Source organism: Leptidea sinapis, chromosome 2 (assembly GCF_905404315.1).
Source record: "Leptidea sinapis chromosome 2, ilLepSina1.1, whole genome shotgun sequence".
NCBI classification, from domain to species: domain Eukaryota; kingdom Metazoa; phylum Arthropoda; class Insecta; order Lepidoptera; family Pieridae; genus Leptidea; species Leptidea sinapis.
In genome coordinates, this window is record NC_066266.1 from 27308696 (window position 1) to 27380784 (window position 72089).

Here is a 72089-nt window from a genome sequence, read left to right on the forward strand (position 1 = left end):
GCCCTTTCTCTATTTTGTTGAGATATCCACGAAGATTCACTGTCATACATATCTTTGATGTCATTCTATAACTCAGAAAAATCCGAGAGTAAAGTTTTCCGAGCGGTTGCGCTTTATACGAGTACTTATAGAACCGTAGCACTAGTTTTAAGCACCAAGTACCAGGATCGCAGAGTTCAAAGACAGTAGCATGTAGTGTTAATGGGAGGGTCCAAGAGTTAAGCTACCACCCATTATTGTGATTTTTCAACTAGTGGCTAATTAACAGACATTACTTCTTGGGCGGAGCATAGGAGGACGAACCTGGTAGCTTCGTTCTCTTATGTTCTTAAAGTCTGTAGGTTGGTAATAATAATACAGCTCTATTTGTCCAAAGCATTGGAAAGTCTACACCATGAAACTTAACTCCTAAAATTAAAGCATTATGGACTTGTGGTAGCCGCTGAAGTGGCAATCTCATCGAACAATAAAAAGATAACGAGTTGCACTCCGGGAGTGCCGGCAGAAGTGAAAACTTGAACATTAACGTTGTGCATTTTAGAATATTTTGGAATAGATATATATATTTATCAGTATCAAAGTATTTTATATGGTTAAATACAATATTCGTTTATCGTACATAAAAATGACATTTTATACTACAATTTGTTTACCTTATTTTAAATCAAATTATTTATGCGAAAAAGTTTTAAACAAAAAACAATTAAAATGTGCTGTGGTTTGTTAATTTTTATTATATGTTACAGATAGAGAAGCAGAAATAGACGGAAGAACTAAAGAAATAACTGCAATAGAAGATAATTGTAAAGTGAACAGTAAAAAAGTTACTGACGTGACTATGACTGATTGTGAGAAAGAAATTGATTCAGAAATCATCAAACTCAAGTTCTCATCGATTAAAAACCAAAATGTAAACTTTCAAAAAAAGGATAAAATTATTCATTCAGATGTAAAAGCGCACTTGTGCAATATATGTGGTAAAAGTTTCAATTTGTTACGTTATTTGAATGCGCATATGATAATACATACTGGTGAAAAGCCGTATTCGTGTTCGGTATGTGGCAAGAGATTTTATCATTCTAATTCTTTAAACAAACATTATATAAAATCTTGCAATTTGAACAGACATAATAGACTACATACTGGCGAGAAGCCGTACTCGTGTAAAATATGTGGTGTGGGTTTCACTGAACCTGGTTTATTGAACAGTCATATTAAAATACACATCGGTGACAAGCCGTATACAAGTAATATATGTAGTAAGGGTGAATCGGCTTATTTAAAAATGCATTCGAAAATGCATACCGATGAAAAGCCGTACTCATGTATTACTTGCGGTAAAAGGTTTAGTCAATCTAGTCATTTGAAAACACATAATAGACAACATACTGGTGAAAAGCCATTTTCTTGTAAAATATGTAGGAAGAGATTCAATGATTCTAGTAATTTAAAGAGACATGAAAAAATACATTCAGGTATAAAGATGTAAAATATTGAAAATAAATGCTTGGTTATATTATAGTTTTTTTTGATTTTATGGATTCCCAATATTTATTTAAGTACTTAAGACATGGACGTGGTACTAATATAGGCAAGAAATTGTTTGAAGGGCCTATTACACTGAACGGTGACTGTAACAGGAGTTCTGGGCAGTTGGTTTTACTAACATTATAATATCATGGGTACACTATAGTGATATTGTGACTCTGATTGGTCTATAAACTTATATAATCATTATTTTGAAGTTATACACTAGTGTTAATTGTTATCTAAACGAATCGGCCTTTGTTCACCAGTAGGTCCCAAATACACATTTAGACTGTTGACCACAACGCACGAGACGAGCGTAGCGTGCCGCGGCAGCGGAATTGAATCGGCCCTTGTTCACTGCTATTTAAACAATAAATTCAGATGGAAATACAGATACATGGTATACAGATACATTTGAATAATATACGTCAGTTGTCATGCATGACTAAGCTCTGACTGTGGCCTTGCGTGCTCCATATTAATTATGATTATCCACTCCACCTTTTTTTTTATGAAAATTAGGGACGAGACGAGCTCCTGCTCCTGCGTTCAGCTGATGGTTATTGATACGGCCTGACCATTACAATGCAGTGCCGCTCAGGATTCTTGAGCGGCACCACAACTGCGCTTGTCACCTTGAGACATAAGATGTTAAGTCTTACTTGCCCACTAAGTAAGTACCTCAACTTATATTTCAACTTTTCACCAAATTACTAGCTACAGCCTATTTACATTAAAAGTATGGTGGTTTAAGCTAGGTATGTAAATCCAAATATACAATAATTGATTGGAATGTTACGCTATACATGAGACTACGGGGGTAACCCTTTATATTCGCTTGAAGGTAAAGCGGGTGCTTTAAGGGTAGGCTATCGGGTACATAAGCGTCGAGTAAATAAGAAAATAATATACCCATATTGGGTAGGATATGAATTGTGTCTCCGGATAGGTAGGTACGTGTAACACGACATAGGGCGTGCGCGCGCCAGTCACCTATTTTTTTAAAATTCATGATTTTGTATTTGTGTAAAATATAATACTTCTATCGCATTGCTTGATTGATTGATTGCAAGATGCTTAAATCATAGTGTTTAGGTACTTTTTTAAATATGGAAAATATTTTAGTCACGAGGTAGGTTTCCAATTACAGAGCATAATGCGACTCAGTGCCGCACAATGCCGAATTGTGCTGATGCTTATTTGGAACATGAATTAGTTTTAAAATGCACCAGCAGAGTGCGTGTGTAGGTTCTACTTAGTTCAGTGTTGAAAAAAATATTCATAGAGATAGCATTATCTAATAAGAAAATAAGATGTTGTCTTCTTCAATTTGATAAATATGTTCATTTCCAGGAAAACATTTATGATGTCTGCTTCATTAAATGATTCGATCAAGCCATTGCAATGTTGATAAAAGCATATTTCTGTTCAATAAATTTGTGTATACTTTAGAATTCTAAAATAAAATTGTATTCACATTTTAAATGTGGTACCTATATAAAATTAAATAGTCAATGTTTGTACCTTCATTAGTTTTATTTATTTAGAGCATTGGTAACAAGACCATCAAACCTCAAACCAAAATACAATAAACGAAGAATATTTAAATATTTTTTCGGTAAATTTGTACCTTTATCCATACTTACATTTTTTTAACGCAGTCTGAATAAATTTTTATTATTTCTAAAAAACAACGACGAAACGAAAGTTTTCAAAATTTTTTCAACATTAAACAATATTACTATCGATAGTAAATAAAATTGGATCAATACGTTAATTTTCTGCCACTAATCTTTTCTACGCATCACGCGAAAGCAGTAGGTACCTACTTTTGAGAGTGCTCGATTGTGCGAAACGTTGCTGTAGTTGGAAAACAAAAGATATTGGTACCTAAAAGTAAAATATAACCTAAAATTATTAAATTATATGTATTGTTTAATCAATAATTTGTATCTTATGTCTATGCCTAATTACTGTCTGCTAAAAGATAATATTATATTTATGTGGAAGGTTGGCCAGCAGCTAATAATTGAGGATTCACATTTCATTCTTTTTTCAAGAAGGTATCGAATCTTTTAAGATACATACCTACTGATTTTAGTTTCAAAAATCGATAATAATCTTATTATAAATTACTACTGATAGTTTGATGGTGTCAGAACATCCTTATAAAAATGACTGTCATGTCAAAAAAATATAGATGTCAGTACTTAATCAATTGTGCAAAACGTTCTGTTGGATTTGAGATCGTGGGTGAGTGCTTGAAACAAGTGTTTGATTTGTTTATAGCAATTACGTATTATTAATTAATTGTCGTGTGTGTTTGCTGCATTTTTTTTCTGTTGATTATCTAATTAGTAATTTGAGTGTCTATTTATAAGTGTGTTGTCTGAATAATTATTGTAGATAAGTATTGCATTTGTATAAATATGATTGGTGGCGTCCCTCCCCCCGATCCCGGGGAAGGTTACGTTTCTGATCAAAATTCCAATAATATCCCATCCTCCATGGATATGGACTCGACCCGTCCTTCCAGGAAACGACAAAGTGAGGTAGATCCTGCTTCTTCTCAACAGACAAAGAAAATTTCTATTTCACAAACAATACGATCCATACAGTCGATATATACCTTGCCAGAATATGAAGGAAATAGAAAACGTTATTCGAATCAAGTTGTTGCTCCTTTTTTGGTACACGTGAGTAAAAACTGTGAATCTTCATCAAACGCTATACTTCGACCAATTAAGTTTGGACACTTTTTACGCCACAATGAGATTAAGGTTGTAGTCAAGGATGGTGTTAAACGCAAAGGCCGAAACCGAGTTTCTGTTTAATTTAAAACTGCTGATGCCGCAAATGCATTTCTGGAACACAACAGTATCATAGCAGCTAAATATGACGCCATTATTCCATCATATAATGTGACCCGCATGGGTATTGTACGAGACATCCCAGTGGAGTGGACTTTAGAGGTTCTAGTCTCTTCGATTGAGGTTCCTGAGGGGTTTGGGCGTGTTATTAGGGCACGCCGGCTCAACAGAAAGTCAACTGACAACAATAATACTATTTGGATTCCAACCCCAACGGTGGTACTAACATTCATAGGGCAAAAGCTCCCGGATAGGGTGTATTGTTTTTTTACCTTACCTTACCCTTTTTACATTACCAGTACAGACATATATTCTACCTACCATCCAAAGCAACAAATGCTGCAGATTTGGTCACATTTCTTCGCAATGCCATTCAAAAGAAAGTTGCTTCATCTGTGCTCAACCACACGCCGTAATAAATTGTACAATTGGTCCAATTTCATATCGACGAACATATTATACCCAAAGAACTTCTCCAGCTCCTCCTACTTCCTCAGGCTATGACAGCCTAGCTCATCAAGCTATAATTTATACTCCTCACTCTAGCCTTCCTAATGGATGTGCTAACCCGTCAGAAAAATTGAACAGCAATGATATTGAATGATAAAAAAAAAACAAACCGGAAACCTCCTTACAGCAACATTACGACGATTAATTATAAAAATGACAAGTAGGTAGAACCAAAAAAAATTGCGGGTATTTTTAATAATTATTTTATAGACATAACGGCTGATCAGCGGAATGGAAATAAATGTAATATTAAACATATTCAAACGAACCCAAAACCATATTCCTTACACCAACGAGCCCACTTGAGGTATATAAAATAATAATGAAAAATAGCAAATCTGTGGGTTATGATGACATCGACACACAATCTATTCAATTTAGTGCAAAATTTATATGTACGCCATTATCTTATATAATTAATTTAGCGTTTGAAGAAGGATGGATTCAAGAAAACCTTAAAAAATCGGTGGTTAAACCTTTGTTTACGAAAGGTGATAAATGTGATGTAAATAATTACAGGCCCATTACACTCATCCCAATATTTTCGAAAGTAATAGAGAAAGCTATAAACAGTCGGATCTTATCTTTCTTCAATGAACACAATATATTACGACAAGAACAATTTGGCTTGCGAAAAATTAGTTCCACAACGTTAGCTTCTTTTAACTTTATTAAAAGTATATCCGAAAGCTTAAATACCTAATAGAATTCCCGTAACAACGATCTTTCTAGATATTGCGAAGGCCTATGATTTGGTATTAAACCTAGACGCCTAACCTTCGTCGTTTCGACGAATACGAGATACAAATAAGTAAGTAAGTAAGTCTCTTTCTATTGCGCAGGCATACAGTCTTGTTGCCTCACAACAACTCAGTTCTTGCCCTACCCTACCATCGGGAATACATGTTAACCAGGTAAGAATACTATTTTACAAAATATGGCCATTTTACTCGTCGTTTCGACGAATGGTTAGGGTTTGTGTTATATTGGGATTAAAATATGTGCATTTTATTTTGCAGTTCATTTGCTATGGTTGCAATACATGTACTATCTGATGAGGAAATGACGCGTTTATTGCTAGAAAAAGATATTTCTGAAGATATTAGTATTACTGACAGTGAAGTAGAAGATAATTTGGAACATGATGATATACAAAGTGACCTCCAAGACGACCCATCTGATCATGAAGGAGAAGAGTCTTCAACAGCTGGTCAGTTGGATCAGGTCGGGTCAGAGCCACAGTCACTGCCCGTTTCAGAAGTAACCCCCACAGGTTAACCTGTGGAGGTTTCATGCTAACATTATCGCAAAGTAATATCCGCAGCCGGAACCATCATGTTTGGGCCACAAGCAAAGGCCGTACGTCAGGAAGAGCAGCGGCAATAAATATTGTTCGAGTTGGATGACCATGAACCACTATGACTCGCCATGATATTATGAAGAAGTTACATTCACAACTTGTAGAACCCTGGCTGAAAATTTGATTGGAAATACGAACAATGCCAACGCACATAAAGCAAAATATTGAAGATTTGCTAGGTGCCAACAAGGAAGGAACCTCAACTGCAGCCCTATCTACTTCTAGTACTCATCTTCTACAATCAGAACCACTAGAAATGAGGAAAAGAAAAATTTGAGGGCTTTGTTCTTATAAAAAAGGCGTATGATCAAGAGTTACTGTTCTAATTGTAATACCGCAATCTGCTGAAAAAATAAAGTTGACATTTGTGTAACTATGCAATGAAAAATTGTAGATTTTTTTAATTTTTTTACTTACGTAGGATTTCACAATATTAGATTGCCAAAAAAGAGAAGGCGATATACCACTTAATTTTATTTTTATATTTTTAAAATAGACTGATTATGATTATGATCTCATGTAACTAAGTGCCTAACAAGTCGGTTAAGAAATATAAATATTAAATATAAAAATTAATAAAAATATGTTTTATTTTACAATTAACGGTATACCTCACATATAAATATTACTTACATGTCTATACATATATAATTCACGGTTAATAACCATTTTCTTAAAATATTCGTCGAATCGACGAATGGTTAGGCATAGAGGGGTACATGCAAAGGTTAGGTGACTAAGGTTAAATGAAAATTTATTGTATAAGCTCGAAAAATACGGAATAAGAGGCAATGCGAATAACTTGATAAAAAGTTACCTAAAAATCCGACAACAACGTACCGAAATATCAAGAATAGTTAAATGCAATAAAAAGTCCACAAAAATTGTTTACACTTCGGAATTTAGAGAAAATCAGTTGCGCAAATTGCGCCATTCCACAAGGAAGTATTATCGGTCCTTTGCTATTTCTATCATATATGAATGACCTCCCAGACTCTACATTTAATCAATGTTTGCTATTTGCCGATGATACCACATTAATTATTAAAGCAAAAGATATAATTACACTAAAAAATACAATTATTATTTCACTTAATTCTAAGTTCTTTAAAGGGTAGGTAGAAGTAATGGAAATCGATTAATATCCACCAACATAGAATTTTTAAACCAATTTCGATCGTCGCGAACAAATAGGTGTGAGCCGTGACGACTGGGTACATATAAAATAAACCAGGCTACAGATGTTTGTTTACGAATAAAAATTAATTTTTTACTAACAATCATATACGGCGAAGATTGTAAGAAAACTAAAATCTGCACCACCTGGAAATTATTTCTGCCAGCGCCCATGCTATCTTGTCATACTTTATTGATCTTATTAATGCTATTATGTTATCTAGCAACATTTCTTCATCCTGGAAAAACCAACTTATAATTCCAATTTTAAGACCTAACAAGTTGTCTACTAATATTTCTTCTTACCGGCCAATAGCGTTGTCCTCTGTTTTCGCAAAGGTATCAGAACACTTAGTTAAAAATCGTCTTGAGTGGTTTATGGAAAGCAACAAATTATTATCAAGTACTCAATTTGGTTTTAGAAAGGGGAAAAGTACTTATGATAGTCTTGTTATTTTCATTACTGACATTCAGATATCCTTCTCTTTCAATGTACAGATTATTGCTGCATTTAATAATAATATAAACTCTGCAAATTATAATACCTATCTTGAAACAGAAATTAGATAGATTACGTGTACCTATTTTACTTTCCAATTTTATAATAAACGTGCTATCTGAAAGAGCTATCACTTAAGCTTTGGATGACAGTTACAAAATTACTCGGCTTGTGTGGAAAGGTCTTCCACAAGGATTGGTGATGAGTCCAATATTGTATAGCATATACACTCATAATTTGGAATCTGCAATAGGTCAAAAGGTTAATATATTACAATATGCTGATGACTTACTAATATACCCAAAATCCTTCCTTTGAAATACCTAGTAGTTTGATAAATTCTTCTCTAAAAATCCCTTAAAAAATGGTTAGACTACAATGGCCTCCAACTCTCTGTTTCCAAGTGTTCCACAGTTCTATTTAGTCGAAAACGTCACCCTCCTTTCATTTTCGTTTCATATGACAATATGCCACGATCTCTTAAAATGAGTTTGCATGGATCCCTGGTCATAGTGGCATTTATGGAAATGAGAAAGTAGATGCGTTGGCAAATGATGCAGCAAAGTGTGGAGATATGTTTCCATACAAAAACTTTAGTACAGATAGTAAAGATTTAGTTGCCTTATATTCTAAATATTTACACAATGCTTGGGTCGATTTGTGGTCTACCATTAATACTAGCATTGGAAAGGTTTACCGTCCTATACAGCCAACTATACCTTGCTCAAAGCCTTGGTTTATGATGACGAAACTTGGCAAGTGAGCCACAACTATCTTGATTAGAATGCGTCTAGGCTACACGTGTAGTCCAGCACACCTTGCCAGGTTCCTAACCATAGATTCGGCGGCGTGTGGTTGTGGTATCGATCCAGGCGATCTAAATCACATCTATTTCGCCTGTCCCTTAAACGATCGATCTGCTTTGTATGAAACCCTTTTTAATCTACAGATCCCATTTCCAGTATCTATACAATATTTACTTCATGAAAAGATATAAATGTTTACAAAGCATTGACAAATTTCATATCTATAAATGATCTTAAATTATTTTATCTCATGTAAATTAGTTTTTTGTGTTTCCTTTAGTAATTAGTTTACAATTAGAAACCAAGATATTAGACTTTAGAGTTTAGTTAGACTTTAATTCTTAAATCTGTTATATACCTACATATTTACCTATTTATTTTATTTTGAAATGTGTACTAATAATAATAATTAAATAAATAATTTTCTAAATTCCGTGTATCTTTTTCTTTCCTTTCCTAACTCGTTTCCCCGTTTTTAATAGCTGAATGCGCATACGTACTGTGCAGTGCCAAAGAAAAAAAGTTTCAAATGGTGTCAACTGCTAAGTGCCACTGCCATATTGCAGTGCCAATTGCCATAGTTGGCCATAGGCCATACATATCAATAATAAATAATGTACACTGTGATACATATCATGTGAACGTAGTGCTTAAATTCTCTTTGATAGCATGATCGAAATGAAATGTATTGCTGGTATATCCTGGGGAGCAGATCCCAAAATACTTTCAATTTTGTACAAATCTATTGTCAGAAGTCACTTTAGCTCACTTGCATACATGAACAGCAGGCATGCAAATAAATTAGATATCTTACAGAACAGAGCTCTGAGAATAGTATCTGGTGCAATGTGTTCAACTCCCATAAGGGCCATGGAAACAAAAATAATGCCTTTAATTTTGAGGCGGCTTTTGCTTGCAGAAAGATACTGTCTCAAAGTAATATACTCTAATAACAAATTAATAATGAGTAAAATTTGATCTTATATAAATAGTTCTCAAGGATCATTAACGACAGGGATTGATCTCTTAAGTGGTATCTCTCCAGAACTGCCCAACATACTTCTAGAATTAGATATGAAATTTTGTAAAATAAGAAAACAATCACAATGGCCATGTTACTCCTTTTCTTACCAGTGTATTTTTCAACCCTTAACAGAATTGAAAAAACACAATAAACAACAATTTAGATATGCTACAATTTTTAAGTAATAATATAACGTACTATGTTATGTATACTGATGAAAGTAAAGGGAGTGACTACGTACATTTTGCTCTATATGACCCACAAACCAAATTTTGTAAAAATTTTGTTCTACACCAATCATGCTCAATTTTTACAGCAGAATCATATGCAGTCTCTCAGGCATTAATAAGAATACGCGAAATTCACAACTTAAAGAAATTTTTAATAGTAACAGATTCTTTAAGCTTAATAAAAGGTTTAGCTAATATTACAGTTAATTTTAAATCTAACTATATCCTCTTTTTTATAAAAGAAATAATATTTAAATACCACCTTGAGCATATTCAAGTGGCCTTCCTATGGGTGCCATCACATAGAGGTATAACAGGTAACGAAATGGCTGATAAGATTGCATATGAAGGCATTAATTCAGTTGATGTTAAAAATGTTATAGAGATTCCTATGACTGATTGTCTCAATATATTGACCAAGAAATTCCAAAGTTATGGTTAGACATGTGGAAGAAAGACCAAGATAATAAAGGAAAATGGTATGGCCGCATACAAGAAAACATACCTATCAGACCACAATCAATTGAAGGATTGTAACAGATATTTTATTACCACGATAAATAGATTGCGTTTTGGACATAATACTGCACCGTCACACCTTGCAAGATTGGGTATTGTTGAGAATAAAATTTGCCCACATTACAATTCAAATGAAGGAACTATGGACCTTATTTTCGACTGCCAAACATTTCAGATTGACAGACTTGTGCTGGCTAGTGAAATCAGTGACTCCAAAATTTTATGTGATTCTTCATCCCGCCCGCTTCCATTTGATCAATTATTAAGAGACAAAAGAAGTTATAAACCATTATATAAATATATTAAGAATACAATTCTAACAATATAAAATAAAGTGAAGTGAACTGTGAAATGAAAAGTATACTTAGATAATAAAAAAAAAGACTTGACTTAAAGGTCTTAGTTACCAGGTCATAAAAACCCAAAAAAAAATTCAAGCTTGATAGGCTGATGGCGTACTGTTATTGTATTGTATTTTAAATATTTCTATTTTCTCTTACGTATGTATATTGTAAGTGTAAGTTAAGTCTTGATAACATTTGATTTACATATACAGATTTGTACATTTTCAATATAGTGTGCAATTTTAGTGTCAAAAAGCTTAAGTACGTTGGAACATTTGGAATAATATAAGTTTAAATTAATTACATTCACAGCCAATTAGTTACCACTTAAAAGTAATACATTACTTCTTTTTGTTTTAGTAACCTCAATCACGCCAAGGAATATGACTACTACAAATTTCTGATTAATTTTTACAAGAATTTTCAGTCCATAACAATATTTCCATTATATGTAATAGAAGATATATTTTATCTGTCTGGTGAAAATCAAAATGGACAATGAACACTTAATTAGAGAAGACAAGATTAAGGAGGAAATTGAAATCACAGAACATGATATACCTGGTAATTTTAATATAATATTTGTCATGCCTAGTGTCATGAACATCTTTGACTATCTTATTTCTTTTAATTTGTCACTACAATTTCATACATTTCTGAGCTACTTAGCCAGATACAATATTAGAAACCAGTGTTTATAGTAATCACTGCTAAATTATACTATCTCCATTAGAAATGATGAATATAACTCTCAACCAATAAATTTAACTAATGTTTAAAATCTATCATCATATTTAATAAATAAAATTAACATTATTGAATAAAAATATTATCATATCAATTTCAACCTATCTATATATATAAAAGAGAATGTATGTTTGTATGTTCCCTAATAACTCCTAAACTATTCGACCGATCTCAATGAAATCTTTTGTAATAGATTAGTTGAAGTTCAAGGAAGGTTTATATATATAGTTTGTCGTGTTCACTATCCCACCCATGCATTTACCATATCTCTGGAACTGTTTATTGACAGAACAATGTCTGTTGGGTCAGCTAGTCAACCAATAAATGAAAAATCATATTCAATAAATAAAATTAACAATTAACATTATTGAATAAAACTATCATATCTACTTCAATCAATTCATTCTGGGTCTCCGAATTAACTTAATTGAATTTTTTGAAATTTTACCCTTAATATCTTAGTGTTAAGCAACATTTTCGTATGTTCATTTAATATTATGCTACTGGACTGAACTATACCTATTAATTATGTTAGCTTGATCCTAGTCTTCCTTACTGTATTCACACATACACAGTAGTATTTGAATTGCTGATTTGCTTACACAGCTCTTGCTGCATTCCACTATACTGCGATTATTGATTTGCTGTATGCGATATTTTTATTCAAAGAAAGTGAAGTGGTATTGTAAATAATTAACTGCAGTGTGAGTAGTAAGTGACTTGTTAGTGTTAATTTTATTTTTCAATTCGTTGTTTTATAATGAAGGTAATCATAAAGCAAATGTATCTTATAAAGTGTTCAAGTATGAAAAGTTCATTTAATTTTATCTACTAACATATTATATTATATGCTATAATATGATTAAATATTCTACTCCATTAATATTAACATCAACCAATAACCAAATGTTGTACTTGACAAATAATAATGGGCAATGATGATAACATTATAGATACTTCACATGATACAAAAACAAAGTCGAAATGTGGCACACGCCACAAATGACACCGTAATTAGCTTCGACTGCTATATCTATACAATTCTGTGTTTACTTCTTGTGCTTAAAATATAATTGGTGAATTGGCAGCAATGTAAAACATTTATTCAGTTCAGATTTGATTCGGACAGTGACAGTTAATAATAATAATAATAACTTTATTTCCCAAACATTACAATAATTAGTTCTAAATTATATTATTAATTATTTACATACAAAAATGGGAACAAAGACAGCTAAACTAGTATGAACTGTGTTTCAGCTGTCAGAGACTTCTCGGTACAAGACATCATTACATAGTCAATCAAATTATCAAAATCAGATAAAATAAAAGTATAACTTCTAAGAATGTGTGTGTGTGTGTGTGAGTGTGTGTGTGTTGTTGACATGCAACTAATTAGAATAGTGTGCTTACATTGTCTTTAAGCACACTTTTGCAGTTATCGCTATCAGAATGCAAATGATATGTCCATAATATGTATAGAACATCATTGATAATGAGTAATTTTTTCAACCAATAAAATAGTGATATTTTCTATCAGTTAAATATTAGCTAATATAAAATTTCAACCATTATCCATTATAATCTCAAGATATATATTTCAAGTCATCTAAAAACCATCTTAAATTATTGTCTTCGTTACATTTGTTACATACATCACAGATCAAGCATTTGTTGCTCAAAAAAAAGGATTATGTTAATTGTAATTATGTTAAAAACTCCCATATGTGGAGTTGGTTTGATCTTTTAATTTAAATACTAGTTTAAGGCCACTGTCCCAGAACAACATTATTCTTAAACAAACTTTAACTAGGAGGCTCCTTTGCACAGGAAGCCAGCTAGATTATGGGTACCACAATGGCGCCTATTTCTGCTGGGGAGCAGTAATGTGTAAGCATTATTGTGTTTTGGTCAGAAAGGCGCCATAGCTAGTTAAATTACTGGGCAAATGAGGCTTAACATCTTAAGTCTCAGGGAGAGCAGCATAATTGTAGTGCCACTCAGAATTTTTGGGATTTTCAATCATCCTGAGCTGCATCACTGCATTGTAATCGGCAGGAGGTACCATTTACCACAGCTGAATATCCTGCTCATCTTGTCGCTTATTGTCATAAAAAAAATTTTTGATTGCTTCAATGTTTCAGTACAAATTATTAATGACAATATGCAAACAAATAACTATCAAATGGAACTGATCATCAAGCAGGAGTGTGAAGTCAAAACGGAATGTGGAGAACAGAAATTATCAGGTGAATGAAGGTTAAATAAAGATATAGACCAGTGGGAGGCTCCTTTGCACAGGATGAGGGCTAGATTATGGGTACCACAACAGCAGCATTACTGTGTTTCGGGCTAAATTGCGCCGTAGCTAGTGAAATTACTGGGAAAATGAGACTTAACATCTTGTCTCAAGGTGTCGAGAGCAGTTGTAGCGCCGCTCAGAAATTTTGGAGTTTTTCAAGAATCCTGAGCGGCACTGCATTGTTATGGGCAGGGCGTATCAATTACCATCAGCTGTCAACGTCCTGCTAGTCTCGTGCCTTATTTTCATAAAAAATGAATGTCTTTATTTCTAGATATTAGTGATGTAGTAACATGTTTAATTTTTATTTCCTGTATTTTTTAACAATATATCTAGCTTGTCCACTGACTAGCAACAAAACGCAAATTGGTCTAGCAACTTTTTTTATACCACCTTCCACCTTAGTATCTGTCTGCCTCTCTTTCTTTAAGTATCTCTCGGATACCAATGGGTTAGTCTCTGTGACCATTTGTTTGGGCCTCAGATCATATGACGATAGGTCATTTCCACTTAAGTTTTTTGACAATTTTTGTTATGGGGATCACCTTTTTTTTCTCTAATGCATTTGCATGTCGCTATCTAACCTTTTTGTACCCTCGGATTTATAATAAAATGGTCCAGCTATGTAAATTTTAATAACACTCCATCTTCAAGGCTAAAAAGCTTCTATCCAAATATTTAATACAACTATCCTATATGGAAATCGAAAATATTCAAAAGGTACAAAATAAAAGGCATTCATTTTCTCAAAATTGATTTACTTTAGAATTCTAGTTTGATTAGTTAAATTTTAGTTATCAGATTGTTATCACCAACCGCTTGTATATTTTTATTTTCTGTTAATTCTAATATTCCCCCCACAAGACAGGCAACACCCATGGTGCCCATCAGTATAAAATGTTACTTTGTACTTGTAAAGTGCGAAATAAATAATTATGTATTTTTTTATAAATTAACACTAGAATATAATAATTAAATGTATATTATTTGAGATTGGTGTTAAATTTTCAGAAGCCTCATTCCTGCCAGAGGACAATAATTATATGGACACACATCTGCACGAAGACAACATGCAAGATGAACCGTTCATCAAACAAGAGTGTAAATATGAGATAGATGTGGAAGAGCATGAACTACCAGGTAATGATAATACATTTAATGTAATAAATAAATGTATACACTTTTATAATAAAATCACAGCCACTGTTCAGGCATTATATATAAATAAATTTAAATGTTTTATTAACACTAGTGTAGGCGCGCCCTAATTGACTCCTTAAATGGTCGCGTGGGTTACATGCGTAGCCCAATGAAAAAATGTTTTTTTTTTTGTGATATTGATGAATAAAACGACACAAGATTTGTGTTATATGAATAATCATTTTATTCTTAATATATAAAGAGAAAAAAAGTAACTAACTTAGTTTTACACTATAGTTTTATGGCACAAACAATAAACTTTAAAAAAATCAACATTTTTGGGCTTCTTGAGATCAATCAGTATTTTATTGATATTAATAAATGTTTAGATAGTATTTATCAAAATGTAGAACTATGTCTTAATCCATCTCTTTGCATTCAGGGCACAACAGCACCTGATGTTCGGTACAAACTGGCTTCATGCAATTCTCCCATCGTTTGCGAGTGGAATAGGCATATTGAGTTGTGTCGAGTTCTCGGTTAGTCCAAGAAGCAATCTTGCTTTCAATTTTATACCCCTTGGTATATTTTTCTGCGATATGCGGTACTCAATCAATGGTCTTGCAAGTTCGAATGCGACTTCCAATCCTATTGGGCCTGGTGGGCAAGCGACAATTTATCATGTTCTTGTAGTGCAAAGCGGAAACTTACTCCATTCTGTACCATTTCGGGACTGGTAATTTGCCAATCTGAACAAAGGAACATAATCATCTTGAGAATCTTGGTTTGCACCTTCATCTGCAACTTCAGCCTCTCGTTCACTTTCTGAATCGTGTGAAGAATCCTAAGATAGATGTCTCAGCCTAGTAGGATCTTCTTCTTCTCCTTCACTTTCAGTTAAATGGTCACTGTCTTGGTAATTTTCCATCACCCAGCGTAGTATTTGGTCGTTAGAGGCCATAATTATCTAAAAACGTAATAAAACTAAGTATTTTAACTCTATAAATGTAAAAAATACACTAACAGAAAATGTCCACAAAATTTTTGTACATAAATATGCATAACAATAGAGATATATTCCGATAATTCCATTATACATGGTATTTCAAAACTTACCTAGAATAGTCGCGCGGGGTACAGGCGTAGCCCAGCACTTTCACAGCCGTCCTGCGCAGGCGTCCGTGTGCCGCGGTGATCGGCACGATACTGATCGACGAAGACGTTCGTAATTGAGGAATACACGGGAGGGGGTTGCGGTGAAACGACGCGTTCGGGATTTATTCAACAAAATAACACCTGGGTCTACACTTATTTTTTTTGGCCCGCGCGCCCACTCTAGTGTTAAAAATGGCTCTGTCATAAATCCTATTACTCCACAGCTGAATATCTAAATGAACCGACAGTCTGGGACTAGATTATAATTATTTTATAGCAATGACAGTACAATATTTTATATTTTTACTAAAATGCGCTTGCGCGATTGTCCTATGGCATAATGCTGTAGGTATGCTCCAGATACACTAGTATAGAGATCCTGTTATTTTTATTTTATTATTATTTTACTAGCTGACCCAGCAAAGTTGTATTGCTATACAGGATGTCCCAGAAAGAATGGATAATCCTTGAACCCCTTTTTTTTGCAAGTAGGTTCATAATGGTTTTGCACAAAAATAAAACCGAAATTATTTGCCAAGAGGGAAAACTTACAGCAAGGAACAGTGTTTACCTTGCAATTAATTTACGGTCTTTCATCCGATGTCAATTTACAGTTGAAGCGACTGGATCATTCGTGGAACGAATCTTAAGCGACTATCAGTGTGGGTTCCGAATAAACCGGTGTACATTCGACCATTATTCCTCCTTAAACAATTAATGGGGAAGAAATTGGCATACGCGCAGAGCATCCGAGTCCTTTTTGTCGATTTTCAAGTAGGGGGCCCTGTATACGATTCTTAAAGGCTCTTTCAGATCCAGATAAACTTAGTTTTTTTTGGGGAAGAGAAAAATACATTTACGTATTGAAGACCCCGAAATGGAGTCTATATGCGGCCTTGGGTGTAAACACCCCCTACTGACTAAAAACCTCCTCTGTGCTGATAGCTCTAAAGCCTTTTACAGCGAGGCCGTACGTTGAATTTGTTGATATGATAAAGGTGGGCTCTGGAGGCAGTAAGATACTTGTTCGACTTAACGACGAACTAACGATGACTTTGATGCGATTACCGGACTGAAGCAGTTCTGTGTAAAACCGTTATATTGACGTGTCTCCGGAATATTGTATTGTGTCCGGGGATCGAACGTTACCTGAATATCTCGTTTTGATTTCTTGAGCGGAGGTTCCTCTTATTGAGATGCTTGAAGAACTGCTGGAGCAGGAAGAGTCCTCTTTCCCTTGTCTTTCCCTCTCGATCGTCGGCGAATAAGAAACGATGGGTCGGTTTGCCTTGATGGCTTCGTTGACCTCGCTAGGCGATTCATTTCGGTACTATCCCAGTATAATAAATCACACAAATCCAACAATACAGATATGTATTAATGCAATATTAGTTATGCTAACACTTTGTAAAACAATATCTCAGAATATTAACGGATTATTATAATATTATTTGATTTCGACCATACGTGGCTTAAGTACTCAACGTTATGATTTTAAAATTTGATGACATATTCCATAGACCGTAAATAAATTACAAGGTATACACTGCTTCTTGATATACTATGCTGTATGTCTTCTGGAGGCACATCAATTATATGTTTATTATGGCAAAACTTCCAAATTAATTGTTTTATATCAAATTATATATGCGAAAATATATTAAACAAAAAACAATTAAAATGTGCTGTGGCTCGTTAATTTTTTTATTATATGTTACAGTTAGAGAAGCAAAAACAGAAGGAAGAACTCAAGAAATCAATGAAATGGAAGACAATAATTGTAAAATTAACAGAAAAAAAGTTACTGATATGACTGTGACTAATTGTGAAGAAGAAAATGATTTAGAAATCATCAAACTCAATTTCTCGACGATTAAAAAGCAGAATGTAAACGTTCAAAAAAAGGATAAAATTATTCATTCAGATGTAAAAGCGCACTCGTGCAGTATATGTGGTAAAAGTTTCAATTTGTTACATCATTTGAAAGCGCATATGATCATACATACTGGTGAAAAGCCGTATTCGTGTTTGGTATGTGGCAAGAGATTCAATCATTCTAGCTCTTTTAATAAACATAATAGAATACATTCTGGTGAAAAGCTGTATTCGTGCCAAATATGTGGTAAGGGTTTCAATCAATCTGGTAATTTGCAGACACATTCCATAATACATTCTGGTGAAAAGCCGTATTCGTGTAATACTTGCGGTAAAAGATTTATGCAATCTAGCAATTTGAACCGACATATCAGAATACATACTGGCGAAAAGCCGTATTCGTGTAATTTATGTGGTATTCGTTTCTGTCGTTCTGGTCAGTTGAAAGCACATTCAGTAATACATACTGGTGAGAAGCCGTATTCTTGTAATATTTGTGGTACTGGTTTCAGTGAACCTGGTCATTTAAAGACACATACAATAATGCATACTGGCAGAAAGCCGTACTCGTGTAATGTATGTGGTAAAGGTTTCACTGAATCTGGGTTTTTGAACAGACATATGAAAATACACACGGGTGAAAAGCCGTATACGTGTAATGTATGTGGTAAGAGTTATAGTGAATCTGCTTATTTAAAAGTACATGCGACAATACATACCGGTGAGAAGCCGTATTCATGTATTACTTGCGGTAAAAGATTTAGTCAATCTAGTCATTTAAAACAACATAATAGACTACATACTGGTGAAAAGCCGTATTCCTGTGATATATGTAGTAAGAGTTTCAACGATTCTAGTAATTTAAGGAAACATAAAAAAATACATACAGCTGTAATGCAGCTTAAGATGTAAAATTTTTATTGAAAATAAATGCTTGGTTATATTATAGTATTTTGATTTAATTATTCCTCATTATGCGTTCACCACAAAGCGCCATTTTGTGTCAATTTTAACTTTTTTTTTAGTAGTTAAAACATGGACGAAGTACTAAAATCGTCAAGAAATTGTTCGAAGGCCTATTACACTGAACGGTGACTATATCATGAATTCTGTGCAGTTTATAATAAAAAGATAGAGGTCTCTTTACACATTTTTATGAGTTCGGCACAATACACAAATAGGAAGAATTCGTCATCAAAACTGCAATTGTTTTGTAATGAACAACTTCCAACGGTTTTGTGGCGCTTAACCTTTGATCATAATCCTTATGTTGGCCGTAGCTTAGGACTTTTTGGTATTTATCGTACAATTGACAATTAATACGTACAACTTCAAATTAGGATGAAAGTCAAATGGTCCTGAAAAAACGGGCGCATGAGCGACTGTCCCTCCATTCCCAATCTGTGGTATCATAAAGAAAAGTCACTTATGTTATAGTAACCTTTACAATATAAACGTCTTTTAAGAATTCTTGTGAATTTCGTAATAGGTACATATGTTTTGAAACTTTTCTGGGATCTTGTTGTAAACGCATAAACATCACCCCACAATAATTATCGAAAATCGCGCCTTATGTGGACTTTGGTAGTGATGTTTAGGCATAATTTTGCAATTACGTTTGTGTTGGCGTTGAGTTACGGAACGCACGCTCGAACGTCGCTCTTACAGATACCCCTTTTGTGTCATCGTCGAGGTCTGCCATTTATTAAGCAATCAATTCAGTACGAAAGCGATCTTTTCGAGGGCGTTACGTTGTACGGGCAGGGAGAGTGGCTGCTGTCCCCCCCCCTATAAAATTCAGGAATGCTTACAAACCGTACAGAATACTACGTGGGTAGCCTATTAATTAACAAAAAAATGTTTTTTCTATTGGCTATATATATATATATTAGATTTTACTATAATTTTTTGGCCTCAACAGGGTTACCATTTCTGAAAAAAATCCATGCCTGGCTTACAAAGTAGAAATGCCCGATTCTCATTCTCAGGATTTTAATGTAGGAGGAAAAACCATATGACTGAATGAAATTTTTATCTAAAAATATCAATTTTCACATACATTTCAGTAGGTTATGAAAGAATCAGGCAAATGTATTGTCGCGTAGTAACGCTTAGACGTACATTACGAGAATTGTCTAACTTCATGTCGTGTAGCAACGTACATGACGAGAATTGTCAAACTTCAACACATTGATAATTTCAACAGCTCCGGCAGCAATACTCGTGGCTCAGCGGAAAAGTGTTTACTTTAGACGCTGTAGACCCGGGTTCGATACACCTATGGATACCGTATGGAATATTTTGGCCTTTGTAAAGTTAATGGAAATTTCTAGTAAGTTCAGGATCAAATAGAACAGAGTAAAAAGGATGGAAAATGTGTAAACAAAATAAAAATAGTTAAAATAAATTTCTAGTACAATTTAAAAGAAAAAAAAATTATCATTTAAATTTTTTTATAATTAAAATCATTTTGAAAATAGAACAGAGCCGTACTAAGCGTGGCCTTCGGCAGTTCGAGTTCAGACTCAAAAGGGAAAGGAAGGAAGAGAAGAAGTAGTAGTGGAAAGTGATTAGGCATAAAAGGCATTTATTTTCTCAAAATTGATTCCTTTAGAATTCTTTTTGATGTCATTTCTTATACTACTAGATACTACTACCGCTTCGGAAACAAATGGCGCTCTGAGAGAGAAGAAGCGGCGCAAGAAACTCTCCCAGTATTCTTTTTTTGCGCTCTTTTCAATAAAAATATACAATATTGTACAGTCATTTCTATCGCTATAAAATAATCACAATCTAGTCCCAGGCTGTCCGATCATTTAGATATTAAGCAGTGGAGTAATAGGATTTACGACAGAGCCATTTTTTTATAAAACATTTAAATTTATTTATAGATAATGCCTGAACAGTGGCTGGGACTTTATTGTAGAAGTGTATACCCTTAAAGCTATTATGTATCTTATGAAGCCTACTAGAATTAGTTACAAGCAATCCCTTATTTCTAGTGTTATAATAATGAAAATCACTATTAAGAGCAAAAAGGACGATTTTTGTGAACATATATTAAATTTTCATAAATGTACTGACAATAAACAGTCATAATATTTATTTCTTTAAATTTTTCTTTGAGAGACTGTCTATATATATATTTAGAAGAAGATAGAAGAGAACTAGTGTTCGGTGCGATGTGACTCGTTCCTTTAAACGGAGTTATTATTTCCAATCCCTGACCCACTCTCGTGTCAGTATTATGATTAGTTTTACATATAAAATTAAAAAAAATCACATTCCGACTGATGGACTAGTATTATGGTCATGAAATAAGTAAAAAAAAATCACAGAAGGGACTAGGGAGTCACGGGATCATCCGTTAGTCGGACAACTAATTAATTTTATTCGTCCGATTGACCGAAGACTAGACACTCGAAAATGAGTGAAAACTAAGAAAAATTGAGGACGATAGTGCAGTCACCACTGAAAAAGCCTAGGTGGAAAAAATATCAAACATGACAGGTTTTACTTCCTGGTAACCTTGCTGATAACATAATATGATTAATAACAATTAACTTACAAAAATGTTTCGCAAAATGATACTAATTATTATAATTTAACCTATGCTAAACAATATTATATTTGTATGTTAATACTCATTACGATTAAAACTTTATTTAGATTAAAAAAAGAAGTTTCTTTAAACCAAGGCAAATGGGGCACACCAAGGAAAAAGCGTCCTCGTAAACTTTCTCTGTCTAATTTAGACAGTTTTGATATATCTCTTAATTTTATTGTATTAAGAAACAACTTCCAACACTAAGAAGCTCCTTATCCATGTAACCCCAATGCTATTGAATTGATATAGAGTATAGACCTTGGTAGAAAGTAAAATTGCTAGCAGAAATTTAGCAGCGGACAACGCAAAAATAGAGCAGTTAATAATAGACTATTTTTCAGGGGTTACAGCAGAAAACTGGACAAAGTGAACAGATTACAGTTATAAAGAGAGGGATATAGAATATCAGATACTTACTGCATTGAAACTGTTTATTATCCAGGTTTGTGATGGTGACAGCAGCTCGGATGATACTTATGATTCATTTTCTGGAATTGAATATATTTTGGAATCTGACTTTGATTATGAAGCCGAAGAAATATATATTCATTAAATTTAAAATTAAACTATCAAAACGATTTTCCACATAATTTTAATGTTGCATGACTATTAAATTTCCCGCTAATTTCGACTGTCACGACTCGCTGGCCAGACTCCGACTATTCAAAATTCTTAATATTGGTTTCATTAAGATCCGCCTCGGTATTTAATTCTTATATTAAATTCAAGGCCTTCCCACTCCCCATTTTCAAATAACACTTATGTCCACCCTTTAAAGTAGAATATCTGTCTCATTTTATAACCTAGAAAATACTTTGACTTTAGGAATTACTAAACACTGCCCTGAAGCCAATTAAATTCCATTCTATCTTCTGATTTGTCAGATTAGGTGAATCTGTACACTGACGCATCTTAATTATCCAACAATAGCTGGGTTAGTTCAGCAGTTTGGTTTCCAAAGTCCCATATAATTTTTAATTACGTAAATCCTCCGCAGAACTTCATCATTACTGACGAATCAATTGCCCTGTCAGAGGCGGTGTCGTATGTTGAATCACATAAGATCAACAAGGCTATAACCTTGTCAGACTCATTCAGGTGCAATAATAAATCTAACGAAAAATCCTTTTAAATCTTCAAACGACTTCATAATTAATTTAAGAACAAAGGCATCCCTGTATAGATTTCACATAGTAGGATTTTAAGTTGCATTAGCTTGGATACCTGGCTACCTAGGGATTACTGGCAATGAAATAGCAGACTCGTACGGCACAGACGCGATTTAGTCTATTATTAAAATTTAATTTCTGTTTCCCTCGAGATCTACGCGCTATGTCTACACCCTTTCTAGCTGAGTGTTATAAGGCAAACTACAAAACTAAAGGTAAATTCTATTCTATTCAACCATTTATCCCCCAAAGCCCTTGTTTCATAAAAAAAAATTAGGTAAATAGTCCACTTCCCATAACATACGACTTCGCTAGGGGATTGTCTGTTTTGCAATCTTCTTGGCCAAGAACCGGGTAAGGGACCATTCTATATGTGAAGGTGTCCTCGAGGAAGGTACTCTGAAACATATTTTTTATATTTGCTATTACTCTAAATTGTCAGTTCCTTTAAATATGACCTTCTGCCGCAGGATATCCCTCGCCCGATCAACATTCCCTTCCTTCGCACTTAAAGGGGAAAGGTCCCCTTTCCTAATGCTTCCTTACAAATTTATTTCTCGCAATAATATTAAATTTTAGTTTTTATCCTCCACACTTTGTACGCTTCTATTAGACACATATTCCTACTTACATTCACACATTTCTGCCATGCTAACAAGGCAGCTAGAATTAATAAATTATGGGTGCTTAATACTAACCGTACTACGTCTTTTGTTGCCTATCCTTCACTTCACAAAAGGAAGCCACAGCTATATCAACCGATCATTTCAATTTACTTTGTTCTTTCTGCACTTTAATCAATTTTTATAGTTAAAAAATGAAAATCCTATCTACTCTGACGTATTGAATTGTCGGAAAGGAGCCATTAAAAAAAAAGAACAAAAAATTTAAGTCTTGGTAAAAAATATTTATAGACAGTAGTCTGTGGTAAAAATGTTTCAATCATCGTGTGATCGTAAAAGTTGGACCGTGGACGTAGTGTTTAAATTCTCTTTGGTAAAAGTCTTTTGCGGATTTGTTTTTGTGTAAATACTAAATATCTATTTATTTAGTTACTGTGCAATGTGTGAATATTAATAGTTAAACAAGGATGAAAAAATCAACAATATTTATATAAAATTACAATAGCTATTTTATAGTGTTTATAAAATAAAGCAATTTTTTATTCGGAATATAATAAGTTTGCATTAATCAGCCACTTTGTACCAATTAAATATAAAGACTTTATAGAAAATGCATTGACATGCCACTTGACCTATTTTTACGGAACCTCCAGTATTAGTATAGAATATATACACTCCAAATGTCTACTACTAGGTACTAGGATTTTCAATATTTCTGAAAAATGAAATAGGAAATATTATATTTTCCGTAGACTGTTGGCATCTGATAAAACGATGAATAGACACTTTATTGAAATAGAGATTAAGAAGGAAACTGAAGAAACAGGGCAGGATTTACATGGTAATAGCATATTTGTTTTTCTGTCATTATTATAATATTATACAATTTTAGGTGGCCTGTGCAGAACTAGTCAAAAATAAAGTTAGACTGGCAAACTAATTAAGACTTAAGACAGATAGAATATTAGAAGCCATTTTATCTGAGATTCTCTTAAGATAACTTTATTTAAATTATAATATCTAGGCCTCGTCTGAAATTCTCCCTTTGAGCCATTCTTATTCAGAAAATAAGCTCACTTAAAAGTTAGTGCTATTATAATATGCATTGTTATAATAGATACAAAATAAAATCAATAGTACTATATATATATCAATATTATGGAGTTATAATATTTTGATAGCATTTAAAAAATATATAGGGGTATATCCCCTTATAATTATTGAATGGGTAAGAGCATGAGTTTTTAGACGGCTACCAAAATAGAGGAGCTTCAATTGGAATGTCTAGGACATCCACCACAGATGCCTTGCTCCAGCAGATTATGAAAAATCAAACTTCTTGCAAGGGAAAAAATTCAATTCCGATGGGGTGGTTAAACATTTTATTGGTTCCCGTCCAAATGTTTTTTTTAGTAAAGGTATCAATAAACTATGTTTAAAATGGCAGAAGTGCATAGATAGCAATGGTACATACTTTAATTAATTAAATATATTTATATATATATAAAAATTGACTATGTTCCAACCATACAAAACACAAATTTCATATGTAAGGACCTAATATATAAATATGAGCTAAAAAAATTTATAACTGAACTGATCAACAAGCAAGTAATTATCTAAGTTTAACCGTTTCTTGGACATTGCAACATTACTTTATTTTTCTAAAACAAAAGAATTTTTCTAAAATAAACATAGCCTAAGTTACTCCTTATTAAATAAGCTACCTGCCAATAAAAGTCCTGTCAAAATTGATTATGTATAGATGTAGACTTCATATATATACCTGTATAGTTAATATTAAATTATTGCACATAAAAGATATTGTTGAATGGGAATTTTTGTATTCTTTGCTCAAATCAACATTGTTTTCACGGTTTTTAATTTTGAGAACATTTACACCCATTTTTTAACAGTGAATCTGCGTCTAGAAGCCACACATTCAAAACTACTTAACACACTTGCCAGTCAGAATATCACTTTGTAACTGAATAATAAATTGAACTCCAAAGAGTTAAATGACTTACATACAAGTGATTCATTAAAAACAGTCGCTATACCTTAACTCATTGTTACATCCAAAGACGCTATAGCCATGTGAATTTTGTACTAAATAATACTTTTAATTAAAGGAACTTAGATTACTACTTACTTTAATGTCACTATATAGCTAAACTATCAATCCTTCACGGTTTCGCTCGCTTAGATACCAAAAAATTACAAACATACATACAAAAAAAGTGTACACACTTATGTATGCACACAAGAAGTTATATTTCTTTGGCCTAAGCAAAAATCATTAAAATGCTTTATTCCTCATGCTATTCTACATTTTTAGAAAGAACAATTTTGTAAAAATCTTGAAAAGATGGCAATTAATTATTAAGAATGAATACGGCTGTATATGGGCTTGAACCCTTTGCCTGTCCTAGTCATGCGTGAAGAAACAAAAAAAACATGAATGACGCAAACATCAGAAAATTTTAGGAACCAACTTTAAAAACACAAATGTTTACTATAAAAATAATATTATAGTTTAGATAGTATGAGACAGCTAAGGCGTAATAAATGATCCACTATGTTTAATTTCAGATGTCAGAAATTCGCCAGAACATCCTAATGAAGTGGAGACACATCAAACAAAAGATGACATGATACATGAAATTTTTATTAAACAGGAGTATGAAGTGGAGGTAGATGCAGTGGAGAATGAGATACCAGGTAATGACTATACAATACTAGCTTCATCCGCACGGAATAGTAACTTTTTATTTTTTTTAAATACTTTGCCAATAATACACATATAAATTGCTGTGGTTAAAATAATAAATTTCCTTTTTTATGGAAAAGAGGGACACCAGGGCCTCTTGAAACACGAGAGGAATCACAGGAGCGTTGCTAGCCTTTAAGGAACGTGTACGCGATTTTTTTGAAGGTACCCATGTTGCACTGTGGAGGACCCCCTCACATCCAGATGGTGGGGATGATATCCTAACTTGTGACGTGTCGTGCGAAGGTGAAATTCGGCGACAGGAATCAGGTGAAACATCTCTTCGGAACACTCCCCGTGATAAATGTGGTAGACGACACACAATGCAGCCGTTCACAGAGCACTGGGCCCCTGACAATTCGGTCTGCTCTGCTTTGCATGCGGTCAAATGGCTTTCCTGAATCTTTTAAGCGTTCGATTTTTGTACCAAAAATAATAATAATAATAATTAAAATCTAATTCCCGCGTGACTTTGTTTGGACTTCCATACGAACTTTCAACCCCACACTGGTTGAAATTTCAAAAATGTTAGAACAAACATTTATTTATTACTTATCAACTGTCTAAATGCAAAGTTTCATGGTGTCTCACCTTTGATAATGACGACCTACCCCCATACAAACTGCCACCCCCTTATTTTTAATGCTGAAAAATCCTCATGGAAAGCCGACAGTCGCGGGGGGGCGCTGTTGGGTTATCCCGGACTCTTACCGGCTAAAAACCACGTGTCATCCTAACAACATGTACCAAGACTTTATATGCAATTTAGAGGTCCATGCACAATGCATGTTTCACTTCTGACATGTGTACTTTGTACGCGTCTTTTTTAGTTATATATTGCTAAAATTATTATTTTAGCCTGTTCTCCGGACTGGCAAATCAAATCAGCAGTACAAGACCAATCACATGACGATGTGTTGCCAGTCGACCAGGACTGTAGTGAAGAGGCCAGAGTGAACCTAATGAGATTGAAGGACATTAGTCATAGTGGTGGTAAGATTATGTCTTTATATCCTTTTTAGTACCTACTTATATTATAATGTATGTTTGTTTCTTAAGCTTTTTCGCCTATGCCAATTTTGATGAAATTTGGTACAGCGATAGACTAGAGTCTGTTAAATGTGTCTAAATTGTGTCTTTAAATTTAATTTGTGTAATTAATGCCACAAATGAGGATTATCACTATAAATTATAACAAATTGTTTCACAAATGATTTAAGTATTCTTTAGTGTTAATTCCGCCAATATTTGTTTTTAAAACAATTCGACTCATGCCAGATTTTGGCGAAACAACACGTCCTGAGGAGAGACGAAACACGTGTCGAATTGTTTTAAAAACAAATATTGGCGGAATTAATTAAATTAAAGAATACTTAAATCATTTGTATAATTATGGATTTCCGCAAAGTAACGCCTAATTCAATAAATTTTCACAAATTGATTCATTATGGACAAAAACATTGAACTTAGAGTTTCACTAAAATTTCGCATCACAAAAGTAATTTCGTGTTCGGAGACACTGAAATGTTACAGAGAGGTTATGATGAATTGACTTTATCGAACATGCACAGACAAAACATAAAATCAAAATCAGCTTAGCAGAAACAATGTCATTAATCTATGTTTTAATTTGTTATAGTTAAATCAAAAACAAGAAGGCGAACTATTAAAAACTGTAAAATCAAAAAAGTTACGTACAGTAATTGTGAAGAAGAAAGTGATATTGATGTTGAAGGACACGATAAACAAAATTTGTCTATGATGAAAAGGCAAGATAAGCAAGTTCAAAAAACACATAAAATATTACATTCAGGTGAAAAGCCGCACTCGTGTAACATATGTGGCAAAAGTTTCAATTATTTATGTCATTTGAAGAAGCATAATAGAACACACACTGGTGAAACACCGTATTCGTGTAATATATGTGGTAAAAGATTCGCTCAACGTTATAATTTGGACAGACACAATAAAACCCATACTGGTGACACGCCGTATTCGTGTAATATATGTGGTAGCAGATTCAAGCAATTGTATAATTTGCACAGACACAATAGAATACATACTGGTGAAAAGCCGTATTCATGTAGTACATGTGGTAAAAGATTCAGTCAATTTATAAATTGCCACAAACATAATAGAATACATACCAGGGAAAAAACATTTCGTGCAATTAAATTAATTGCCTCATAAAAGTACGACAAATTACATTTATTAATAATTTTGCCACTTAGTGTTTCTTTTGTCCCGAGCCAGCAAGGTTTTGCCCCCCAGAGTGCATGGGGTAACCTTTTGTAAGTAACAATGTAAGGGCCATATCATAGGCAGTTGGAGAGCAAAGGCTAAAGAAGAAGAAGGAGAATACTGCATCAAACTGGAGGAGTCAAATACCTCAATACATCCCATATTTGATAAAGGGCCTATCCAAGTGTCATGTGAATAAATCATTGCAAATTAAAAACATTTAACCAGTGTATAATATAGCATAATTTGAATGTTCATTAATGGTTTGCAGTACCGGATTAAACATGTGCGGGGCCCTTAGCAAACTATTTCAAAAAGCCCTTGATCTGTAGTGGAACTTGTCGGTTACCAAGTATGTATCTAACGTGGATTATCTGTAGGAAAAGTTGTAGATTCATTTTTGTGACATCAAGTAAAGTTGATATAACACATCTTAAGAGAATTCGCTCAAAAAATTACGGTCAGATATTGAGAAGGCTTAAATATACGGGGCCCCTTTTTATGCTACTGTTGCTTCGTGGCTAATCCGCTACTGATGGTTTGGTGCTATTTAATAAAAACTACTTATTTTGCGAGCCGAAATACCTATGTCGTGTCATATAATATTTTCTCTCAGCGTTGTTAGAATGCAGACTTCTTAGGCCTGGAATACACCAAAATGAAGAGGAGCGGAGACGAGAGGAGATAAGCCATGTAGCTGTCAAGTTATTTCCACCAGAGCTGAGAGGAGATGTGAGCTGTGTTTATAGCAACACTTTCGGGTATGCGGGGAAAAGGGCACCTACACACATGTCCGGCACAAAATTCTATAGACGAATGAGGCATAAAAGGCATTTATTTTCTCAAAATTGATTCCTTTAGAATTCTTTTTGATGTCATTTCTAATAACTACTAGATACTACTACCGCTTCGGAAACAAATGGCGCTCTGAGAGAGAAGAAGGGGCGCAAGAAACTCTCCCAGTATTCTTTTTTTGCGCTCCTTTCAATAAAAATATACAATATTGTACAGTCATTTCTATCGCTATAAAATAATCACAATCTAGTCCCAGGCTGTCCGATCATTTAGATATTCAGCAGTGGAATAATAGGATTTACGACAGAGCCATTTTTTTATAAAACATTTAAATTTATTTATAGATAATGCCTGAACAGTGGCTGGGACTTTATTATAGAAGTGTATACATTTACCCTTAAAGCTATTATGTATCTTATGAAGCCTACTAGAATTAGTTACAAGCAATCCCTTATTTTTTTTTCTAGTGTTATAATAATGAAAATCACTATTAAGAGCAAAAAGGTGACGATTTTGGTGAACGTATATTAAATTTTCATAAATGTACTGACAATGAACAGTCATAATATTTATTTCTTTAAATTTTTCTTTGAGAGACTGTCTATAATCAAGCTGATATATAGCACGAATTGAGATATCTCCTCTCCTCTCCGCTTGATCCATTTCCACCGAAGCTAAGCCGAGAGGAGATCTGATTGGCTATCAAAATACATCTCCTCTCCTTTTTGGTGGATAACGCGCCTTACGGGGTTCAGATAAACGATCAAAACACATGATCATATTAAAAAATCTATTATTACAGATATTTTACAAAAATATACCACGACAATAATAGGTCGGAGATAAAGTCTTTCTAGTTTACTACTACTATATTATACATACCTACTTGAATAAACTTTGTAACAAAATCTCTTTGGCTGTATTATTCAGCCCTGGCCGGTTTTGATGACATTAAAAAGGTTAATTTAATAAAAAATTGCGATATGTTGTTTCCAGCTATTTTCACTTGTTTTTTCTGACAAAATAAATGAATGTAATAAAGAAATACCTACTGTATATTTTAAAATTTTACTTTAAAAGAGAAAAAAATGCAAGGCAAGACGCGATAAAAATTTGTGAAGCTTATCGACCTAATGCAGTCCCAGTAGAAGTATTAGTATAAATCTTTCATCGATAATTTACACTAATGTCTTACGAAAATTCGATCAGGCCACGTGTCCTGACGCGAGTGTAACATTTTATACCCATCCCAAGAAAAGTACTCAACTTTTCATATAAAATATGTAGATACTTTTTTAGCCAACCTATTAGATTCTAATAAACACTTAAAACTAATGAATATATATATAAATATAAATAATAATATAAATTACGTGAGACGTTGTTTGTCCGCGATTGACTCCTAAACTAATGAACGGATTTGAATGGGGATTACTTCATGGAGTGTAGTTTGGTCCAACTTGAGAGATAGGATAGTTTTTATTCGATTTGGGACCCATAATTAGTTTTATTTTCAATATTTGTTTTGTATGGACATTTTCTCTATGAAAGAATTTAGTGACGCACGGTTTGAGAGTTCCGCTGTGAAACAATTTCATTATAACAACAGGGAGCATTTTTTACGAAATAATTCTTGATGTTTTGAAATATTATTGGCAAATTCCTATAAAACAGTATTTTTTTATTATCTACAGAATAACGTCTGTCTGGGCAGCTAGTAAAATATAACTCTCAATATTCTAACTGTGACAGCGACAGAACTAGATTTTTGTCACTATCTGCTTACTACACTTAGTAATAATACATGGAATGGTATAGTTTTTTTTCATGCTGTTTGATACTTCAGAGTTCAAAATTTTGTAGTAGTATTTATTGCAGTATTTTGACATTATATTCTTGGTCTAGTAAATAAGATCAAAAGGGTTTTTTTATAACAAATTGTAATACCACCTACCAAATATTGACAAACATCCTAACCTAACCTAAAAATATGACCGCAGATATACTCACGTGACCAGTCATATGTTCCGCGTTACACAACCTCACAGCAAAGCCGAGCGTACTCTACTAAAACGTGTTGATTACTATTCATTCAATTTTAATCAATGAGCAACAGGAGTGAATGCTCATTCACATCCGCCGTTCGAGCATCGACGCGAGCTTACACAACGGCTCGCTGGCGTGCTTACTGCGATAGCATTAGTTTTAGAGCGAGATAGAACACATTATATTAATCTCAATTCTTATTGAATTAAACGTTTAACTATTGGTCAAAATGTAAGCTTTAGTATTGGAGTGTAATTTCTAAACTTGTAAATATTTTTTAAGTAACAATTGTAATTGGTTAAATAGTTTTAAGGATTTTGTATATATATCATGTAACTGAAATAAATTATATATTCCACATATTCCTCACATTCTTCATACTACTCAAGCAGTGGTTTTATTCAATCTCCAAACGCTCAGTTTCTAAAGAGGCTAATGGTGAGATAGTGGACAAAGTGAATGAGTTTGTATGTCTTGGAAGTTTTTTTATTTTAATTGAATAAACACAGCTTAAGTGAACGTAAGGCTTCCACGAGTTTGTGCGCAATCAGAATTGCTTGAACAAAGCCAGTTGTCTGTTCATAGAATCAAATTTGTTCCTACTAATTTTGACGAAAGCAAAAGAGTAGCTGTAGTAATGATATAACAAGGATGAAAGAAGTGTGTGGTAAGGTTGACCTAGAACTTCATAAAACGATCAGGTTTGGGATGTAATATAAACCGGCCAGAACAAGAATACCAAGAACTGTATAGAGTCTACCTGACTGAGACTTCTTACTAATTATAATACTTACAGAATATAAATAATGTATAAGTTTACTCAGTCGATATTATATGAGCGTATCATTTTTTTATGGAAAAGGAGGACAAACGAGCGTTGGAGTCTCATTTCGCCCATATTCTCTTGCAACACCAAAGGAATCACAGGAGCGTTATCGGCCCTTAAGGAAGGTATACGCGATTTTTTTTGAAGTTCCAATCGGAAACACTGCACTAGGAAGCTCAATCCACAGCTTGGTTGTACGTGGAAGAAAGGGCGAGCAAAATTTTGCAAATCCCTTTTCCTGTGTATCATTTCGGAAACTCGCATTTCGTTGGACAATCTGTTTAGTTATCAAACATGTTATCTACTTGTATAATATTTTTATCAGCCTCTCTTAAATCGCCGTTTGTTTACTATATATAAATAATTTGATACTAATTATGCGATTTCGTTTATCAATGATATTTTAACAGAGAGTTTCACTTGATTCCGGCAATGCATATCATGCTTAAACACCACGTATATACACAGAGCAATAATTCTCCAGGAAAATTATTCCAAGTACAAAACATAAGTAGAGGTGCACCTGACAGAACTTGGAAACCGGTCATTTGCATTTCCTCTTAATTCTTTCTGTTCTCAGCTCTGTGTATCAGCTAAAAAAATAAAAAATCTTTCACCTTGACGTTGCTGAATCGTCGACATCCAGTCGACGGAGCCATTTAATTAAAAAAAATCAAATAGTTCTTACGGTATTCGGATTTATTTACTATTTCTAATTTTCTACTATGTAGAATGTAGATACGTACACTACTAAGTGATACTTATAATCATCATCATTATGTGTATAGAGCGTGGTAAAACCACAATAATATATTCTCTCATTACAATTTTTATTATAAAGTACCTATGTACATTATATATAATTTAATTTTTTCGCAGTTAAATAGTAATAATTTACTATAAGTTAAATAAGTGATAGTACTTTAACTGGAATATAAGTTTCTATACATTAAATTCAGTGATCAGGCACTTTGTAACTAAGTAATACTTGAAAATGTATGTCCGTTTATTTTGTTTAAGTTTGTTCACCGTTATAGTAGTTCAGTGGTATTTATGCGTTCCCTATAGTTCGTGTTTTGTTCATATTTTTTTCATATTTAGTTCATATTTTCAACTCACTGTCAATTACTCATCAGTGTTAAACAACTTTTCCAATTTTTACAATAAAAATACTTAAAATTAAATTTAATACTTTTAATTAAACCAACTATAAATTAAATATTAATTAGTACTAAATTAACTATAATAAATAAACGAAGTAGTAGTTGCCTCTACGGCTAAGGCTTCCCATAAACCTTTCCAATATGCTCTTTCTCTGGCTCTTCTCATTCAGTCCTATCCAACTCTTTGAGTAAAAATATCACTCCATCTTCTCTTTTGTCTCCCTCTTTGTCTAGAGCCTTCCCATTCCATTCTGTAACTCTTTTTGTCCATCTTAAATCATCTAATCTGCATATATGACCTGCCCAGCCAAATTTCAACCTTCTGTTCCTTGCTATGGCATCTGTCATAACCATATATTAACAGATTAATCCAAAATTCTGAGCATCACCCTTTCCTTCAAATGTAGAGAGATAAAAGTTGTCAGTTCAACCTCACCATTTCTGAACTACCACAAACAACAACTATAAAAAAGTGAATCACCAAGAATCAACACACAGTCAAGAGATGGTAAACTCCCCCTGAAAATAATTTAGTTACAGAAGATATCCTCCTGACAGTTGCGGTTGATAAATACCATAAAAAGAAAATGCCTTATTTATTTCTTTATCATAAATGAGCGAAACATTTTTACATAAATACAACAATAAAAGTAATACAATATTTAATACTATTTAACTAACTAATCAACACATCTTACTTTCTAATTATAAACGAACATGGTTTTAGTCATTTAGTGTGTCTGGCCAAGTAGCTTCATTAAGCCTTAAATTAGGTGTGTCATGATAAAAACCTGTTTTCAACACTTGAGTAGAAAAGTAAATGTCGTTCTTTCTCAAGATACTACTAGGAACACTACAATCAATATTACTTGAACTTTAAAAAAAAATTTAAACTCTTTACATTCATAACATGTGCATAAAACCATAATTGTGATTAGAGTATGACATGGAGATCCAATATCCACCTATCTCAAGTAAACATGATTCAGTCTTCAAACAGATTATGATCTGTGTTAATGTTAAAGTTACCAGTGGCTATCACAAAAGATCACATTGGTTGCAGTGAAAAAGAGCACTGAACTGTACTAAGCCACTTTACAAATTATGGTTTGATTAATAAACTACAGTTTTGAAGACCATTTTGCCATATTACATAAGTCCAATCTTCTTTTGTTACAGGAACTTCAACCACACCAATAAATACACTCCAAATTTCTGATTACTTAAAAAATTATAGTTTTCACTTATGGTAAACTAGTATTAACATTCGCATTGTAATGTTTCCAATTTAATATTTGCAAAAACTGAAATTGGAGATACCTTGACTGTTTGCATCTGATGAAAATTAAAATGGACAATGAACACTTTATTAAAGTAGAGATTAAGGAAGAAATTGATGACAATGGAAAGGATATACCTGGTAATTATAGAAAATACCATTATGATAATACTGTAGAACATTTGTAACTACAGTTTCATACCTTTGCAAGAGCAAGGTCCGATGTTGGAGGTTCAGATATTGAATGACTGTGATGATAGCCCCTTTATTATAGTAGTTGGAGAGATGAGTGTGTGCATATATGTAAAGGTAATACACAAAAGTACAATACTAGAGTTCACACTGTTTGTCAGATAAGTAACGAATGATGCCAGTTAGATTAAGGGTGCCACAACAGCCCCTACTACTACCATGAAGCAGTTATGTGTAAGCATAACTTTGTTTCCGTCTGAAGGGCACCATAGCTATTGAAATTACTGGGCAAATGAGACTTGACAAATTATGTCTGAAGGTGACGAGCTCAGTTGTAGTGCTACTCCGATTTTTTGGGCCTTTCAATAATCCTGAGTGGCACTGCATTGTAATGGGAAGAGCATATTAATTACCATCAGCAGAACATCCTGATCCTCACATCCCTTATTTTCATAAAAAAAACTAACTCATTGTGCTAATAGTTCAGTTTACCTTTGGAATGATGAAAATATCTATGGCTCTTCTAGAACGCTTTTAACGTTTTAAGTTTCTGGAATAAAAAAAAATTGCTTCAATATTTCAGCGCAATATACTAATGACGATAAGTGCACAAACAAATACAAAACTGAAGTTATCATTAAGCAGGAGTGTGAGATTAAAACAAAAAGTGAGGAACTGAAAATACCCGATACTGGTAATTGGTCGTAATTCCAGAAATACATTCCACAATCATGTCGAAATTGAGTTAAAAACACAAAACTGGTCAAATGATACATGTTATCGGACTGGAAAAAAATGGCAGCCATACTGTCACTTTAAAATCATGACTTAGTAGCCCAACCCACATGTATGGAATACACTAATATTATTAAACTTTAAACACGAATTCCTTAAAATGTAATGTTTGTAGCTTGGAACTCTTTGCAGGAACTACATCCAATTGTAACTAAACGGAATTTCAAATTTAATAGTATATATTTATTGTTATTCAATTTTCAGAAGTCTTAAATCTGCCAGAGCATTGTTATGATATGGAGATACATTTGAACAAAGACGATATGAGATGTGATCTGTCAATTAAACAGGAGTGTAAAGGGGAGATAGATGTGGAAGAGCATGAGTTACCAGGTAATTAATGAAACAGTACTATACTGTATGATACAGCTAGCCTAGTTAACTTCAACTGCTGTCGTATGGATGTGAGATGTGGAAGGTCACTAAGTCCATCTCTCATCAACTTCAGGCTTACATTAACCAATGCTGTTGCAATATCCTCAGTATTCACTGACCCGTCAAAATTTCCAACATCTTTCATCTGTCATGAAAAGGAACTGGATAGGCCAAACACACTCCGGAGGGATCCAAACCAAATACCGAGGCAAGCCATAGATGAGTACCTTCAAGGAAATTTCAAATGTGGCCATCCAATGCAAACCTGGTGGCAGACTGTCATTGACAAAGCGATGACATTGGAAAGACCTGGAGTGAAATCAAGAGAGATGTTCAGGATCTATAGTGATAAAGATGCACTGTGAATGCCCTCTGCCCCAGCTAGGGGATACAGGAACTCAAATGAATGAAATGATTATACTGTATTATAGAGCTAGCCTTGTAAATTTGAAAAAAAAAACCGTAAAATATATTTTAAGTTTAATGGCGAAGATGTTTTCGTATTTAATTTAAAATAGAACACTTATAATCAGGTAGGCAATAACATTGATGTGTTTTATGTTACAGTTAAATCAAAACCGGGGAAAAGAACTACGGAAAGAAATCAAATAGAACGTAAATGTGAAATCAATGGCATAAATGTTAGGGACTACTGTGAGGAAGAACGTGAATCAACACATGTTACACAAAATTATAATTTAATGAAAGAAGAAATTATGCACATTCCAAATACAAAACTGAATAGTAAAAGAAAAAATAGCTTGCTTAAAACAATAGTACCGATACAAATCCAGGCAAATAATATTAAAACTGTATGTGGTAAGAATTTCGATCAATCTGATGAGTTGAAGACACATAATAAAATAGATGTTGATGAAAAGTTGTATTCATGTAACATTTGTGGTAAAAGTTTTACTACATCTGGTAATTTAAAGAAACATCAAATGATTCATTCAGGTGAAAAGCCGGACTCGTGCAACATATGTGGTAAAAGTTTCAGTTCGTTGAGTCATTTAAAGACGCATATTAAAATACATACCGGTGATAAGCAATATACATGTAAAATATGTGGTAAAAGTTTCATTCAATATAGTAACTTGAAGATACATAATAGAATTCATACTGGCGAAAAACCGTATTCATGTAGTATCTGTGGTAAGGGTTTTCGACAATATGGTAGTTTTAAGACTCATTGTAGAATTCATTCCGGTGAAAAGCCGTATTCGTGTTATATATGTGGTAAAAGATTCAGTCGATCTAGTTACTTAACGATACATAATACAATTCATACCGGTGAAAAGCGGTATTCTTGTAATATATGTGGCAAGAGTTTCAATGGGTCTGGTCATTTGAAGACGCATAGAAGAATTCATACTGGTGAAAGACCGTATTCCTGTAAAGTTTGTGGTAAGAGATTCAATCAATCTATTGATTTGAAAACACATAATAGAATACATACTGGAGAAAAGCCTTATTCCTGTAATATTTGCGGTAAGTGTTTCAATCAATCAAATGATTTGAAAACACATAATAGGATACATACTGGTGAAAAGCCGTATTCATGTAGTATATGTGGTAAAAGTTTCAACAGATCTTACCATTTGCAAACACATAATAGAATGCATACTGGTGAAAAGCCGTATTCATGTAGCATTTGTGGTAAGAGTTTCACGCGGTCAAGCAGTTTGAAAGTACACACTAGAAAACACCCTGATGAAAAGACTTGATTATTTAAGTTTTTTTAATAACGCCATTATAACACATTTAAATAAAATACAATATTAAGAAGGACTAATAACTAACTAGCTTGTGAATACAGTCATTTCAATTGTCTCCCTAAAAACGTTGAATTGCAAACCGAATTCGCAAAACGTCGATAAATAAATAGTAAAACTGTTTATTTACGCTACTAATTTTGTTTTTTTTTTGTAATTTTATTTTATATTTATTTTGTAATTTTAACTTTACTAATTATTTAAAATTTAACTCTGCTAATTTTTGCATACCTTTCGTAGAAACGCCCATTGTTTTATTGAAACATAAAATATTTTCGCAGGAATACCGAAAGGCACCTGCATGTCGTAGAAGTATTATTAATTTTCAACATTGTATTGAAAGAAGTAGGTAGAATGTACCTTATGGTATTTTTTTTTAATCTAATTTATATATTTGGGCAAGTAACAAATTACACTCTTTACATGCTTAAACTTAAAATATAATTATAAAATGCATAAGAGTTAATTCACTTATAATCTACCACAGCATTCATAATTTTTACTACGCTTATACAACAATAGTTTGAACAATTTATAAACTCATATCTAAAATATTGTAATATATAATTTAAAGTAAAAATGAAAATATGAAAACAAGGTTTCTAAGTCACATGTGTAAATTAATTTAGTAGGTAATTGGAATTATGGTTATGAAATTCCGCCAACAACACTAGTACAAATAGTTTTATATATTGTAAATGTACATGTATTGATAAACAAAAGAAAAAAACATATTTAATTATTTTACAATTTGGACATTTCAATAAAAAAAATGTATAAACAGTCCTAAAGCTTACAAATCAAAGAAAAAATTTAATTTTAAAGAAAATAGATGAACTCGCAAAGACCACCCTCTATAATATAATAGATAACAAAAATTATGCGTTACGTGTGTTGAACGCATGACTGTCGAGGACATATACGAAATCGTAAGCAGTCGTGCGGGTAACACACAGCGCGAACAATAATGTCGCCCTGCAATGAGTTCCCTTTCTGAGGTTAGCAGTGAATGTGTTAAAACCTAGTGTAGAAATTCAATTATATATTTTATAAACTGTAGAATATTTTATTATGTTGCATAATAATTATATTTCTATGTGGTTTCAATATGGTCAAAGAAATTGCATTAATAATTGACCTCCAATTACACTGAGCAAGGAATAAAACATGAGTTATCAGGATGCTGTTTCTTACATATACTCACTCAGGGGCTTTAGCATATACTCAGAACCTTATTCTGTAAATATACAAATGATTTAAGTTTTCTTTAGTGTTAATTCCGCCAATATTTGAAGAAAACTTAAATCATTTGTATAATTATGGATTTTCGCAAAGTAACGACTAATTCAATAAATTTTCTTATTCTATAAAACTTTCTATAACATGCATATTATTCCATTTGAATATCAAAAGTCCATTTTGGCATATACCTGAACGCATTAAAGTATTTTATTGTTTATATCATCCCCACCATCTGGATGTGGGGTATTCATCTACAGCGCGGTTTTCACGGAAATTTCTTCCACGTACAACCATGCTGTTGAAGAAACTACCTTGTGCAGTGTTCAATACGATATTATATGAAAATCAATCTTAATATTTTAAATATGGAATTTATATCATCAGTGTGATTTACTTAGTTTGTATCTTCCAAGCCTTAATGTGAAACAATTTATTGTTACTTACCTAAATATGTTAGAAACCGTAACACAGCAATTGTAATTATTATGACGGGTACTCACGATACATATTTTATATATTTGATGCCGATATTTCGATCCAATTGCATGAATCGTGGTCACGGCGGAACTGCGCTGGCGGTGAGAAACACTCGACACATTGACACTTGACACAGCAAGCCTAGAATACTATTGGAATATAAGCATATATCTGCATCCAATGTACTTCTAAAAGGACGTAGACAATCTGATATAAAATATAGGTATTAATTATTGTGTTACCTAACTGTATGTATTGTTATATTATGTAAACTTAAGCAAAATGGTCAAATTGTAAGTAGAGGTATTTAGTGAGTAATCCATAATATGAAGATGAACATTCTTTTCTGTTATTTGGTTGAGTTCTCGTGACAGGCTTCGTAATTATTGTTTAAATGTCACTTCTTGTGGCGGCGACGTGGGACGGATCGTTCGGTTCCCTAAAATATAGACGAGAGAGGCGATGTCTGGCGCGTGTGGTAGTAGAGTGATCCTGTTACTGGAAACTGCTTTGATGTTCTTGCTCGCAAAATACCTTTATTTATTTACCGTGTGTATGGATTGATGCATCTACTCTACTCAATAACTCTTGTTTTCACGGCGTTCTTTTTTTTTCAGACGTTGAGTATTTTTGTTGCATTACTTTACATATATTGTAATTGAAATGATTTGTAAAAAGAGCTGTAGATATTGATTTAAAAGAGTGTCAATGAGGTTTTGCCAATTCTTCTCATTAAAGCTAAGCCTTTTCCAAAGTGCCGAAAAATATAAAAGAAAAGAAAACTTGTAACATTCACAAGTGTCATTTCCTTGACATACATGAATAAGGTGATTTTGATTTGATATTATTAGATTCGGTGTATATACAGTATTAATAGTTGTCAATTTTATGATGCAAGTTGAAACTTCACCGGTCGCGGTACATTGTGAAAGCGCTAACAATAAATAAAATTTTACTTTTGTTTTGTTGTTTGTTTCTATTTCTTCATATTAAAATATTTTACTATTTAATTTCTATTTCATTGTTAAGGCCACAAATTAGGATATCATCCCCAGCATCTGGATGTGTGGCGGACCTCCACAGTGCGGTTTTCAAGAAACTTTCTTCCACGTACTACAAAGCTTCTTAGTGCGGTGTTTCCGGACAATACAACGGGTACCTTCAAAAAAAGCGCGTATATCGTTAAAGTCCGGCAACGCTCCTGTGATTCCTCTGGTGTTGCAAGAATATGGGCGGCTGTGATCACTTATTACCGGGTGACCCGCACGCTCGATTGTCCTACTTTTCCATAGAAAAAAATAAGTTGTTTATTTTATAGATTCATTCGTGAAACTAATAATAATAGTTAATAATTGTTTTATTTTTTCATAGTTAACCTATTTCAAACTACTTTGTCATTGATAAGGTTAGTATAATATATATTTTTAATTCAAAATTGTAAAGAGTGAAGTTCAGATATTGTTGCGTTATAACAAACGAACTCACAAGTGTAAAGTAGTTACAACTTCGACTGCGATAGATAATACAGAACGTATGATACAGAAAGAGATAGCTATCTGTAGTGTTTTGGGCTTGAAGAAAACTAGTGAATAGAGTATACAAGAGAATACGGATATGTCAAAAGAAAAGATAAATTAAACAATTTATTTTCTCTAATTATTTATTCAGAATTTTTGCGCCTGCACACTGACAGCAGTATTTTACACCCACATGTTGGTTGGTCATTTGTCATTTGACCATTCGTATCATACTGCATGCTATAAGCCTTTTGTAACTCATGGACGAGAATTAAATAAATTTCAATATATATACCAACCTAACTTCTAAAAAAATTATTTCTTTCTGGTAAAATATTTTTTTTATTTATATAAGAGGGGGCAAACGGGCAAGAGGCTCACGGGATGGGGAGTGATGAGGCAACCGCCCATAGACATTCGCAACATCAGTTGTCAAGGGATGCGTTGCCGGCCTTTAAGGTTGTATCTGTTCGGGAAAAGCGCAGCCGGTATTTGACTCCACAAAGTGGCTGTACGAGGCAAAAAATTTCTTGCTGAACGCGCGGTTGTGGAATGCCAGACGTCAACGTGATGCGGGTGGTATTTTGCACGTAATGTCCGGTGGTGGAATTCGACCGCTGGAATCAACCCGAACATTTAATGATATTTAAATAGGCATAGGGTGCCAAGTTCATAAATTTTGTTTTCGAAGGATTTAAAATTAGAGTTTCGATCTGAATAAAGTTCATTTAGGTTGGAATTCAGAAGATTTGTTGCGTGAAAAGCGTCCTTGGTATTGAAAGAGATATACAATTGAATATCGTCAGTTACATATTAAAGAGCAGAGGTCCTAGAATTGACCCCATGGGTAATTCCTCTGTTGATGGGAGCACATCGAGATAATTTATAACTGCCACTGATTAAAATTGATGCTACTGTTTGTGTTCTGATATGTACATAGCCGTAGTAGCCTTCGGGCTTAACCCGCAGTACACTAATTTGGAAAATGATACGTATCAATGGCATCGTATGCCCGGTAATAATCAAAGAGTATTAGCATTGTGGCCTTCCTCCTGAGCATCCCAGATGTTGTCAACAACGTTGAGTTCAGCAGTGGTCGCGCCTACCTGATTGATGGTCTGGTAATATATAAATCGTTTCTAGAAAACGCATTAATTGTTAGTGTTCAATTTTTTCAATAATTTTGGAAGTATAAAAGGAAGTAAATTTGTGAAGTTTTGTAAAAATACAAGTTTTAAAAGTAGAAAATGACCTTTGTTTTAAAATTTTTATTTTTCTCCGATTGAACAGGACTAACACCTTGATTAAACCGAACCTTAACATTGATATGATTATCTTAATATGATTTTAGTTGAGATCTCATAAAAAACATTGGATATAGTAACTAGATACCAATTAAGTTATAATTTCTGCATTTAAAGATTATTTTTAGTTTAATAAATTATTGTGAGAAAATATCAATAGAAAAACTTAAAAATTAACTTTATTATCACATAATCACCTTGCAGTTTTCACTCATTATGTCCCAAGGGTACGAGTGCAATCGTAGTGCCGCTCAGAAGATTTGAGTTTTTCAAGAATCCTGAGCTGAGCGGTACTGCATTGTAATGGGCAGGGCAGTCAATTATCATCAGATTACGTCCTACTCGCCTCGTCCGTGTTAAAAAAACATGGAAAGCTCTATAATTAACCGCCAGCTCTTGGTGTAACTAGAGTATTACCTACATATTCCTCAGGGTAGGTGACGGTGCTAACATTTTAACTGGTTTTGGTGGTAAAAAGTGTTTTATTTAAATGTGTGACACTCGCGTTAATCAAAGAAAATACGATATAAGGTATTTTTATTATTATCTATTTTTAAGACATGTGAGGGTAGTTTCATAATTATTCTTCAACTTTATGGTACAATAAAAATAAACATCGTCCATGGTTCATTATATATTTATTAAAAATGTAACGTAACAATATGCTTACAAATACAATTATGTCAAATCAAACGGAATTTATTAACAATAAATCCTTACAACTATTATAATACTTTATGTAATGACAATTCGTCATTCGTTGCCTAAATATAATGGCGGCACGTAAGTCTAGCACTGAACGAAACGTGGAGGGGATAGCTGCGTACTGTCGCGCACGCTTTACAAATATAACTTTAATTAATTAATAATAAAATAATATTAATGACATTATTTTAATGTAATGACAAATAGTGTAGCGCAGTATGGGTAGGTACTGTTGCGAACGAAAATATTATACTTTGAAAAATATTTAATGCTAAAGTATGAAGTACTTCTGTACAAAGTTAATTACGTGCCAGAGTTGTCAAAAAAATCTTTACAATAGAATATGTGCGTGTGCGCGAGTGTGTATTTAACAGACCAACTCAAACTTATCAATAAAAATAATAACAATACAATTCAGAACGTGACTGTACACTGGAAGTGCCCGGGGTGTCGTATCGGTACGGGGGACGGAATACGACTGGCGAGCCAATCGCTACAACGCTATGCCCCCCTAGATACTTTACTTTTGACTTCTGCACAATAACGGCCAGCGTAAGACTTACGTACCGCCCTTATAACAAACATAATTCAGTCTTTCGCAAAATTGAAAATAAGTAATGAGCAATAATGGTATTGACCATACGCCTATTGACTTACAATATAGTAGTGGTATATACGAAAGAATAAATCACATAACTTCTGTTAAAATACGGAATGGTTTAATATACTGTGTACGTACCAGTCAAAACTAGTAATCCTCTGAAATAGGGTAAAAATATCGTGTGTATAATTTCAAAATACATCGTTAATAATTTAATCACTACATATTATAAAACAATTTCCTTCGCTACGTCTGTGTGTCTGTTCGCGATAAACTCTAAAACTACGGCACTAATTTTCATGCTGTTTTCAGCGATGGTGGTTCTCGGAGAAGGTCTTAGTATAAAATTTGTCGTAAAAGTTTTTGTACACATTAATGATATTTGTTGGAGGTGTCGGACAAAAATAAGCTTTCAACGAAAACGCTGTGTAAGCGTGAGTTATATCAAATTAATGTATGGTGGAATTATGTATCTTATATAGGTCTATAGAAAAGTCCGCGATGACATATGTCTACCTATTAACACATTGGGCGCTGAAACACAACAGCTGTGGTTTATCGATGTGGTGCGTCATTTACAAAATAATCGATGCACTGTAGCGGCTTAACGCAGAGTGCGTTCTTTGTGATAGCCAGGTCGTTATATAGCATGTCGCAAATTGCTCAACGCGGTATTTGCAGTTTCGATAACATTAATGAAGTAAATTCACGCAACTAAATAAAGAAAAAAAAAATTCTATATATTTTTCCCTTTCTCTTTCCCCTAAAAAATCATGCATATACCCTATTCTGTATCTTATTTAAGTTTACAGAAAAGTCCATATTATATAAGTTTACAGAAAGAGTATATATCTATCTCTTAAGGATAACATATATATATTTTATATTATAAACTATATCCATTTTAAAAAATTGGCAATTGTAAAGCGGTAATGTAAAATCTGTTTAAACAATTACTTTAGTATATCTAACTAAATATTTATTACTTCATATTATAAAATCATTCAGAAATACGCTCTTGTTTCATTTTAACTCTTTTAGAACACATTTTCGATGGCTTTAGACTACTTTATTCCCGAATATTTACATTTTTTTTATTAGCAGAACAGCGTCTATCGGGTCACCTAAGTCCTATATAATTTAAATTTAATTGGTAATTAAAATACAATATAATAGTATAAATTGTTAACATGCAATATTACAATTATTAATGATGATTAATGAAATAAATATATTTTAACCGTCTTATTCACAATTTTAAACTATCAATAAGTAAATCAATTATTAACTACATAAGGTTTATTTTTCTGTAAGGAACTAGACTGGGTTTGAATCTGGGGTGGAATCTAATACATGCCTCATGTACTATATACATAAGTATCAATTTATCGTAATATGTGTTTAAACATTTATTGAAGAGAAAACTTCTTCGACGGCGTTGAGCACTTTTCTTGGGATGGGTATAAAACGTTAAACTCGCGTCAGGACACGTGGCCTGATCGACAATTCGTAAGACAGTCATTGAAATTATGGATGAAAGTTGATTTTTATGGGAGATAAATTTTTAGTGTAAGATAATTGTTATAGTTTTGAAGTGTCAAATTTTTATGTAATTTTAGTTAATGTAAATTTATGTACGATAGCGCAATAAACGAATATTGTAATTAATCACAGAAATGCTGGTACTTTTATTAACTTCAAAAGGATGTGGAACTTCAATTCCATCAGTATTTTTTTATGTATGTATTATTATATGAGGCAGTGAGTTTCTTGCTACTTCTTCTCATTAGCTCAACCCAACGAAGTAGCGGTAAATTCAATAAGAAACAATATTTTTTTGACATTCATAAGTGTCATTTCCGTGACCTACATGAATAAAGTGTTTTTGAATTTGAATTTAAAATTTGAATATACCAATTAGGCCGACATTTATGATCCGATTTACATGATTTGAAATTTGATATAATTTGGCCCAGTACTTTTCATTTTATGTTTATTTTTGTTTACGTGGATTATTATGGTTTGTGTACGGCTTTTTAGGAGTTTATATTTGTTGATTATATATTATTATAAAGTATTAACCCATGTCCCGATCAGTAGGTATTAGGCTATCTATTTTTATCTACTTATATATCTATCATTTAAAGCTAACAAAGTTCTTTCACGACATTTCAATCTCTCACATGAAATCGATTTTTTCGGAATCGATTCCGTTTCTTGTGATCTATATTTTATAAAGGTCGCGGCACCTTTCGTAGGCCTACCCATAGTTTCTTTAAAAAATTCTGTTTTATATATATGACCATAAAAAGCAACGAAATCTCATAGTTTACGTGATATTATCTAGAAAAATCCTACTGTTTATAAAACAACCTATTGCAGACACTAAAAAGTACAAAAAAACATCACGCTTAAAAAGAACAATTTTAAAAACTCAAAGGTATAAAATATCTTGATAAAGAATTAATTTAATACTCTTATGGAAAACCTGATACCTTTAATATTAATAAAATACGACCTATTGATAATTTTATTTTAAACGAGCCATTCTTGTGTATATATAATCTGAATCTCGAAAACGGCTCTAAAATTTAGTATAAAGGGGATTTCGGGGGCGGTAAATCGATCTAGCTAGGTTTCAATTTAAAAAAAATGTTTTATCCGTGTTTTAATGAGAAACAGCTACAATAACATTAGAATACAAATATAAATTCTGCCACTATATACAAGACTATAATAGCTCAGATGGGACATTGGATGATCCGGAAAGCAGAAGACCCCGGCTCGAATCCAGATGTCCTATTAGTATTTTTTTTTGTTTCAAGTTTTGTACATTCTTAGAAATCCGAGCAAGACAAAATCGGTCGTCCGGATATTGTATATTATAAGAGATAATGTTTAAATGTGTGAACTCTTGTTGCCTATTCTTCAATTCACAAAAGAAAGTAGAAACCCACAGCTATATCAACCGATCATTTCCTTTCAGTTCATTTATGCACTTCTATCAGCTAAATAAAAATAAAAAAAATCTCCACCTTGACATTGGCTGAATCCATTCAATTTAAAAATAGGATTGGAGAATTCGAGCCATTTAATATAAAAAAAAATGTGTGAATATGGGTACGCTGGTTTTTATGTATTCATAATGCTATACTACTTCTACTATCTTTGTGTTCTGTGGTTATTACAGAGCGGGAGTTATTAAAAAAACTCCGGGTAATTTATTCATAATATTCAAACTCATTCAACCAATTTGAAACGGCACTAGATGTTGCTTCATCATGAGAAATCATCAAAATACATTAATGTAACAAATATTTACTGTATCATAATTTATGTTGTTACACCATTATGTACTTTTTCATGTAACTTCAAATCAATAGATCTAATGAAACTCTTATTACATATACTACATGAATACGGCTTTTCACCAGTATGTATTCTATTATGTGTTCTCAAAGCTTGAGATCGATTGAATTGCTTTCCACACACACTACATGCATATCGCTTTTCACCAGTGTGTATACTGTAATGAATTTTCAAATCACTAGATCTATTGAAACTCTTACCACACAAATAACATGAATACGGCTTTTCACCAGTATGTGTTCTATTGTGTATTTTCAAAGCTTGAGGTCGATTGAATCGCTTTCCACACACACTACATGGATACCGCTTTTCACCAGTATGTATTGTATTATGTGTGTTGAGATGACCTAAAACGTTGAAACTCTTTCCACATATATTACATGAATACGGTTTTTCACCGGTATGAATTCTTTTATGTATCGTCAAATGAGTAGATCGATTGAAACTTTTACCACATTCATTACACGTATACGGCTTTTCACCTGTATGAATTCTACTATGCGTCTTCAAATTACCAAGTTGACTAAAATTTTTACCACATATATTACAAGAATACTGCTTTTCACCTGTATGCACTTTATTATGCGACTTCAATTGACCTAATAAATTAAATCTTTTACCACATACATTGCATGAGTGCGGCTTTTCACCTGCATGTATACTTTTATGTGCTTTTAAATTACTGGATCGATTAAAACTTTTACCACACAAATCACATGAATACACCTTTTCATCAGCATCTGTTTTATTACATTTCTTCAAATCATTAGTTTTGCTCTTTAACGGAACTGTTGATTTCGACGTCAAATTTCGTTCGACGCTATCCGAGTCACTGACTTCTTCACAATTTTGTTGTAATTCATTTCTCTCTTTAGTTCTACTTACTGTTCCTTCTGTAACATAAAATACAACATGAATTAAACAAACTATTACTGGGCAGCAGATTTTAATTTGTGATTTTTTAACTTTTTATAAAAAAGTGCCAACTTTTAATAGATAAGTAAATAATATTTCATTTTACAAAAACATAATCGTACTTAACAATATGCTATATTTTAAATTGATAACCCTCACTTCTGGGATAAAGTACACAAATTTTGGTTAGGTCAAAGACACAACCTGAGAGTTGAACAAAGACATTCAAGATTTATGAAAATTACGTCACTCGAACGGTTGGCTCAGTGGAAAGATCGCTCGCACGGAACGCGAGAAGATGCGGGTTCGAGTCCCGCATCGTTTAAAATTTTGTTTTTATACTTAATTTGTATAATCTTACTTACCATCAGAATGAGAATTAACATCCGCGAATCTCTGGTTGACTGCTAATACATTCTCATATGATTGTTCATTTGTTGATGATTTTATCTGGGAGTCCAAGGAGCAGGCTGAAAGTTTGAATTAGCTCGAAGTGAACAAATAATTTTGTAAGGTGCTGCATCCAATATATGAATTGTGGTAGTTAAAAGTGTTTTAAACAAATCTAATATATAAAATTCTCATGTCGCGGTGTTTGTAGTTAAACTCCTTCGAAACGGCTTGACCGATTCTCATGAAATTATGAGTGCATATTGGGTAGGTCTGAGAATCGGACAACATCTATTTTTCATCCTCCTAAATGTTAAGGTGGTCCACTTAAATTTTGTTTTTAAATTTTTTTGACATTTTTATTTTAAATTTGTTTGATTATGAGTCAGCATTAAAAAATACATACAACTTCAAATTTTCACTCATCTACGATCAACAGTTACATTTGTATCGCGATATTACATTACACAATACATTTTACACGTTTGCTGGGTCAGCTTAATATATATATTTCTTTTGTGCGTCTGTTGTAACTGAACTCCTTCTAAACGGCTGGACTGATTTTAATGAAACTTTCTGTATGTCTTCAGGTGGATTCGAGAATGGTTAAGATTCACAATTGAACTACCTCCTAAACGGCTGGACCGATTTTGATGATTTTTTTTGGGTGTTCCAGTGAATTTTAAATTGGTTTAGATTCTCGATTCCGCCCATATCAAATTTAAGACGTGTGTACAGGACAACGTCTGTCGGGTCCACTAGTATTTAATAAAAAGTAATAGAGAATCAACTGTATAAATATAAATTATCGTATATTGGATGCATCAACCTTTAGAGTTTGAACTCTTTGTTTGTGTAAGGATACTTCGTGAAAACGATGGTTAAGATTACTGTCACAATAAATAATAGCATCCAACAAATACACTGGTTTGTTAATGATACCACATGACCTGGCACCATGACTACAGGGCACCAAAAGCAGTATCCGTTCACGAGTTGACATATGGACCAGCCATTATCACCTTTGTACATATTTGAGCGAAGGAGACTACCCCACACACGACGCTAACTCAACTCAACCATTAATTTGTAATAATAATAATTTATTTCTCTTAAAAAGATAGGTTTACAGCAACTAGTGGCCGGAGTCACCTTTTAGGCAAATAATGCCTGTACCAGGTGTCTCCGCTCTTCCAATTCAGCAATGTTTTAATTTAAACAAAAGTTTTATTGACATGGTAGTGAAATAATAATAAAGTTATGAAATGAATATAATAAGATTATGAAATGAATAAAAATTTACGATTCAAATATTTGGAAAGTAATTTTTGAACACCTTAACAATACAGCGACATAATGAAGTTGCAATGTGCAAAGAAGGTAAGCATCAGTTTCTTTGCTATTCTATTAAATTATTGTAAAATAATATATTATATATAGGTATAGCATTTGATAAATAAAAAGCTAAACACATATTCACACACACATACATACACACACAAACACACGCACTAAATTATATATAATAGTTTTTATGTTCATAATTTGTTACATAACTCCCATTGTTAGACCTTAAAATATGTTGATGATTGTTCTTTTGACATTTTACATTGCACAACTGGGAAGAGACTGACCCCCATGTCACGGGCTGTCCTAGTTTGGGGGACGAGGGTAATTTTAAGCAATTTTTTTTTGCAACAATAAAAGATTTATTATTATTATATTATGTTCAGTGACTTGTTATTAATAATTTTTTGTACGCCACAGCATGCGGGCAAGGAATGGAGAACTTTTATTGTGATTTGAAACATCTTATGCATACCCATGCCTACAAATAAATGATAAAATGAAACAAAAAATTCGACTTGAATGGCCAAAAATATTTTACTGCTATATTTATTCTACATCAGTTTCTCACTGGCTTTTGGCTGCTGTGAATAATAGAATTTTAATAAGTCAAACTATTCCATATATTATTGTATAATCTTACCTGTTTTCTCACGCTCTTTAACATCTATATCCTCGTTAAACTCCTGTTTAATGAAGACTGTGTGTTTCGTGTTGTCCTTGTTCAGGTTTACATTCACATCACTGTTACACTCTGGCAGATTTAAGGATTCTGAAAATGTAACACCAATAACCTATTGTTGAACACTCAACTTAATTAGGCATAAAAGGCATGTATTTTGTCAAAAATTGATTCTTTTACAATTCTTTATGATGTCATTTCTAATATACTAGATACTACTTCCGCTTCGGAAACAAATGGCGCTCTGAGAGTGAAAAAGCGGCGCAAGAAACTCTCCAAGCTTTCTGGTTTTGCGCTCTTTTTAATCAAAATATACAATATTGTACTGTCATTGCTATTGCTATAAAATAATCATAATCAAGTCGCAGGCTGTCCGATCACTTATTAAGGTTGGAGTAGCAGGATTAACGACAGAGCCATTTTTTTTTAAAAACATTTAAATTTATTTATTGAATTTACCCTTAAAACTATTATGTATCTAATGAAGCCTACTAGAATTAGTTACAAGCAATCCCTTATTTGTAGTGTTATAATAATGAAAATCACTATTAAGAGCAAACAGGTGACATATTTTCAGATTACTTTAAGTAATAATAATTTTTTATAGTAATTCTTATTAAACACCGATCTCCATAAGGATCTTAACATCAAGTTTGTTGACAAAGCTCATCAACATGGACTTCATCATCACATGAACGTCGAGGCAATCCAGCTCCTCGACAACACTGATATATTAAGAAGACTAAAACAAACAAAACCATTTGAGTTAGTGTAATGCTAGTGAATTACTGTAAAACAATATAAAAAAAAAAAGATATTATAGACACATAGACAAAGTCACTTCCCCTTAATAGAGACATTAAGTAATGTGTTAATACACACACTCTTACGGCCGTTCCCAATATTCAGTCTATCTCTTACTTGAGATAAAAATCGTGGCTGCCGTTGACTTTTCTGAATGACTTCTCGGGTATATTGAGACAGCTTCAGATTATTGACAGCTAATTACTGACAGTAGATAGTAGTAATTTATCTGTATCTGTAGATAGTATATTAGGAAGGGCCGTTAATTTAATCTATCCAGACGAACAACTAGAGAGATAAGCATTCCACTTTAACTTAAACAAGTTAAAGTGGAACTACTTATTAGCCTAATGTGAGTTATGATTGTAATACAAGTGTATCAACATTATAACTATTTTTTTTTTAAATAATTTAAATTAGGGACGAGACGAGTAGGGCGCTCAGCTGAAGGTAATTGATACGCCCCAGCCAGTACTGAAAAACACAAAAATTCTGAGCGGCAAAACAATTGCGTTCGTCACTTTGAGACATAAGATGTTAAGTCTCATTTACCCTATAATTTCACTAGCTACGGCACCCCTCAGACGCAGTAATGTTTACAAATTACTGCTTCACGGCAGAAATAGGCGCCGGTATGGTATCCATAATCTAGCCGGTATCCTGTGCAAATTACTGGTACTAGCTGAATCGACAGATTTTGTTCAGTACATAATAAATAAAATACTATTTTTTTATGAATTTGCCAATAATATTTCGAAACATCAAGAATTATTTCGTAAAATATGCTGCCTGTTGATATAACGAAATTGTTTCACAGCAGAACTGTCAAACTGTGTGTCACTAAATTCTCTCATATATAAAATATGCCCATACAATAGATATAAAAATAATTATGGTTCCCAAGTTGGACTAAAAGCACTCCATGAAGTAATCCCCATTAAAATCTGTTCATTACTTTAGAAGTTCACTGGAAACAAATATCAGGATACTGGATTTATATAAGATACTAGCGGACCCGACAGACGGTGTCCTGTACGCACGTCTTAAATTTGAAAAATCGGTCCAGCCGTTAGGAGGAGTTCACTAACATACACATGAGCAGGAGAAATATATTATATGGACGGAATTGAGAATCTAAACCAATCTCAAATTCACTGGAACACACAGAAAAAATCATCAAAATCGGTCCAGCCGTTTAGGAGGTAGTTCAATTGTGAATCTATACCATTCTCGAATCCACCTGAAGACGCACACCAATCTCAAATTCATTGAAACACACAAAAAATCATCAAAATCGGTCCAGCCGTTTAGGAGGTGGTTCAATTGTGAATCTAAACCATTCTCGAATCCACCTGAAGACACACCAATCTCAAATTCATTGAAACACAGAAAAAAATCATCAAAATCGGTCCAGCCGTTTAGGCGGTAGTTCAATTATGAATCTAAACCATTCTCAAATTGACCTGAAGACACACAGAAAGTTTCATTAAAATCGGTCCAGCCGTTTAGGAGGAGTTCAGTTACAACACACACACAAAATAAATATATATATTAAGACTAGCTGAGCCAGCAAACATTGTATTGCCGATATTCAAATCGCGATACAAAAGTAACTGTTGATCGTAGATGGGTGAAAATTTGAAGTTGTATGTATTTTTTAATGCTGACTCATAATCAAAAACTTAAAAAAAATTGCAAATAAATAAAAATTGGCGTGGACCACCCTTAACATTTAGGGGATGAAAAATAGATGTTGTCCGATTCTCAGACCTACCCAATATGCACTCACATGGGAATCGGTCAAGCCGTTTCGAAGGAGTTTAACTACAAACACCGCGACATGAGAATTTTATATATTAGATGTTCCCTAGAGGAGAGAAAAAACATTATTTAAGAATGCAGATTGTGGTTGGAGCTGTTAATAAATAAATTATTAATAAATTACCAGATAATTTGAGTTCTTCACTATCTATTTCCTCCCTAATCTCTCTTTTTATGGTCACTTCAATTTGGTATTCTTTTGTGTTAATATCGTCATCACTATTTTGTTCTGAAATATTAAATAAATCGTTAATTTCTCTATAATTAATCACTGACTAGTAAAAAAAGAAGGACTCCGCGCCGTGATATTAGCAAATGAAGCAGCTTTATGCTAGTGTGTGTGCGGTTACGGGGTACACCAGATAAACAATTTTTTTTCCCTTAAATAATCATATATCAACAAATACTTTTACAGTATTGTTTTTACGACGGATTTTTAAAATATTTTATTGCGACGCAAACTGATTTGTCACAGACGATGGCAAATCTTATAATGGCGACCGATCGGCATGTATTAGTGTAAGTGTATGCGTGGGGCTATGTATTTACACGTTTACCGGCTTGTTTTGGTGCCTCACTATTATGTAAGGTGACACGGAGTCCTTCTTATATTATTATTACTATATTGTAGGAAGTTACAGGACAGGTTGAAGACGTTTATAATATGTGCTGTCTCCCTGGCGTGGACATTCCCCTACAACCATTGACAATTTAGTGTGTTACTCACATAACTAACCGGGTTCAACATCAAACACACTCCCAGAAGTCTTTACGAAGGAGAAGAGGTTGCTAAGGCTTCTGCAGGAATCGGGGTAGCAGGAATAACAAATATATTCCCACACACGCAAAATAGGCGCACAGTCGTAGAGTTGCGATTCTACCATACCATACCATACCATTGGGTGTTACTCTGTTTAATAACTGTTTGAATATTAGACATTGTGATATTATTGGTAATTTAGCTTAGAGTTTGTTTCATTTAAAATTTTGTACTATTTTTGTTTGTGATGTTTTAGTAGGTCGTGTTAAAATAATATATAAAAATACCTTTTGGTCTTATTTCCTAGAATATATTATATTCCACTAACTTGGTAATGTGGTCAGATTTCTTATACTGAAATAGACCAAAGAGACTTCATTTTTATATACAAACACAAAAATTTTGTCACCAACAATATGTTAGTAGACTCCACTCTTTCGTAACATAATTATAAGATAGTTAATACATAGTTCAATTTAAGAAAGAAAGAAAATTATTAGATTTGATCACATAGTTAACAAAGAATAAAATAAAATTAACAAAAAGAATATTTACAATAAAACAACACTAAATCTAGAATAAAAGCAACAATAATTGTTGCATGTGATCAAATACAGGTCTCTCACTCTGCATTGTGCTGCAGCAAGCTGCAGCGCTGGTATTTGAGTGGGAGCCTTACTTGGGTGCCATCACAGATACAGCCTGGTCAAGTTATCAATAAATTACTAACTAATTAAAATTAAATGATGGGAAACAACAAAAACTAAATAAAATAAACGAAATACAAATAAAAATAAAACAGGGCGATAAAACAAAGCAGTATTACTAAACACAACCACTGCCTGTAGGCAGAAAGGACGTACGGATGTATGAATCTAAGTGCTGGAATGATTAATTTAAATTTTTTTTTGTGTAGTTAAAAGATAATATATAATATTGACACACTTTTTACACAAATTATCTTGCCCCAAGTTAAGAATAAAATATATAGCCTGTGTTATGGGTTACAAGACAATGATATATTTAATACAATATACCTACTTAAACATACATAAATTCATATAAACATACATAAATACATTTAAACATCCATGACATGGAAACAAACATCCATATTCATCAAATAAATGATTGCACCTACCGGGATTCGAATCCGGGACCTCTAGCTTAGTAGGTAGAATCGCTAAATGATTTTAGTAGATATATTTTATAAGTGTTTGTTGTGAGTTATGCTGGAGCAAATAACACTTTATTATGAACAAAAGCAGCTCTCTCAATGTCTCAAAGTATGTGTCATGACACATACTTCCATTCAAAGTGATGAGTCACTAAATATAGTGTTTACTAAAATTATCAAACATCTTAATAAATTTACTTTAATTACCTGATAATTCAGGGTCTTCCATTTCCTTTTTAATCTCAATTTTAATAAATTTTTCACCGTCCATCATGAATTCTATCAGATACAATTAATAATCTAGATATCCTATTTAATTCAATCACAGTTTTGAAATATAAACTTTTTAAATGTGGCCATGTGGTGGGGCCAGTGAAAATCTATAATTGTGTTATCTCTAATTAGGTGATGGTAGTCAAAGAGAATTTTAACACTACATCCAGTGGTGGTAGAAGATGATGATCCTATAACAAAAAGAATATATATGCAAAATTGTGACTATATCATTGACAAAACTGTCAATGTAAAGATAATTCTGAAGTTTTCCAAATGTCAAGCAACCTGGTTAATAAAACATTATACATCTGAATTTAACCAATCATAAGCAAAATGTCTATTTGTAAACATTTTGCATATTCTTGGTTGAGTTGACGAGTGGACACATAGAGTTTACTAACTAACAGCCATTTTCAATAATGTATCTCTAGTTACGGATACATTGGTTTCATTGTTTAATAACAAGATCTTATCCAATGCTTAATGTATATAGGTTATGGAAATATAAGTAAGTGTAAAAGGATAGATTTGTCTACCTCTAGTAAGTAGTAGTAAGTTAAACTAAGGATAGATAGGTTATTGAAAATAGACAAAGTGAGTGATCCTTCTCAGCTTTTGAAAACATAATCTAGTATAATCAGGGCTCAACTACTCAGCAGTTTAGTAGAAGTTGTATATTTTGAAACAGTGACCCCAACTATACCTTAAATGACTTCTATAATTATTGACTAAAATTAATACTGTTTCACTTTTGGTGTTGTTACCTAAACTTTTACAGACATGTTGATAATATATTGTTTGTTGAAGTTATTTATACATGTACACAAACAGATTAGTTTTTTAATGTGTTAGATTAAATAAAAATTATAATTGGAGTTGTGAAAAAATAATAATTTATTTCATTTGACCTGTAAAGAATAAACAAAAGTGTTAACACTTCTTCGAACAAAAATCATATAAAAAACACATGAGTTTCTTTTACCAATGCTAACCAGTGCCAAAGCTAGTTTTTTACCAAAACTGAAGCTTAGTACAGTCACTAACAGCCGTTCCCAATATTCAGTCTATCTCATATCACATGAGATAAAAATCGCAACTATCATTGACTTTTCTGTCTTAATAAACTTATCAACGGTAACTCACATTATCTGTGCACACTGTCTGTCAATCGGAAGATGTATAGCTTGCCAGCGATATAAAGTTTGTATGGAAATTGCAATGCACACATCCGAATATAAGGCGATAAGAATGACTTATCAGGTATATTGGGACAGATATTCAGATTATTGACAGCTAAATACTGACAGTAGAAGGTAGTAATTTATCTCCATTTGAATATAGTATATTGGGAACCGCCATTAAGCACAATAGATCTTAGATTATTTGTTTGTTTAGATAGCTCTCTTACTGTTAGACAATGGACAAAAGCAGGCCAGGTTTAATACTGTAGAATGTCTGAAAAGCTACATCGGACACTCGCACTTTCACTCGTAAGAGTAAAAGTGATCTGTGGACACTCGCAATTTGTACCATACTTTGTTTGTGCATTTCTCAAAATAGGGGTTTGTTTAAAATTTATTAGAGTCAGGCTGAGATCTAAAGACTATAATGAAGTACAACTTAAATGAGTGTGATAAAACGCGAATTTGAATTGGCCTGGCCTTTGTTCATTATAATTTTAGCTGTATTTTACTATTAAATAGAAATGACGCTTACACTTGGCTAAGTTTTTTTTGTTAGAGTAATAGTGTTCTTTGATCTTACGTCAGCAAAATCTAAGCAAAGTAAAGTACGCTCTATAGATTATAGATCTGTCTAACTATCGCTAGAGTGTAGTATATTCTTTGGTCATTTTGGTTTTAATTTAGTATGAAAATTTTCATTAATTCATCTAATGCAAACTACATTTCTTAATTTCAAACTAGAATGTAATTGGATGTAAATGATTAATAATGAATCGAAACTAGTCTATAGTCAACATATTATACGTACCGTTTCTAGACACTTGTAAACACCTTGTAAATTAGCACCTACGAAAATATATATCCTTTGAGATGAGATTTATTGTATATGAATTCAATGAAAGGTCAATGTAACACAACTTAAAAAATAATTAACTACAGTTATCTGCATAAAAAATATTATAGCATGTAGATAAATACTAAGTAAACAAATTATTTTATACAATAAAGGATGTAATTGTTATATTTTATTTGTAAATAGATTTTGTCTAAACGATTAACTTTTTTTTTTTATTTTATGGCCTGGTAACGAGACTAAACGATTAACGTAAACGTACCAACTGAACGTAGACAGTAGTATCCACTGTGTAGTCTGTGGATACTGATAACGCCATAGAAAAAAAAAGGAGACAATATATTTTTATTTACTCTCCATAAAGAAAAAATATTTGCATCGTCGATTGGTATTTATTTTAGGAGTGGTACCGATTTCTTATGCTTGAGCAATAAGTTCTTTAAAGGAGTTGTATATCATAAATCCTCTAAAGTACTTGTCGGTAGATATCACTTCCAAATAGTTTGACTTTTTTTTTATGAAAATAAGGAACGAGACGAGCAGGACGTTCAGCTAATGGTAATTGATATGCTCTACCCATTACAATTAACACTCTCAGGGTTATTGAAAAAACCAAATATTTTGAGCGGCACTCCAATAATTAGGCTCGTCTCCTTGAGACATAATATATATCTCATTTGCCCAGTTATTTCACTAGCTACGGTGCCCTTCAGACCAAAACACAGTAATGTTTACACATACCTACTTCACGGCAGAAATTGGCGCCGTTGTGGTACCCATAATCTAGCCGGCTTCCTGTGGAGCCGGCCTACTGGTTAAAATTTGACTATGTGCCGAAATGAGCTTTGACACCGCGGGTTGGTCTGTGGAGTCGTTCTAGTGGAGAGGGATGCGACAGGGACGGCTAGCTGAAGAAACCAAGAACAACTTCCGACAATACCCAGCACTTTCAGGATAGAAACGGGTACTTTGGAAGTTGATCGCCGATTTTCACGACGTGTTCATATTTCACACGGGCGATTTTCCGTTAATGCACATTTGTATTTATTCCTCTTTAGAACTTTGCATTCATTCATCCTATGCGTGCAGCGTCGCAACCCAGTTTCAACACGCCGGTTTTTTGCAATCAGTTGTCAAGGAAGGATGGGGGGGGGGATGCTAACCTAAGTGAAACATAACAGCACAACGGCGGTCGAATAAGATGTCACTTCCACGTCTGTATAAACTGTAGGTACCAGTTATACAGACAGCTACGATAATATACAGGTGTCCCAAAGTAATGGGACATGAAGGGAAAGTACCTTAAATATCGAAGATAGGCTATTTTACTGAAAGAATTCAAGTTATTTTTAAAAGTTAGTACTTCTGCATTCAAAGATTTTCTAAAAATTACTTGTCTTACTTAAAAGAAAGTTGTCAATTAGTTAAGTGGATATTTTATTGTAAATTAATTAATTAAATGCTCAAAATGAGATCAAAATAACATAAAGTCTTCTTTCAGTAAAATAGCCTAACTTCGATATTTAAGGTACTTTCCCTTCATGTCCCTAACTTTGGGACACCCTGTATAAGAAATTGTAACGTAATCATGGAGTGTTCCATTTTGTAATACAACATGCCCAGTTTAGAATATTTCAGTACGGCCCAGGTTTAACCAAGCTAACACGTAGCTCTGTTCGGCAGTGCAACAACAGAAACGATATAAATGTCAGCAGCATGAAACAGTCGAGTTTAGTCCACGTAGGTAATATTTGTTCACAATCTTCTCTAATATTTTCGAGTATTATTGCGCATTGGTTGATTTCTGTTGACAGTCTCTGCACTGAGGACTGTTATGATGTTTTTCAATATTTGCTTATTTAGGTAGTGGTAAGTGCCCCGTTAGGGGGTCCACCTCTTTCCGGGAGTCATATTTGTTAAAGCTAACAAGTCGACGGGTCAGTCTAAGCGATAGTGCAAGTATCGCTTCTTTCTACTGTCTGCAGTATTGGCTTTCCAAGAAGATAGATAAAGAAATTTAATTTTAATTTGACACACTGAGGTTCTGTACATATGATACCTTTTAAGTATTAATTTAATATTTTATTTATTTCATAAATATCTTCAATTAAGTAGTTAGCATTTTTATTGTTTAATGAAAAAAAACATACTTCAAAGGTCTTAGTTTCTTTATTTATTCTTAAGAATACATCACATTAAAAGTAAACGAATAAAATTATTTACATAAAAACTATTTTACAAATTAAATTATTGACTTGAAGCCAATAACAGATGAACACAACATTCAACGTAAGTTGCTACCATTGACGTACCTACTATAGACTTTAAAAAATATCTGAGCGGCGCTGTATATTACATTAACAAACACTAATTCGAATTAAGGTGTATTTGTTGTTGTTATGTTCAAAGTCTACTGTATACGCTCATTAGTAGTAGTAACACTACTTCACGCACGAGACGGCCGCGAACACGAGGCAAGAACATTTTATTTTAGCAATTTAAATGCAATTATTTAGCAAAATCATTAAAAACGTCTGTTATACAATTTACCTGTAGGACGACATTCCATACATTTTAAGCTTGGATATGATGTTATTTGGACAATTTTTCAATGATAATTTTGCCATTGCGTGGCGTTGTATTCAAAGCGCGGTCAAAACACATTACACAATGATAAATGTGCCAAATTAATTTTAAAACACGCGTAGAGTTTTGCTTCAGAGAACTGTTAAGTGTGACTGTGAGTCTTATTTGTTTATTGTACGTATATGGTTGCTACTATTACAATTACAACTACTACTTATTATAAATTACAAATAACTAATATTAATATATAAACTAACATTAAGTAATTTAAAAATGTGAGTGTTAACAACTCTGAACTTAAGTCTAATAAAGTTTTTTTTTATATCACACACTACGATACATAAAAGATAAGGAAAACATGTGGAATAATATTAATAATTGAGAGATTTACGGATATTACGTATACGGCGTCTATTTCTGCCGTGAAGCAGTAATGTGTAAGCATTACTGTTGATTCAGCCTGAAGGGCGCCGTATCTAGTAAAATTACTAGGAAAATGAGACTTAACATCTCATGTCTCTAGGTGACGAGCGCAATTGAGGTGCCGCTCAGAATTTTTGGGTTTTTCAAGAATCAGCTGAACGTCCTGCACGTCTCGACCCTTATTTTCATAAAATGTACTCTTGTATGTACCTTTAAACTGTTTCTATTAAGCAGTGTTAAAGTTTAATTACTGATTTGGAATATGTTCCAAATTATTTAAATTAGTCAATAAAGCAATAGGGGACTCCTCTAGCAATATAAATATACAATGTACAAGTACTAGTAAACATAATAATTGTAAAGCCATAGGCCTGATGCATCAAAATATGCAAGTATTGATAGGTAAAGAACTGGAACTGGAGTTACTAATGAACCATGAAAATATTGATATCTCATGTCTTATACAACACTGGCTTAGAAAATATGAGCTCATTTTTAACTCCAGTGATCATCAGGTGGCAAGTGTGTTTAGCAGAGAGAACGTGGCGGCTCTCTTATACTTATAAGTAAATCATTTGAATTCAAAGACCGTAAAGATATTGTGGGCTCTCTGTTGAATGTACCATTGAAATAGCCTGTGCAGAGCTTGTGCGTGCCATTGTTGTTAGTATATATGAACCACCCAATGCATTATATGACTTATTTGAGAATGTATTGGAGGGGGATCGTAGTATATATACGCATATATAGTTCGTGCGATATAATATACGCATTTAAATCAGTAATTGTTTCATTTAAAAATCCAATAATTCAGTAAAAGTTTATTACCACACATGCTGGACCTTCGAGACGGATTAAATTGCAAGGAAAAGCAATTATATTATACTATCGAAGAAGCCAAACAAAGGAAGCCGTTAATAATTTGAATGTGTAACGGACGAAAAACGTGGCCAGGTTAGTCATCTGCCCTTCCATATTCTAATTATTTGTGTCAGTCCAGTTTTATTAGTTATTATTTAGCAATATTATTTTAAATTTAACCGTTTTACCCTTTGCACCATGTCAAAGAATAATGATGATTCAGATGTAATGAGGGATCTTATTAAAAATAGGGGAACAACACGGGGGAAATTTACGTTTTTTATAAATTTTAAGAAGTTTTAGACGTTTCAAACTTAAACGAGCAAGCCTTAACAGAATTAAAAATACGTTTAAATAAGGCTGAAATATTTATAACAGCTTTTTCGGAAATTCAAGATGAAATTTAACATCGTTGTCAGGTTGACGGTCAATTGGACAAGGAATTAGCCGAAAGGGAAGGCTTTGAAAATGCTTATTACTCCTCTATTAGTAAGGAAACGTAAACAAACGTAAAAGTATTTTAGACGCTAAGAATAAATATTCAAATACATGTAAATGTGCGAGAAAATGTAATATAAAATTACCGACAATTGTAATTCCCTCCTTTGATGGTTCTTATGACCAATAGCTCGAGTTTCGAGATACTTATCTATCATTAATTCATAATTCTGCGGAAATAGATAAATAGATAATTCAAAAGTTGCATTACTTACGGTCTTCACTGACAGGTAATGCATTGATGGTAATAAAGTCGTTAGAATTTTCCACTGAAAACTATTTAATTGCCTGGGAATTGTTAGAAAACCGTTATAATAATAGACGCTTGCTAATACCGAACCATGAAAAGGCCCTAAAGTAAATTTTCCATGAGTTCATTAAATAAAGAAACGCCTGTGCAAATTCGTAACTTAATAGACACAGTTTTAAAGAATATACGTGCTGTCATAACTTTAGGCGAATCTACTGAGTCTTGGGACACATTATTTATTTAATTACAACTATATTAGATCAAACTACTGAACGTAGATGGGAGAATCTTGAAGGCACTATTTTAAAAAATCAATCACATTCAAGTATAACACTTGGACGCGCCACTTCTTTAAGAGCGTTGTAAATTATGTAACTTGTATTTAAAATTTAATAAAATTAATAATATGTAAAATTAATAATGTGAGATCAGGAAAAGGAAGTTGGAGGGGTACCTGTCGTAACGTTGCGGTGACGCCAGGAAGTAGCTGCCTTCTCCCGTCTAACCTGCCACTCGAAGGAGCTGATGTAGGCTTTAGCGGAAATGTTGCTGCGGCACTACACAATGATCTGCGGGCTCGCGATAAATTCCACTTACCGTTACTGATTCCGGCACTGACGCGGTGAAAGAGAAAAGACCTGAGACTTATTAATATGTGTTAAATGTTGCTGCCTGATTCGCGATCCACGACTGACTGACGGAGTCGACTCCAGCTCTCCTCGCGTCTTCGGGTCCACTCGTGCGTCGGTCTTCTTCGTCCGCAGCTACAATTGGTGGATTCGCGGGGAGGTAAGGGATGAGGGAGGCATAGGGAAAGTATCTTGGACTACGGAAGATTTTCGAATGTTTTGTTCGCATTTTTTTTAACTCGGTGGCGCTTCCACGGTGATCCGGCTCGAAGGACCACTAAAGAAATGGACGCACCATTTCTTTAAGAGTGTTGTAAACTATATATATATACCAAGTGATAATGTCAAAATTTGGCATAATTTTATTAGTAAACTTACTCATTTACAGAACATTCAAATACCGCGTCTGTTAAAGGGCTACATTCAAAATATACTAATTTACATATATTTACAGATGCGTCGCAAGATACATACGGTGCCTGCGCATACGTTACCACATACGATGATCACTCGCCGGTGACAGTCAGGTTACTCTGCGCTAAAACGAAAGTAGCGCCAATTAAGCCTGTTACAATTCCGCGGCTTGAACTATGCGGTGACTTGATCGGAACACATAGGCAGCAGCTTGCTTACGCCGAGCAGCTGCCTATGTGTACCGATTTATTTATAATACGCGTCAAAAAATTAAAGTAGAGCGTAACTTAGGCCCAGTCACATCCGATGAGTTGAACAAATCTACTTTACTCTTAGTACGTATGTCACAAAATACATCATTTCCCGCTATTTACAATGCATTAAAACCGTTCACATATTAGATTACCTCGAAGTACTTCAAGTCTCGATGTATTTATAGATCCAAGTAATATTATTGGAGTCGGGGAGATTTAAGAAATTCTGAAACATTCACATATAATAAGAAACATCCAATTTTGTTATGCTCAAAACACACATTTACTCGACTTTTATTTGAGTATGAACATAAGCGCCTACTTCACGCTGGTCCTCAGTTACTTCTGCCTACAATCAGAGATAACTGGTAGCCTTTCCGAGGACGCGATTTAGCTAGGCAAACGGTACATAAATGCATTACTTGTACGCGTCAGAGAGGACAAACATTATCTATAAAAATGGGTGACCTACCGCTTGACAGACTAGAATCAGACTATCCATGTTTTCGTTGTGGTGTTGATTACCCTGGGCCTATGTTCATTTTGAATCGAAAAGGAAGGGGTGCAGAATTGTAAAAAATACCTTTGTTTAACTACACGCGCCGTTCATTTGGAATTGGTTACAAGTCTGAGTTCAGAGGACTACTTAATGGCTCTGAAAAGGTTTATTTCAAGGCGAGGTAAGCCAGCTCATATATACTCAGATAACGGGAAAACGTTTGTGGGGACGTTAAAAGAGTTCTCTGATTCCTTCAAATTTAACAAGGTCAATATACAAACTTATACGGCCTCTGTGGCTATTTTATTTAAGTTTATACCACCATACTCTCCTTACTTTGGTGGTCTATGGGACTAGTTAGGTGGTCTAGTGGGGGTAGACTGTAAAGCACCATATTCGACGGGCTATAGGTAATACGAAAGTTACTTATGAGGAAATGTACACTGTACTGACTCAAATTGAATCAATCTAAAATTCCAGACCTATATGTCCCATGTCTTCCGATCCCAACGACTTCCTTCCCCTCACACCAGCTCATTTCCTGATTCGCCGACCACTCGTTGCACCTCTATGCGAGGACGTACATATACAAGTCAAAGTTTCACTTCTGTCCCGCAACAAACGCGTAGAGCAGATCCGACAAGTATTTTGGAAATGTTGGGCCACTGAATATGTACCTGAGATACAGCACAGGAGGAAGTGGCAGAAAGGCGAAGAGGGCTTAGAACCTGACACTCTAATTGGTGCGAATTGTCAACTCTTTTAAGGGACATGATGGCTTGTCAAGCGTCGCGGATGTGGGGACGTCCGGCGGTATCGTCAGAAGATCATATCAACAATTGTGTGATAGCCAGATTATACTTGGTCTCCCAATTGTAATTACTTCAAACATATGTCTAATCTCACTGCATGTTTCATATTAATCAAAATTTCAATTCTTACTTAGGCAGATGTGCCTCTTATTATGTAATATAAACATCCTCTTTGGGAATGCTGTCAGTTAGACAGTATCACTTAGCAACAACTTGCTTCCTATTTGACAGCTCTATATGTAAGATTAACATACACTCTTACCTTCACATTGAGACCCAGCATCCTCCAATCTAGTTAATTTCACTCTCAGCTGTTTAGTACAGAGGTATTTGATTGATATTTCATTTTCTGGATGTTCTTGTGCTGTCGCTTCCTGCAAGTCTGCTGAGGAACCTGAAAATATTGACTAAATATATAAAAAAAAATATTTATAATAAGACAATAGGGGACTCCTCTAGCAATATAAATATACAATATACAAGTACTACAGTAAACATAATAATTGTAAAGCCAAAAACCTGATGCATCAAAATATGCAAGAATTGATAGGTAAAGAACTGGAACTGGAGTTACTAATGAACCATAAAATATTGATATCTAATGTCTTACGGAACACTGGCTTAGAAAATATGAGCTCATTTTTAACTCCAGTGGTTATTGGGTGGTTCGCTGGGGCGAATTGTCAACTCTTTTAAGGGACATGATGACTTGTTACTTACTTCCTATTTGACAGCTCTATTTGTAAGATTAACATACAATCTTACCTTCACATGGAGACCCAATATAGTCCAATCTAGTTAATTTCACTCTCAGCTGTTTAGTACAGAGGTGTTTGATTGATACATCATTTTCTGGATGTTCTTGTGCTGCCGCTTCCAACTGCAAGTCTGCTGAGGAACCTGAAAATATTGACTAAATATATAAAAAAAATATTTAAAATAAGACAATAGGGGATATACAAGTACTAGTAAACATAATAATTGAAAGCCAAAAACCTGATGCATCACAAAATGCAAGAATTGATAGGTAAAGAACTGGAACTGGAGTTACTAATGAACCATGAAAATATTGATATCTTATGTCTTACGGAACACTGGCTTAGAAAATATGAGCTCATTTTTAACTCCAGTGGTCATCAGGTGGCAAGTGTGTTTAGCAGAGAGAACGTGGCGGCTCTCTAATACTTATAAGTAAATCATTTGAATTCAATGACCGTAAAGATATTGTGGGCCTCTGTTGAATGTACCATTGAAATAGCCTGTGCAGAGCTTGTGCGTGCTATTGTTGTTAGTATATATAGACCCCCCCATTGCATTATATGAATTATTTGAGAATGTATTGGAGGAGGATAGTAGTATATAAGAGATTTCGAGAAATCAAATGTCATTCATACATTCATATTCGCTTAATATTATAATTTATATCGCACGAACTGTAATTGTAATATACGCATTTAAATCAGTAATTCTTTCATTTAAAAATCCAATAATTCAGTAAAAGTATATTACCACACATGCTGGACCTTCGAGACTGATTAAAATTCAAGGAAAAGCAATTATATTATACTATCGAAGAAGCCAACCAAAGCAAGCCGTTAATAATTTGAATGTGTAACGGACGAAAAACATGGCCAGGTTAGTCATCCTTGGTAATCCATTCTATACTCCCTTCCATATTCTAATTATTTGTGTCAGTACAGTTTTATCAGTTATTATTTAGTAATATTATTTTAAATTTAACCGTTTTACCCTTTGCACCATGTCAAAGAATAATGATGATTCAGATGTGACGAGGGATCTTATTAAAAATAGGGGAACAACACGGGGGAAATTTACGTTGTTTCATAAATTTTAAGAAGTTTTAGACGTTTCAAACTTAAACGAGCAAGCCTTTACAGTATTAAAAATACGTTTAAATAAGGCTGAAATATTTATAACAGCTTTTTCGGAAATTCAAGATGAAATTTATCATCGTTGTCAGGTTGACGGTCAATTGGATAAGGAATTAGCCGAAAGGGAACGCTTTGAAAATGCTTATTACTCCTCCATAAGTAAAGCAACATGTATTTTAGATGCTAAGAATAAATATTCAAATACATGTAAATGTGCGAGAAAATGTAATATAAAATTACCGACAATTGTAATTCCCTCCTTTGATGGTTCTTATGACCAATAGCTCGAGTTTCGAGATACTTATCTATCATTAATTCATAATTCTGCGGAAATAGATAAATAGATAATTCAAAAGTTGCATTACTTACGGTCTTCACTGACAGGTAATGCATTGATGGTAATAAAGTCGTTAGAATTTTCCACTGAAAACTATTTAATTGCCTGGGAATTGTTAGAAAACCGTTATAATAATAGACGCTTGCTAATACCGAACCATGAAAAGGCCCTAAAGTAAATTTTCCATGAGTTCATTAAATAAAGAAACGCCTGTGCAAATTCGTAACTTAATAGACACAGTTTTAAAGAATATACGTGCTGTCATAACTTTAGGCGAATCTACTGAGTCTTGGGACACATTATTTATTTAATTACAACTATATTAGATCAAACTACTGAACGTAGATGGGAGAATCTTGAAGGCACTATTTTAAAAAATCAATCACATTCAAGTATAACACTTGGACGCGCCACTTCTTTAAGAGCGTTGTAAATTATGTAACTTGTATTTAAAATTTAATAAAATTAATAATATGTAAAATTAATAATGTGAGATCAGGAAAAGGAAGTTGGAGGGGTACCTGTCGTAACGTTGCGGTGACGCCAGGAAGTAGCTGCCTTCTCCCGTCTAACCTGGCCTTGGCTGCCACTCGAAGGAGCTGATGTAGGCTTTAGCGGAAATGTTGCTGCGGCACTACACAATGATCTGCTGGCTCGCGATAAATTCCACTTACCGTTACTGATTCCGGCACTGACGCGGTGAAAGAGAAAAGACTGGACACTTATTAATATGTGTTAACTGTTGCTGCCTGATTCGCGATCCACGACTGACTGGCGGAGTCGACTCCAGCTCTCCTCGCGTCTTCCACTTATGCGTCGGTCTTCTTCGATGGAAGGGATGAAGGAGGCATAGGGAAAGTATCTTGGACTACGGAAGATTCTCGAATGTTTTGTTCGCATTTATTTAACTTGGTGGCGCTACCACGGTGATCTGGCTCGAAGGACCACTAAAGAAATGGACGCACCACTTCTTTAAGAGCGTTGTAAACTATATAAATATACCGAGTGATATTGTAAAAATTTGGCATAATTTTATTAGTAAACTTACTCATTTACAGAACATTTAAATTCCGTGTCATGTTAAAGGGCTACATTCAAAATATACTTATTTACGTATATCTACACATGCGTCGCAAGATACATACGGTGTCTGCGCATACGTTACCACATACGATGATCACTCGCCGGTGACAGTCAGGTTACTCTGCGCTAAAACGAAAGTAGCGCCAATTAAGCCTGTTACAATTCCGCGGCTTGAACTATGCGGTGACTTGATCGGAACACATAGGCAGCAGCTTGCTTACGCCGAGCAGCTGCCTATGTGTACCGATTTATTTATAATACGCGTCAAAAAATTAAAGGAGAACGTAACTTAGGCCCAGTCACATCCGATGAGTTGAACAAATCTACTTTACTCTTAGTACGTATGTCACAAAATACATCATTTCCCGCTATTTACAATGCATTAAAACCGTTCACATATTAGATTACCTCGAAGTACTTCAAGTCTCGATGTATTTATAGATCCAAGTAATATTATTAGAGTCGGGGAGATTTAAGAAATTCTGAAACATTCACATATAATAAGAAACATCCAATTTTGTTATGCTCAAAACACACATTTACTCGACTTTTATTTGAGTATGAACATAAGCGCCTACTTCACGCTGGTACTCAGTTACTTCTGCCTACAATCAGAGATAACTGGTAGCCTTTCCGAGGACGCGATTTAGCTAGGCAAACGGTACATAAATGCATTACTTGTACGCGTCAGAGAGGACAAACATTATCTATAAAAATGGGTGACCTACCGCTTGACAGACTAGAATCAGGCTATCCATGTTTTCGTTGTGGTGTTGATTACCCTGGGCCTATGTTCATTTTGAATCGAAAAGGAAGGGGTGCAGAATTGTAAAAAATACCTTTGTTTATTTGTTTAACTACACGCGCCGTTCATTTGGAATTGGTTACAAGTCTGAGTTCAGAGGACTACTTAATGGCTCTGAAAAGGTTTATTTCAAGGCGAGGTAAGCCAGCTCATATATACTCAGATAACGGGAAAACGTTTGTGGGGACGTTAAAAGAGTTCTCTGATTCCTTCAAATTTAACAAGGTCAATAAACAAACTTATACGACCTCTGAAGGTATTTAATTTAAGTTTATACCACCATACTCTTACTTTGGTGGTCTATGGCAGGCGGGGGTAAAGTCTGTAAAGCACCATATTCGACGGTCTATAGGTAATACGAACCTCACTTATGAGGAAATGTACACTGTACTGACCCAAATTGAATCAATCTAAAATTTAATTATTTATAATTGAATTAGTCGTTACTTTGCGGAAATCCATAATTATACAAATGATTTAAGTATTCTTTAGTGTTAAGTCCGCCAATATTTGTTTTTAAAACAATTCGACACGTGTTTCGCCTCTCGCCACACGAGGTTTCCTCAGGACGTGTTGTCTCGCCAAATTCTGGCACGAGACAAATATTGGCGGAATTAACACTAAATAATACTTAAATCATTTGTATCAATCTAAAATTCCAGACCTATATGTCCCATGTCTTCCGATCCCAACGACTTCCTCCGCCTCACATCAGCTCATTTCCTGATTGGCCAACCACTCATTGCACCTGCATGCGAGGACTTACATACACATGTCAAGGCTTCACTTCTGTCCCGCAACAAACGCGTGAAGCAGATCCGACAAGTATTTTGGAAATGTTGGGCTACTGAATATGTACCTGAGTTACAGCACAGGAGGAAGTGGCAGAAAGGCGAAGAGGGCTTAGAACCTGACACTCTAGTTTTAATTAAGGCGAGGTTTTCCCAACACTTTAGGTAAAAATTGCGCGAACGTTAGATTCGATAGGTACGCATGGACACGGGCGTCGGGCATGGCTGAGAACGAACCGAGCGATGCGGGTCAATGACCGCCGACCCAGAAGGACCGCGTAATATTTTTTAAAACTTACAGTTGTGCTAGTGTACGGAATTACTGTGATAATATTTTTTATGCATTTTTTAAGTAAATCTTTTTTATCGACGTATGAGAGAAATTGTTATATTACGCGCAAAATTATGATTTCAACATTATGGATATCGTATCCGATATTCTCGAAGGTGCAGAGAACTAATTTGGGATCATTTTTGAAATCCAAGATGGCCGCCGCGCAAAATTATCATTTCAACAATATGGGTATCGATGGGTATCGTATCCGAGGTTCTCGAGGGTGCAGAGAACGATTGTGGGATCATATTTGAAATTCAAGATGGCCGCCGCGCACCATTATAATAACAACAATATGGATATCGTGTCCGAGGATCTCGAGGGTGCAGAGAACGATTTTCTGATCATTTTTGAAATCCAAGATGGCCGCCGCACAAAATTATGATTTCAGCAATATGGATATTGTGTCCGAGGTTCTCGAGGGTGCAGAGAACGATTGTGTGATCATATTTGAAATCCAAGATGGCCGCCGCACAAAATTATGATTTCAGCAATATGGATATCGTATCCGAGGTTCTCGAGGGTGCAGAGAACGATTTTGGGATCATTTTTGGAATCCAAGATGGCCACCGCTCAAAATTCGTCCTCGACACCCTCGAGAACCTCGGATACGATATCCATATTGTTGTTATTATAATTTTGCGCGGCGGCCATCTTGAATTTCAAAAATGATCACAAAATCGTTCTCTGCACCCTCGAGAACCTCGGACACGATATACATATTGCTGAAATGAAAATTAGGTGCGGCGGCCATCTTGGATTTCAAAAATGATCACACAATCGTTCTCTGCACCCTCGAGAACCTCGGACACGATATCCATATTTCTGAAATCATAATTTAGTGCGGCGGCCATCTTGGATTTCAAAAATGATCACACAATCGTTCTCTGCACCCTCGAGAACCTCGGACACGATATCCATATTGCTGAAATCATAATTTTGTGCGGCGGCAATCTTGGATTTCAAAAATGATCACAAAATCGTTCTCTGCACCCTCGAGAACCTCGGACACGACATCCATTTTGCTGAAATCATAATTTTGTGTGGCGGCCATCTTGGATTTCGAAAATTATCACAACATCGTTCTCTGCACCCACGAGAACCTCGGACACGATATCCATATTGCTGAAATCATAATTTTGTGCGGCGGCCATCTTGGATTTCAAAAATGATCACAAAATCGTTCTCTGCAACCTCGAGAACCTCGGACACGATATCCATATTGCTGAAATCATAATTTTGTGCGGCGGCCATCTTGGATTTTAAAAATGATCACAAAATCGTTATCTGCACCCTCGAGAACCTCGGACACGATATCCATATTAATGAAATCATAATTTTGTGCGGCGGTCATCTTGGATTTATCCAACTTCTCTAAAGTACATATATACAAAAATCCAGTGTGGCATAATATTCAAAATAATATTACGTAAATTTTATTTTAGTACTTTCCGACTTACATTTACCTATATATTTCAACAAATACGCTGTCGCATCATCATTATTTTTTTACTATGCTTCCCGCATTGTACTTGTATGCTAAAATCTTACGTAATGTGAGCCCGAGAGACACGAACACAGTACCTTCCTTGACAGTGTTCACGGGCGTACTGCTGGCTTGAGCGAGCATACAACCAAGGCGTCGCGTTTGGTTTATTACGAAAAAAATTAATATACAATAATTCACAAAGCCTATTGATAAATCCCACAATGAAAACTTGTAAATACTTATAAACTATCGAATAAAATAAGTTTTGTGTTTATAGCTATCATAGTTTTATGATAATATAAACAATTCAAATAAAAAAGACTATTTTTCAAAAAATAAATCTATAGAGAATTTTTTTTCGTAATCGTGTTTTCGAAACAGCGATAATTTAGATAAAGAAATGAAGATAAACATGTCAAAAAATTGGAACCGCAGTATTTGTAGAAGTAATTTAAGTAGATTTTTAAAAATGTTACTTTTTAGTCTCTGTTCTGTTTACTCTGAAGTGGTCGCTGGGGCGAATTGTCAACTCTTTTAATGAACGTGATGGCTTGTCAAGAGTCGCGGATGTGAGGACGTCCGGCAGTATCGTCAGAAGATCATATCAACGATTGTGTGATAGCCAGATTATACTTGGTCTCCCAATTGTAATTACTTCAAACATATGTCTAAACTCACTGCATGTTTCATATTAAACAAAATTTCAATTTTTACTCAGGCAGTTCTGCCTCTTATTATGTAGTATGTACATCCTCTTTGGTAATGTTGTCAGTGAGACGGTATCACCTAGCCAGAACTTACTTCCTATTTGACAGCTCTATATGTAAGATTAACATACACTCTTACCTTTTTGAGACCCAGCATCCTCCAATCTAGTTAATTTCACTCTCAGCTGTTTAGTACAGAGGTGTTTGATTGATACTTCATTTTCTGGATGTTCTTGTGCTGTCGCTTCCAACTGCAAG

General features: G+C 33.8%; 3 protein-coding genes across 3 annotated transcripts; 2 read left to right on the top strand and 1 right to left on the bottom strand.

Annotated features, from left to right (window-relative positions):
- Positions 1–16092: 16092 nt before the first annotated feature.
- LOC126975097 (zinc finger protein 239-like) lies at positions 16093–19031 on the top strand. The gene has a single exon (XM_050822916.1). The coding sequence runs from the start codon at positions 17860–17862 to the stop codon at positions 18997–18999; it is 1140 nt and encodes a 379-aa protein (XP_050678873.1). The 5' UTR covers positions 16093–17859; the 3' UTR covers positions 19000–19031.
- Positions 19032–36566: 17535 nt separating this feature from the next.
- Positions 36567–40422, top strand: LOC126974781 (zinc finger protein 239-like). The gene has a single exon (XM_050822463.1). It carries the CDS (start codon positions 36670–36672, stop codon positions 37693–37695), a length of 1026 nt encoding a protein of 341 aa, XP_050678420.1. The 5' UTR covers positions 36567–36669; the 3' UTR covers positions 37696–40422.
- Positions 40423–42904: 2482 nt separating this feature from the next.
- On the bottom strand, positions 42905–55125 carry LOC126974374 (zinc finger protein 239-like). The gene is made up of 3 exons (XM_050821851.1): positions 55062–55125; positions 53042–53146; positions 42905–47851 (listed from the first exon to the last, which is right to left on the bottom strand). The coding sequence occupies exons 1-3, from the start codon at positions 55123–55125 to the stop codon at positions 46923–46925; spliced, it is 1098 nt and encodes a 365-aa protein (XP_050677808.1). The 3' UTR covers positions 42905–46922.
- Positions 55126–72089: the final 16964 nt, after the last annotated feature.

Bases quoted from the DNA above. Each gene is read 5' to 3' on its own strand.
- LOC126975097 (XM_050822916.1), top strand. From the start codon at position 17,860: ATGCGAAAATATATTAAACAAAAAACAATTAAAATGTGCTGTGGCTCG.
- LOC126974374 (XM_050821851.1), bottom strand. From the start codon at position 55,125: ATGGACGGTGAAAAATTTATTAAAATTGAGATTAAAAAGGAAATGGAA. The intron at 53,147-55,061 runs GTAATTAAAGTA...TTAATATTTCAG, and splicing joins GGAAGACCCTGAATTATCAG to AACAAAATAGTGATGACGAT. The intron at 47,852-53,041 runs GTAATTTATTAA...TTTATGTTACAG, and splicing joins TGAAGAACTCAAATTATCTG to AAGGAACAGTAAGTAGAACT.
- LOC126974781 (XM_050822463.1), top strand. From the start codon at position 36,670: ATGAAAGAAGAAATTATGCACATTCCAAATACAAAACTGAATAGTAAA.